This window comes from Amia ocellicauda, chromosome 6, assembly GCF_036373705.1.
Source record: "Amia ocellicauda isolate fAmiCal2 chromosome 6, fAmiCal2.hap1, whole genome shotgun sequence".
Lineage (NCBI taxonomy): Eukaryota > Metazoa > Chordata > Actinopteri > Amiiformes > Amiidae > Amia > Amia ocellicauda.
The window spans coordinates 6,607,484-6,679,572 of NC_089855.1; the positions used below are offsets into that span (position 1 = coordinate 6,607,484).

Genomic DNA, 72,089 nt, shown 5'->3' on the forward strand with positions numbered 1-72,089 from the left:
AGAGTCATAATCCGCTGGGTGGAAGCAAGACGCATCTGGGAAAGTGCTACAGTGCAGCAGTGTGTTTGTGAAGTGCAGGCCGGACGTGGACTGACTTCGAGACGGCCTAAGTGTGTGGGTTTCGTCTTGGAAGATGCGTAACATCACTTCCTTCACTTCAGCTTTGCATTTCTTCAGGTTTGGGTCAGATTATTTGGATGCCAATCTAATCTCGGCACATAGGATCACTTTAGCTCTGATACGTCTCTCTATACTATCATATATACAACATTGTAGTTACCATACATTTCCATTCTGCTCAGTAAATACTCCTTTTGTCTTGTTGAAGAGCTGTGAGACACCAGACCTCTGTAAGCAGTCATATCCGTTCAGAATTAGTCTGCTAATGGATGTGCAACGTGTTATAAAGGCTACCCCACAGACCACAGTTGAGTAACTCTCACCTTAAAAAGAAAGATGTTTATTAATGTTCCTTTACTTACCTGTTGTTCCAGTTATCTTAAATCACACACCAACCAGATGATTGAAATCCTTAAAACTTTAGTTGTTCATTGCAATCTTATTGTATATAAGAAATACAAGTATCCCCTAATTTTTTATTTGCTACAGTTTTCCGTTCTGTGAGCTGCTACACAAGAATTGCAAGTCATCCTTAATTACTGCCTATATGTCATTTATGTATTTGTTTATTTAAGTCAGAAGGTCAATTAGAAAAGTAATACACTTGGATTATCTTGTAAAAGCAGATGGAGAATAATAAAAGCTCAGCTATACATGCTTATAAATATGTGTGTGCATGCATTTTAAATATAAATTATGCTACACCACAGGAGTTAGACATTTGAAGTAGTTCACAATTAATTATATTCCAGCAGGCGTTATCACAGGGGGCTGAACTGCTACCAATATGCACCCAAACACAGCAGCCAAGTGCGTTACCAAAAAGGTTTGTAAGCAATTAATATAGTAAACATCCTGGAGCCTGAAATGAATCTGCAAAACACTGCAGCCTTTTGTTCACAGAAAATGAACAGATAAATAATCAATGTGGAAAGCCCCCTTTATCCAATCACACTGATAAGATCATCCCGTTTAATGCCTCATCTGTCGGGCCAATCTATTTCTCCAATTGATGTATTAAAGAGACATGGCCTGCTACATTAGATATGGGAGAGTGGTTCAAGAGCATCACGATAGGGCTGTGACCTTTCTTTCTCCAGCAGCAAGAATACATCTCAACATCAATTGAGGAGAACAAAATCTGTAAAGTGCTATGATTTAAAAAGGGGACACATTTTTCTTGCGATGAGAAAAGCTCACTACCGCTGCCGAGGAAGGAGAATGATATGTGTCCGCACGCCTCCACTTCAATCACAAGACTGCATACTATGTGGAGAATGTATTGCCTTCGCTTATTTTAAATACCTCTCTCCTGCTCAGCCCGCGGAGAAGTTAAATAAACCAGATGAGTAAGTTGAGAAGAGAAAAAACATTCATGAGCTGTTAAAAGATGAGTGACGTTATAAAAAGTAGAAAATCACACATTATGTGTATAGAATGTATTTAGGAATGTCGACAGATGCAAAATATTATAATTGAATGACTTAAAAGTAAAATCCTTCTCTAGGGGAAAATGCCTGTCCGTGGCGACTGCAAATTGAGACAACGGATGGATAGAAGTACTGCCACGCTGGGAACAGTCTGACCTTCGAGGGGAACATTATTAGTTTATGGACTCAGGCGTTAATAGGAGTGAATAAGGAAAGAATCTGCAATTATTCAGTTTAATTTAATAATCTTAATAACTTTTTGCCTCAAAGATAATTATTAACTTCCGTAAATCAAGAATACACAGATCAACTAAATAGAAAGACGATATCAGTGCAGGGATGGGTTAAACATAACAAAACCACTTTGGATAAGAGATTTGTCTTGTAATATAACATCTAGAATGATTTTCTCTAAATGCATATCATTGTTATTTGTGTGGATGTCTACATTGCAGTTTATTATGCATTGCAGATTGATATTTTTAGCTGTGCATGTGAAGATAGTTTTGATGGAATACAATTGTGCTTGATTGCGTTATTATAAAGCATGTTATTTAAAGGGTATTTACATAATTAGGGCACTCCTAGTGCAGGTATTGTAACGAGTAATTGCTGTATTGTTTTAAAACCGAGTTTAACATGCAGAGCTTCAGCAGAACCACAATACCATGCACCCTGCTTTGTTATTTCAGCACCACACATTTAGATTGATTTGTGGGGACCTCTCAGAGCTTTCTGCCATCACCAGAGGAATGGTCCACAAAGCAATCTGACCTCCAAGCACTCAAAGTCATTCTCGTTTTTTAACATCAGCATTAATCCAGACTCCGAAGATCAGTGATTCATTTTCGGATGATGGAGGTGTGATGCCGAAAGGTGAAAAATTAGGTTTGCTGTTCACTTCGGAGCAGAAAGAAAAATCTCAACAACTTGTCTCGAGGTCAGATTGGAGTTCGATGCATTTCATAATCAAATCAAAACCCCCAGTGTATCGCACTTCATTTCTCCAAGGGATGCATTTCAATTTCACTTTAAATGTTGCAGAAATAATCTGCCTTGGCAGAGGGGGAGAAATTTCAAACAGACACATACATCACATTAAACACTTTTAACGGTTTCCATGGCCTGGCCCTCGGATGATTTTGGTTAATTAACCACCAGATCACTAAACCGGGGGACAATGATGATTGCTTATGGGTTTAATTTTAGTGTTGCACTCCTAACAAATCTAAACTTAACCTCAATATGACAACCACAGACAGGCGATGAAGCATCCATGGTGAATGTGTTATTTCTGAGAATCCTCTCATTCCCCGAAGCATCTTGTCTACAGGTGTTGCTAATATTTTGATTGCAAGAAGGTCTCAACCAGGGCTCAACTCTTCATAAAACTCAGTGTTGGTGAAGTGTTATTAAATGGCCTCCGCTGAGTTTATCTTTAAAGTGGGGTCTCATACACTGCTGGTCAAAGTTATAGGAGAACACGGACAATCTCACGGATTCTTTAAAATAAACATTTGTTGCTGTCATTTCACTACTAACTTTTCTTGGTAGCTAATATCACCCAACACATACCTTCAGCAGAGCCATCTATTGATGTCTTTTCAATCCTAATCATCTCCCAGAGCATATGTATTGGGATTACACTTCATCTTCCTTCTAATGGCATAATAGTTCAATGGAGAGACCAGTGACACATGGTTAAAACATATTTGTTCTTTAGAATTGGACCAATCACAGTTTAATCTGATTGGTGTGATTATTGCCAATATCATGTTGAGAAGGCAACCATTCTCCTTCCCTGGGGGGATACTTCACACACTGAAGAACAGAATGATTGCCGTACACTTACATTCATTTGTTTTTATTTCTGTCTAATGTTGTGTATATAATTTCTTCACCGGCCCTGGCAAGCCTAAGGTTTCACCCATACACTCACCATGTCTGCGTTGGTGCGAAAGGGAACAGAGTTGCCTCTGTTCCACATAAATTATGATTAATGTGTCGCCATGATTATACTTCATACGGTAATGTATTCTGGAAGGGGAACTGCTGACAGCTTTAAGCATAGATATGAGTGTGTGTTTGTGTGTGTGTTCATACAGTGTATCAGTGTGAAACCAGGCAGATAAAAGACTGATCGCCAGACACCAATTTACCCCAAATGGGGTGATAACATGTTACAGTCCATACTATATTTATTTAAATATGCATATAAATAACAATTTCAATGCAAGGAGATATAATTTAATAGCCTTTAATACCCTTTAAATGCGAAAGAATATGCTTTATCTTTCGTGCTGTTGCCACTGTAGAGGACTACAATCACTGTAATTGCTTATCTCAGCCTTTCCAGGGCCATTAAAGGAGATATTACACTGGCAGGCGTCCATTCAATTGGCGATTCCTGAGTGGAGTGGAAAGACTGTGAATTGTAAGGGGGGTGGAAGACAGAGGCGCGCCACACACCACAGTCTGAGAAGAGCAGCTCTGCATCTACAGGACGTGTTGGGCTCATCACATGCACTTAGCAGCTTCTGCACATGATATCAAATCTGAATGCCTAACAGTTCAGCCGAGAAGCTTAGTGATCTATGAAGTTACTGCATCATTGTTGAAGTCAGACCCAGACAATCCTCTTAAGAACTGGCTTTACTGAATGAAGCTGTTTTTTCCTGAGGAATACATTTAGGTTGTACGTTTTGGGAATATACACTTGTGGTTTTTGGCCATGGGTGTTTTGTTTAATACAGTCACACAAGACGTTTTGCACACATTTTGCAGGAGGATCTATAGTGTTGCCCTATTTGGTAGCAGAAATCCCTTTTCCTTTTTTATTTTTTGTAAACCGAAAGCAAACATGAATGCTTGTGGATTGTTTTCCATAAATACATCGTTTCAAACTATATTTGGATGTAAATAACAGTGCATTCAAAATACATTTCCTTTGTGTCATATCTCACCAGCACCTCAGTCTTTTCCTTAAAATCAGCTTACACTCAGTCAATTCATAACGGAAGACTATACGTTTTGACCTACGTTTATTTACTTCTAGATACTTGGCAATATGTCCCTAAATTAATCATGATCGTATCCTATTACAGAGCGCCCCTCACACGTGACCTCGGACACGAAGTCACTTCCTGCTTTTCTTTGCACGGAGCATAACCCACTTTTATTGGGATACAGTCGCTACAGTACACAGCGGTAAGATTAAAACGATTATTCCCTGATTGGCTGCTGCAGACAAAGTGCATTTTATAATTCACCAAACAACCTGCTGCAAGTACCCGACAGTCAGCTAAGAAGTTCATTTTCCTGCAAGACAAATAAACGATGTCATGCTTTTCTTAATCTCACGTTGAGCTCCAGACCTGTCAGTGACATGAACTTGTTTCAGCTCCTTTAAGAGTCGATTTGCACGATTTGGATGCATGCGGGAAAGTGTGTTAAAGCCACGCCGTCGGATTAACTAGTGACAGCAATGCAGATTATTTCACTTGAATTAAACGCCATGAATTTTGCATCCGACCCACCACGCAGGGCAGTGTGGGACTTGTGATTTTGAACGGGGTGGCAATAGGGTGGTTGTGTCGCTGTGCATTTAATGCACATCTGCAAGTAAACCCCACGTCCCTCTCCTCTCCCTCTCCCTCTCTCTCTTCTCTCTCTGACAGGAAGATGAAGACCACGCTACTGCTGTGCATGTGTCACATTTGTGGTGTAGCTACACTTGCTAAGCAACCCAACTTCGTGCTCATGATGGTGGATGATTTAGGAATGGGGGATTTGGGATGTTATGGAAACACAACTTTAAGGTTAAGCCTTTAAATACGACTTGGTGCATTAAAGGTGCATTTTCATGATTTTTTTGATGGCTCTGCATTTATTCATACAATGCCCACTACAGTCGTGCATCTGATAGTGACTGTGGTTGTGATTGGGAGAGTCTGACACAGCGCTACTGAGGAGGCCGTGCTAGTGTGTCATTTTGAATCAGGTCTGGTGTGCTGATGCCCAGCTCACAATCTGAAGATACACAATCGTGTGCCAATGCTCACCCACCAAAACATGTCATAAGGTGGGCATGAGTGCGCATACCTGGGGGGAATGTAGAGCATGCATGCTTTATTCATACCCAATAAAGCTTATAAAACAGGCGATTTTATATAAAAAGCATAAATGATGAGGTACACTTTTTAAAATGACGTTCTCTCTTTTCTTTTGAGATACACAGTTTAAAACACAATCTAATCCATAAATCCAGGTAAAGCTCAAAGGAAAGCTTTGTGAAAACCCAGACTTTATTAGCACAACAAATACAGAATGAGACGTGATCGTTTTTTTTTGGTTTCGGGCTCAAACAACCTTCACAAATCTCTAAACTAACCTTGTGCTCATTGCAGGACCCCTAACGTCGACCGTCTCGCCCAGCAGGGTGTGAAGCTGACGCAGCACATTGCCGCGGCCCCCCTGTGCACCCCAAGCAGGGCGGCCTTCCTGACGGGACGATACCCAGTTAGATCAGGTGTTGTGTTTGCATTTGAGGTCTATCAGCTGTATATGGCTTGTACACAGTGCCTCAGTTGACACTCAGAGTTTAAATCCATAAGTCAACTGTAGTGCCTCTATATTTGCAGTGCTGCAGATTGGATTAAACATGTATGTATTACACACTGTCTATGATTTATAGCTGTTGAAGATGAGCTATTTGATATAATTGTAGAGAGAGTGGTGTGGAATCAAGAATAAGTACTAAATAAGTTGTAAAAGCATGTCTGGTTGTTGAGTGATGTCACTTTTGTTCTTCATCTCTCTTTCTTACGCAGGCATGGCAAGCTATGGCAAAGTAGGGGTTTACATATTTGCTGCTGCTTCCGGTGGTCTCCCTGCACAGGAGGTAACATTTACTAAGCTTGCAAAACAAAAGGGCTATTCGACAGCACTTATAGGTAAATATCTTTATACACATATACTCGTACGAAGGGAATTGTATGGAAACGTAATATGATAAGAAATGTTAGCTTCAGTCATTGTTCCTAGTGAATGTGCGTCTGTATTTAGCGACGTTTAAAGATTTTCAATGTTGCAGTCTGAAAGACCTCTTTGGTTTCTGTATGCACTGAGGAGATAAGAAACTACTAAATCACAGTACAGGCAGCAGGTTACATTGTGTATGTCTGATCATTAAAGTCATTGACACAAGGGCAGAATGAATATTGTATCTTTTGCTGCATTTACTACATTTAAAGAGGATCTGAGGGGCTTTGCGCTGACACGGTGAGTGAGTGTGGAATAAGTTGGCTGCTACGATTTTTTTTGCAATGACTTTTGCTAACTTCATATCTACAAAGGCATCTGTGGCTATAAAGTTGAATTCAATACGACTGATTGGCATTGTGACATTTTGTTCAAACGATGGATAACGTCTGCCTTTGTCAACCAGAGGATTACCCTGCATGTCACACACACACATTCTCCATTTGTTAACCGGAAATAAGAGTTATTCTTGAGTAATCTTATTCCTTTCGAGGATTATTGTTTTAAAGGTTACATTTACATGCATCTTGATATTTTCTTAACGCTCAACGAAGCATGAAATGTCTATTTTTCACAAGAACTTGAGTATTTCTCCCTAATTTGCAAACTAACACACACCTGCCAGACTGTGTTTTCAAGTGGGTTCAAGGTATTCCCCAAACATGTCTGCAAAAAAAACAACATGATTGTATTTCTTGTGCAAGTAAATTACAGATGGAGTATGTATAAATCATTTTACAAGACCTCATTTCACACTGTTCAGGCAGAAAACTCGCCTCCCCAATTGCAGGCACATTTACGACGCATTTGATCAGCTGACCACGTACCGCACAACCCCAGCGTATATGCAGAGTCAAATGCAAACGCCCATCCGATGAATGTCAGTGAAAGAATATTTAAACATGAACACTGGTTTCCTGTGGTGGGATTAGCTGCCTCCTCTGCCCCAGTCAGAGGTACAATGAAGGTCAAGGTCGAAAATGTGTGACTGTAAACTTGCCCCACACGTGTTGCCCCAAGTCTGTATTCAGAGACATCTATTGGCATGAGTGCTATTGACAGAAGGGACGTTTTTCTCTCTGTCATTGACTGAGTAAGCTGTTATGGGAAGCTAGCTCCTTGCAGCTTGAAAAGGGGTGCTGTGTTTTCCCTTCTAAGAACTCCTGCAAACGTGATTTTTATGAAACTATTTTGGGATTTCCACTGTGATATATTATTTAAAAAGCTGTGGCTGAATTATCTGTCACGGGGATCGACTGGAGCTCGAATAAAATGGTATATCTGTACGTTCACGCCTGAGAGTTGCTTCTTCCTTTTGTGCGTCTCGAAGACACCCTGTTAATCTGTCCCTTCTCCTTCTGAACTGCAGGGAAATGGCACTTGGGTTTAAACTGTGAGAGGAGCGATGATTTTTGCCATCACCCAAGCAGCCACGGCTTTGATTACTTCTATGGCATCACCATGACCAATCTGAGAGACTGCCAGCCAGGCCATGGCACGGTCTTCTCCAATGTGGTGGCGCACGTTCCCTTCCAGGGCATCGGACTGGCTGCTCTCACCGTACTGGTCTTGCATGTGTTGGGCATTTTTACTCTGTCCTGGAGAATATTGTCGATATTCTCACTGCTCGTTGCCCTGTCTCTGCTCCTCTTCGCTGGGTTCGTTTTCACGTTCCCTTATCTCAACTGCCTCCTCATGAGAAACCATACCATCGTCGAGCAGCCATTTTCCGCCGAGAGCTTGACCCAGAGGATGACGCACGAAGCGGTGGACTTCCTGAGGAGGTGAGCCGGGTTTGTTTGTTTGTTGTGGATGATTCGGGGGGGGACGTGAAAGCCGAGCGCGTAGGTCAGCTCTCAAAAGCTTTTGCCGCCATGCAGAATGTGTCCCTTTTTCCCCTCTCTCTAATTAATTTCATATCATGTTATTTATTTCCTCTCTGTGTAGGTTCACCAAATGCGCACCGTTGAAATGTCAGGGTTAAGAAGACGGGAGGCATGTTTTAAAAGCTCTGAAAACCGCACAGCCACTGTTTTTGTTTTTCGCGTTCAGTATACAGAAGCTGCTGTTGTGTCTGTGTAGGTACCACAGGAAGTTCTGTCTGCTTTGTTCTTTGGACTCTCAGTGTTTTCCTTTGAAGCGACAGCAATAGTATTGTAAAGATGCACCGCCACACGCTAACTTTCCTGTTGACAACCTTTAGCGCCGCTTGACTGCTTTCGATTTTAGAGGTGAAGTCACGTATGGAAAACAAAAGGCTTAAGCCAAGTAAAATGTTTGAATGACTCTGCAAATATTTTAAGCTTCCAAATCTCTCCAGTGACACTTTGGGCGGAATTGAAGAGAAAACAATGGGACCTTCTTGAACCCGATAAAACGTAATGGCCGGCCTTTCATTCTGGGTTGAGACACATAGACCGAGACTAAATCAATACTTCGGTTCTCCTGTTGATCGCAGTGTTGTGACACACAACTGGATGGTGTTTAAACCGCTTTGTGAAACTGCCATGGCGGGCATCAAGTTCTGATGTGGTCCAGGCCATAATCACTACATTTTAATAGTGTTTCTTTCTCCCTCTTCTTCAGGAACACTGAACGGCCATTCATCCTCTTCTTCTCATTTGTCCAAGTCCACACTGCGCTCTTTGCATCCGAGAGGTTCAGAGGGAAGAGCGCGCATGGCGTGTACGGAGACGCTGTGGAGGAGGTGGACTGGAGCGTCGGTATGTAAGACAGCGGCCGGGTGAATCGAAGTCGGGAGTGTAGTGGTTTAGTAAATTCTCAGGATACAAGGATGAAGATGTAACAGGTTTATTACAGCTAACATAAATCCAGGTGAACCCAGAGCCCTCCTCTAGCATGAAGTGAAGAAAATAACTAGCGATGTGAGTTGGAGAAGCCTTTTTATATCATCAAATAACAAACGGAAGATTTGCTTTATAGACAAAACGGAATGAACGACATGAAACCACTAACAATATAAAGAGTATAAAGACAATAGTAAGGAAATAGCCAGGAAATAGAAACAATACTCTTCAAGGACTCAATGGAGCAGCACAGCAAGACTACATGAGGACTTGATTCAAGTCTTCAAAATCATGAAAGGCATCGACCACATCAAACCAGAGGAGCTTTTCCAGATCAGCAGGGACACACGCACCCGGGGACACAAATGGAAATTGAGCTTCAAGGCATTCGAGACAGAAAACAGGAGACACTTCTTCACACAGAGAGGCGTCACAATCTGAACAAACTCCCCAGCGATGTGGCTGAGGAGACAATTTGGGAACATTCAAAAACAGACTGGATAGGATCCTTGATCACTTAGTTATTAATGGACACCAAACGAGCACGATGGGGCGAATGGGCTCCTCTCAATTGTAAACTTTCTTGTGCTCTTATATCAGGGGAGGATCTGGGGACACCAGGTCACAAGGTTGGGTTGTGATAGTCCTTTTCTATCATTTTCTGTGTGGTCCTTTTCTTTAGGACCTTTGTCCTGGGTAGACAGGATGGTGGTTTAACTTCTGAGCAAAGCAACTGGTCTTTCAGTAACAGAGCGCTCTGTATCCCGGGTGTTTTGATTTTATTGATCTTTGTTTTGGCCTGTGAAACTATTGGCAACGATGTTTTGTCTGCATGTACTAAGTGCCATTTCTGCCTTTTTAAATTATACATTAAGAAATCCAGGTTCACCTTTTGTGTTTCCACTGAGATGGTTTAAGCACACGCTAGTCTGTTGCTTAGACACCAGCCAGCCAGGATTGTGTCCTATTGGATGCTCGGGTCTGCAGGCTGTACAGACTGTTTTTTTGTGTGGAAACGTGCACTGTTAAGCACATGGATTTAGCCTTTTTGCTGCATGACCAATACATTTGCAAGAAGTACAGCTCCTGCTTTAATGAGTTGTACAAAAAGTGCAAACTCTGTCTGGTAATATACTTCTAATCTCCTGTCCAGTACTTTATGCATTGCGTTTCAACCAGCATTATCACAAAAAACAAAAATAGCATTAACCTTTTATTAGAGAAACTGATATCATCGGGTTGTGTAATTTAAGGAATATATACTTCTTAAAAAGATTATCTGACTACTTTTAATAACAAAAACAAAACAAGAATTATGTTTTTTGTATGACTAGATATCCTGCTCATTTGATCTTAAGAAATAAATTCACAAACAAGTTACAATTATATAAATGTAACGCATTTTTCTGATGCATTATGTACGTATTTATTTATTTGTGCAAAAGTGTAGAAAGACCTTCAGAATATAAATAATACATTAACTCCCCCTTCTAAGAGCCCACAGATTCATTCAATCGTCAATTTCAGCCAAACTAACACCTGCTGGTAAGTCATGACAGTAGAGGTTGTCATGGCTGTTTACATTTGTAAATAGTTTTAGTTTGTGTTTGAATATCAATTCAAGAAAGATCAATGCCAAAAAAAGAATAATAGAAAGCAAAAATGTATACATTTATACACTGTCTGCTGTCGTGACTTTGTATCCCTGCTCGAATGCTCTGCCACAATTAGACACTCAGCCGAGGGCTTAAGGGGTTAAGTGCGACATCTACCAGTACAAGAGCCTCTTCAGATATTGTTCTCCTCTGCACGGGCGAGACACACAAAGGCCAGCTTCCTGGCCTCAGATGTTTGCGGCCTGCGAGCGCAGCGGGGCCCCGAGCGCTCAGGGTGACGGCAGCGGTGCGGAGAGTGAGCTATTACAGTGAGGTTTAAAGACAGCCGAGCAGCAGGGAGCACGATTGATGGCCGTGTTTGTGAAGCACTTAAGGAACCTGTGGTCCTTGAAAAGCATGTTACCTACACATGTTTATTTTATGCCACTACCTTGGGGGTGCGTCTGTGGCACTCTTGTTTTGGGGCAAATTGTGAGCACTTACACAATTGCTCTTTTGTTTGATTACCAGTTGCTTTAGATTGAATACTTTTGACCACTTTTGTGTGCTGTTGTTTTTTTCTGCTTGCTCTATTGATCTAAGCAGCGCAGGTTCGAAGAATGCACAATGGCATATCGTTGTTGTTTATCTTTTTCTTGCCTGTTAAATGTTATATATGTATAATTAACTGTAACGTGTCTCTGAAGGGTTAAACAAATGCAAAGTGTAAATTCATGCAGAACAGAATAAACCAACATTCTCTTCTTGGCTGCTTTCACATTACAGATAAATACTGACTTTTTCTTAAATATCACAATGTAATTGTCGTATAGATACTTTTAGGTGAAGATTAATATCTGTGGCTACACCTAATTACTCAAAGACTTTTCTTCATGTTAATGAGTTAAACGAATGCCAGGTGCGATTGTAAGATATCACCCCAACTGAAATGGATTTACCCCACCTAGGCAAAACAATTACAATGATTAGGATTATCGTATTCCCCCTCATTTGTTATTTCGCACATTCTCCCACATCCTGACACAATGAACGTGTTGTCCCCGCAGGACAGATTGTGAACACGTTGGACAGCCTCAACCTGACTGAGAACACTCTGGTGTATCTGACCTCAGACCAGGGCGCCCATCTGGAAGAGATCTCCATCCGAGGGGACGTTCACGGAGGATGGAATGGCATATACAAAGGTAAATATATATAGGTGTGTGCGTGTGTGTGTTTATATATGTCTCACAAGATTTCTTAACCTCTTTATTTTTTAAACACCTTATAACAATTGCATACAAAATAGCAATGCACAATTCAGTTTCATCCACAGTATGTGTTTCCCATCAGGCACACGAATGTCAAGTGATGGAAAAACATGCCCCGTCTTAAGAGAGAAACAAAATTGGTAACTGGTCGCTGTTTCCACCATTTTTAAACAGGGATTAGTCCGTTTTGTCCAATTGGTGAAGAAGCCTTTAACCTGTGGGTCACTGTCTTGATTCCTGGTCAGGCCAGTTGTCTAGAGAAATGATTCCCCTCGTCCTTCCATTTCACTTACGGCCCCCGGGTGCTGATCTCTGTCTCATGGAGGTTTCCTCATTAGGGAAAATCACATGTCTGATCTTGAGGTTCTGGGCATTTCAGTCATACATTTAGTCCCCCCTGAACTACAAATCTTATATTCCAATTAATTCAATGGTATGATCACACCAAAACAAGAACGGTGTAATAACAAAAGATCACTTTCCAATATATCACCCAAGTTATAAAATGTGCTTGATACGTAATACAGTCATAATGACATATCTTTAAGGACTCGTGAATGTGTTTCACACCCCAAGCTGTGATAATAAGAAACGGAAATTATCATTCAGCAAAAAGTAACGTGCCCCTCTCGCGCTCTGCTTCTGCAAGAGGTGTAAAAACATTTGTCACAGTTTTCCATCCTCGAGGTTTCCCCTCTCATTAAGACCCACTCAACCTTTGTGCCAGTTGGTCTGTGTGAGTCTTCACAGCGCTAATCGCTGGTTTCCTTGTGATTGTGTTACATGAGACTTAATTGGACTTCATCGCCAATGGGATGAACAAAGCGATGTATTCATTAATTAATTGAACATGGTACAAGGTGCACATGGTGATTTTTTTCATTGCCATTTGATTTGGTTGTAAAGAGAGATTACAGTGTAAATAAACATTGCACCTATGTGTGTAGGCCGACCTAATCAATAAGTAACGCAGACAAATCATTTCAAACAATCCTGTCAGACATTGCTTCCTCATACAGGACGCCTTTTTATTATTATTAATTTATCAGGCAGGCACTCTTATCCAGGGCGACTTACAGTTTACTCAATAAGCAATTTAAGCATTGCAGTACAGTAGTAAAATCAAAACAAAATTAAAAGTGCAGGCATCTTACAGATACGTTTACTTTTAAAAAGTATTCCGTTACAGACTACTGATGAGAATAATCTGTAACATAATCCGACACATTACTCCACGTCAGTAACGTAATCAGGATACTTTTAGATTACTGTTGGAATACTTTTTTTTTCCTTTATTAAAAGACAAAAGCAGTTGAGTTCAATAAGTGAAACAAAACTACTACACACTCTAAGTTTATCCACAGTGCAAATGATTACGATGGTAATTAAGATTTGCATCAGTTACGTTTTCTTCCATATTTATACTTTGCATTTTGTAGTAGTGCATGCATTTTTAAACAATTTAAACTGCATTTTGTTACCATTTAAACTTTCACAAACTGACATAAATCAGACATGTCAATGATGTGTTCATGTCAAAGGTGCGCCGCGTTCACCGTCAGTTTAATGCAGGCGTTGGTTTCAGTTTTTTGCTAATCACTGATATCATGAAACGGATCAAGCAGTTGTAATTTAAACTGTTCTATCCATGGGAAACGCAGTCACTTGTTTCAATTCCCCAGCACTGAAAACACACATTGAGATCAGTGCTATTAGGGCTGTATTTTTAAGTTTCAGCGCGTGAGGAATGTTATGCATCTTGTTTCTGCAATTAACACATTACTGATGTCTTACCTTCTTTTAAGTGATACATATCAGGTTGTAAAATTCTAAGGTTTGAAATGTGGCAATCCCCTGACGCACACTCTTAAAGAGCACGTCACAGGTTAGGACGATCTGATTCAGTTTGTGTGATTAGTTTTTGTTTGACTGTAAACATGTTGTATGTTGTTATTTTGGTATTATACTAAGTCTTGCATTGTTAAGGTCACAGAACCAGCTAGGATGCACAGGAACTATTTGTAATTTACATGGATTTATCTTAAATTTAGATAAGGTAATGTATTACTGCAAATACAAACTATCGATAACGTTTTTGGTTATACTATGACTGTGCAGCTGTTTTGCTTATTATTATGCTTTCATGCTTTAAGTTTTATTAAAATTTGTATTTTCTACTCGCATGTAGCATCATTGTATTACGGCTGCACACATTTAAAACATAACATCTAGATTTGACGTTGAGTCCTTGGAAGCAGACAGTATTGTCCTGTGGTCGGCACATCTTCTATGGCACTTTAATATTTGCTCCATTTTCTTTCTTTGGAAGTGAACAGTTGCCTGTACTTCCACAGATAAATCTCTGCTCACACACAATGTTGCCACAACGTTGTAGAGCTGTGTGTTACTAGCTGGGATGCTGACGAGCAGCTTCCATTCTGTCCACTTGTTGTACAATCACGCCGAATCAGCCGCTCTTTGGCTAGAGACATGAAAATAAAAACAGTGTTGCACAAATACTACACACGGGCCCCTTCAGATTCGAGCAGTTCCCTGACACTCGTACACTTTAATTTTAATGATCTAGAAGTATTCAATAATCTCTTACTCTTTTAAATCAGAATACTCGTCTGACAGGAGGAACTATAACCAAAATACAATTATCACAATTCTGTAATCTGACAACGTAACACTGTTAATCCCCAACCCTGGTTCTAGGTATGTACTAGAACTTCTAGAACTTCTAAAACAATAGAAGTTCCACCAATGTATTCATAAGCAGGAGCATGTTTATATAGTGCAAAATGACTAGAGTGCTGAACAACTGAGCAGAGTAAGCGTGCTATATTATAGGTACAATCTGAACAGATGTGTCTTGAGTGATCGCTGGAAGGCGGTCAGTGACTCTGCTGTCCTGAGCTCAGTGGGAAGATCGTTCCACCAGTTAGTAGCATGGATTGAAAAGGAGAGAAGAGGGGTTGAAGGTAGCTCTGCGCAGTCTGGTCAGGACAACGGTAGGTGAGTTTCAAAGTCTTGAATTGGATGAGAGCCGAGATCTGGAGCCAGAGAAGGGAGCGGAGCAGTGGAAGACAGGGAGATCTAGGTAGATTCCAGGGGGATTGAGATGGAGAGATCCTTGAGATGGAGAGTAAAAGATGTTGAGGAGGAGGAAAGAAGCAGAGATCATATTTGGAGAGGTTAAGCTTGACTTGGTGTGAGTGCGTTTAGGAGAAGATAGCAGACAGTGAGGAAGAGGGGATAAGTGGGTCAGAAGAGGGAAAAGACAGGAATATCTGGGCGTTATCTGCGTAGACATGGTAGGAGAAACCATGGGATGCGATGAGGGGGCCCAGGGAGCGAGTGTAGAGAGAGAACAGGAATGGGCCCAGGATGGAGCCTTGGGGTACGCCTGTGAGGAGAGGTTGGGGGGTGGATGAGGAGCCTCACCATGTCACTTGATAGGTCTGATCGTTGAGGTAGGCGTGGAACCAGGCGAGAACAGTCCCAGAGATTCCAAGGTTGGCAAAGGAGGATGGAGTGAGTAATGGTATCGGAGCCAGCAGAGAGAGATTGAAGACAGAGGAGAGGGAGGCTGCACCAGCAGAGACCAGGGAGTCAGTGACTGCTAGGAGAGCAATCTCGTGAGTAAGCAAAGAGTGTGTAATGGGATAGAAATGTAGAGAGCTGGTGGTGAACAGCCCACTGCAGGGTTTTCTAGAGGAAGGGGAGAAGAGAGACAGGGCGGTAGTTTTGGAGAGAGGACGGCATGGAGAGACAGGGTCAGGAATGAGAGAATGAGATGGTGCTCTGAGATGTCCAGGGGGGTCATGGATAGAGGTGATGGGGAGCAGCCCTGGATTCTAAGCCTCTCTGGAGAAGATGAGGTCCAGCTGGCGCACTGCCTTGTAAGAAGGGGGTGATGGAGACAGGGAGAAGTTGAAAGAGTGAAGGAGGGGATGAAATCCAGCACAGTGGGAGGGGTTGGAGAGATGGATGTTGAAGTCTCCCAGGAGGAGAGCGAGGGGAGGGAGGACAGAAGTAAGTCCAGCTCTTACATGCACGATTATATTATTTTATGATGATAATGATAATTACGAACAAAGGTCTGAGAGGTTCATGTTTTTCACGTTTCTCACTCATTTCGACCTTCACAGCTGGGAAATCAACTAACTGGGAAGGAGGAATTCGTGTTCCCGGGATTGTGAAGTGGACTGGAGTGTTGCCTGCTGGCATACAGGTGGATGAGCCCACCAGCAACATGGACATCTTCCCTACCGTGGTCAGCCTGGCAGGATTGCAGATGCCCAGAGACAGGTAGGAATGGCCAATCACATCCCAGCATACAGTGGGTCACAGAAGGATCTCTTGGACTTGGCTTCTAGACTTGCATCTTGTGCGGCTTAAGAAACAAAACAGATTGGGCTGGGAGTGCACAGGTTCACGGTACAAGATGGCATCCCTCAGCATGGTAATAACAAACACAATGTGTGTGATCACGGTTTGTCTTCAGTCCTAGTACTCTCTCCTCCACACAGTCTCTTCTCCACATGAGCTTCAGTTCGTACATTTTCTGTGCTGGAGGCTTCGCTCTAAGCCTCTCAGTTCACAGCACACCTATCCCATCGATCTCTCTGTGAATTTATAAGAACACCTTGACATATTCAGCAGTCAAATGTCTATCAGCCGACAACGGTGATGCTTATTGTGTGCCCTAGTGTTTCCTATTGATCCGTTCTGTCACCTGCCCGATGCCAGAGTCTCAATAGCAGAGCAGAAGCTTTAACCAGCATCAGTTCAATGTATTGAAGGTTTTGCACGAGAAAAAAGCAGCATGACTATTTAAAGAACCTGTCATCCTTTAACCATAATTAAAGCGCTGTATTTAAAAGGGATCAGGGATCAGGGATTGATGCACCAGAAGCTCCTGTCCTGGACTTATTGTGTATCTTTTGTTTAAGTGTAATAGACGGACACGACTTGATGCCCTTGCTGCAGGGCCGGGTGACACGGTCGAATCACGAGTTCCTCTTCCACTACTGCAACGCGTATTTAAACGCAGTTCGGTGGCACCCAAGACAGAGTAAGTCTTTTTACATTGAAATATCAAAAACTAGTTTTGCAGTTAAATGCTCTGTAACCTGTTCAGTGCGGGTCATGTGACTCCTCACTAAAACATGCAAATTCTCTGTTGACAGTAAACACAATCCTAGACATTCAGTGTTCAATTCAGTATATTGGTATATCTCAAGTAAACAATAAAGCAAGAGGAGACATATTTACAACAACATTTCAATTCAAGTAATTTGTTTTTATGTTATTTAATCACATCTGTGTCATTATTAAATCATCCCATGCATCCCAGTGTTCTTCAGAGTTTTTAATACATATTACATTCTGAATTCTAAACTCTCTCGTTGTTTGACAGGTGATTCTGTCTGGAAAGCCTTTTTCTTCACTCCCGATTTCTACCCCGAAAATTCAACCCTTTGTCTGCACACACACACGTGTTTCTGCACAGAGGAATACGTGACGTTCCACGACCCCCCGTTGCTCTTCGACCTTTCCAAGGACCCGACCGAGAGCAATCCTCTCACGCCAGAAACGGAGTCCAACTTCCAGCCGGTCCTGGATGCCATTCGCGAGGCCGTGGCCCTTCACACCAGCACCCTGACCGTGGCCCCCGACCAGTTCTCTTTCAGTAACTCTGTGTGGAAGCCGTGGCTGCAGCCCTGCTGCTCCTCGCTGTCCGAGTTGTGTGTGTGCGATGAAGACCGGTCCACAGCTAACCAATAAAGACGTGCAGTTTTCTCATCCAGACTGGGCTGAGACGGGAAAGGTGTCGAATGAACGCTTTTTTGCTGTGTCAAAGGAACGCTTTTTTGCTGTGTCGAATGAACACTTCACAGCTACTTCTCTGCTGTGTCGAATGAACAACTTCTCTGCTAATTCTCAGGTGTGTCGAATGAACACTTCTCTGCTGTGTCAAATGAACACTTCTCAGGTGTGTCAAATTAACCTAGTTGGCTTGTTTTGGAAATGTATAGATGGCTTTTGGAGAGTTGTTTCTATCGCACATGTGTAATAAATACATTTGGAAGAAGGTGAGTTTTGTTAAACTCAGTAGTATATTAATAGCAATTTGGTAGTACTGACTATACTAAGTATAATTTAAAAGTATTCAATCTTGAAATAGTTTAATGAAAATGCTGTTTGCTTCCTTATATTGAAATGCAAAGAAATAAACTCGATGTGATGATATAAACCGCAGTCTGATCCATATGAAATGGGACTGTGGCATTGAGTAAAAATTGAATTTATTCACCTAAAGATATTAGTATAACAATCCATTTTGTGCGTGATTGAGGCAGTTATGAAAGTTTATATTGCCTGCATGCCAATTATTTCTGTATATTTTGTATTAAAAAAAGGCTGTTAAAAAATAACAAGCTTTTTAATATGTTTACATTAACTACTGCTCCGACAGGCATCACAAGGGCGGCTCGTATCTTAATAACAGCCTGCGGCACAGAAGGCCTCATTAGCATATTAATTGTATCGCACCATTGCAGTTTGAATCCAGTGCTGAAACAGAAGTGAGGTTTGTCTAATGAGGTGGGGGTGCAACACTGGGTGTAAATTAGCCAACAGCAGAGAGAGACGCCACGTTTCCTGAAACAGTGGGCGGGTCGTATCTTCAGACTTCTCAGTTTCTGAACTTCCTTCTTATTTTTAAACATGGTCAAATCAACGGTAATAAAAAGTGATGTAACAGATGAGGAGCCCATTGCTGCCCAGTTCTTTGCTGCACTCTGGGAATCGGTTATTAACATTTCTTTGTAACCAGGTTAATAGAGCCTTCCTCATAGAATGCAGAGTTTCTAATCTGATCTGATGTATATATTATTGGATCAGTGTGTATGATTCGGTGTGATACGAATGCTAGAACAAGCAACTGACCACCTTGCTTACATAAGAACATAAGAAAGTGTCCAATCGAGAGGAGGCCATTCGCCCCATCGTGCTCGTTTGGTGTCCATTAATAACTAAGTGATCAAGGATCCTATCCAGTCTGTTTTTGAATGTTCCCAAATTGTCTCTTCAGCCACATCGCTGGGGAGTTTGTTCAGATTGTGATGCCTCTCTGTGTGAAGAAGTGTCTCCTGTTTTCTGTCTTGAATGCCTTGATGCCCAATTTCCATTTGTGTCCCCGGGTGCGTGTGTCCCTGCTGATCTGGAAAAGCTCCTCTGGTTTGATGTGGTCGATGCCTTTCATGAATTTGAAGACTTGGATCAAGTCCCCACGTAGTCTCCTCTGTTCCAGGGTGAAAAGGTTCAGTTCCTCAGTCTCTCAGTTGGACATTCCCTTCAGACCTGGAATAAGATATCAGATGATAGAGGGTTATATTTAGATAATTTGAGTCAAAGGAGTTGAGCTATTCGTGGAGTTGGAAGTGTTGTTCAGCCAGTTGCTTTTGAAATCAATCATGATTTGGATTGATTTGAGGTTTGGCAAAGAACATTGTGTATTTTGGAGGTGGTTTGAATTGGAGTGAGCTCAATTCAGTGACTTTCACTATGAAGTGTTGTGTTTCTTTTTGAAAACACATTGCACGATACAGTCTACACAAATCAGTTATCCCCCTTCAACTGCAGATTCCCCATTGCCCTTCAAAGCCCTTCAACCTGATAGATGGGTCTCGCACCTACAGACTCTCTACATGACTCAGACTGAAACTCCTCTCTGTTACAAAACAAAAGCAGACGAATCGCAGGAACAAAGCGCTGACAGCGCTGAACGCAAGAGGAGGACATCGAAACGGCAGCCTAAATCAGAGAGGACGATCTCCTTCTCTTGCCTGTGACCATAGCGTGTTGTCCATGATCGTCACCCGTGTTCCTATACAGTCTGCACACGCTCTTTCAGAGTTCTGTGCAGAGACGGGTTTAATGAGGGCTGTGGACCGTCGTCAAGAATGTGTCACCTGGAGAAAAGCTGTTCTCCTTGGAACCGGAGCTGAAGCAAAGCCTTAAACTCAGCCATCATGTCTCAGTGGTTTGGAAAATGTGTTCAGCCTGTGCTTGGTATCGCTGACACATTCATCCAGGATAGACACCAGCACACAATGTTGTGTTATGAGCCCAGACCTTTCGTAGCTGCTGGACAAGGTGTGACAACCCTTAGTTCGGCAGCGATTGACAACTTAGAATTGTATCAAATACGTGTGGGAGATGAATAAACTAAAACTTCCCTTATATCAGCTGCTTGGATGCTATAATATGTTGTATTTATTGGACTGTCAGTAGAATTCAGGAAAGATGTTTATATATAAATATCTCTAGTGTATGCAAACCATGCCAGGAATGTATATGGTGCTGAAAAAAACTAATTAAATCATGTTTTTAATTAGTACAAAAGGTGACAAATTAAACACATCCATTCTGTTGTCAGAATCTGTTAAAATAAACACATGAATGAAAATAAAGTCTGCAATGGCCTTTGAATGAGCGCTGGGCCCCTGGTGATGAGTGCGGCTGTTTATCTGCGCCTGGCCTCTCTGTTGACTCGCCGCGGTTTCCCAGTCAGTTAATGCGGCTGGAACGGATCGCTGTGCCTCACACTTCTGCCAAGCTCTGCCCATGTGCGCAGCCAAGATATCCCGGTTTCAGCACTAATCTGCTCAAACAGTTAAAGACCATCTATTTCATCTCATGGCATGTGCAACCCTGTTTCTTATACTATATTTCCAAGGGGGATATGAAAGGGCCACCGTGCACTGGGCCCCGAGCTGCGATTCTGCACACTAGACGGGTCTGATCAGTAAATCGGGTTCACTGTACACAGGAGCATGTGTCTGTGTCGACCCTAGTGGGGTTAATATTGTGCTATAAACAGCACATGTGAAAGAGCTGTGAAAATAAAACAAATTACATTTTGTTAATTCACATAACGATAACAAACAAAATTGAAAAGGAAAAACGAGAAACTTTACAAATCGTATTTCTTCTTATGAACTCTGCTGTGACATTAAAGTGTGGGTTGATATGCTGGGGCTTGGTATGCAAAACAAAGACATGAAAAACATATATTCGTGGTAGGAAAGGTACATTTTTAAATGTATATTTTATGAGCCAGTGGCAGTGTTTGGTTGTGGATTTTTATATAAATGCATTAAAATGCCAGAGAGTAATTGCCGTTTTCTGTGTTTATGTCTATAGGAATGAATACAAAAAACTACAGAGCGATAAAATATGCACAACCACTATGTAGGTAATGAGTTGGGATGACTCAGATATGAGCTGTCAACATTAACAAGCAGAAGCTGAAAGGAGGTACATTTATATTTTACTTTTACAATTAATTCAAATTCAAATTATTGCAACAGAATTATCCCTTTGTGGAAGAAAATCTCAACACTCAAAAGATGATGCTACAAATAAGTCAATGCATTTTTATACACATACACACATACACGTTTCATACTTTTCACCTACTGGGAACAATATTGCTTTTCTTCTTTCTTTTCCAATATCTGTTCGTTTACTTGTACTCAGTGCTTGTAAAGACAATTTAATTTACTTAATTAAAAAGGGGGTATTGTGTTAAATTACAATTTGATAGACGGTGGTGAATATGCCTTGCGCTCTCCATAGGCGCACACAGCTAAATGAGGTTGAAGATTTGACTCTTAATGTTGTCCACCTGATTAACATTCAGCAGGTGCGTCTTTCTTTAATTGCAGAAGATTGCAGCTACTTAACATATAAACCTTTTCAATTGTAGTTTGATTCTAATAATTAATCTGACATCAACGCGTATTTGCTTTGTTACACATCAGAGGTATATTTTTACAGACTCGGGGAAATTCAGTAAAAAGGGAAAGGCAGTATATACATAAAATAAACGAGAGGCTTCTCCATTTTAGCCTCTGCCTTTTGGCATTGGAAAGATAAGACAGGGATTGTTTTACCTGGGGGAAATCAATACCATTAGATTTCGTGGAGACGGTTTCACAAATCGTATATCTTTCAGCGCTAATAACAGGCAGTGAAATGTAATGTATGCTAAATGAGTCTGAACAATTGGGTTAATAAAGTACACAAGAAATGTGTTTATTTCCAGTGGGTATAAATGCAACTGTTTTATTCTTGCACAGTGTGCGTCTGTCTGAAAGAATTGTTTTGAGTGTATATTAAAATGCTGCTGTTTAGTTACCTTTAATTAAATACAGGTATGCGTTTTTTTATTGCAATATTCAGATTCAAAGTGAAATATTACAAGAGAATAATAAATACAGCACAGCCAGAGTAATTATCACAGCCTCTGTATCTTAATGAGGCTAAAAGTGTGCATTTAGTCTGTTGCTTACATTGCGCTGTCGCAGCCTGGCAGGACTTTTTAAGTATTGTTTTTGACCTTTGCTTTAACTTTCATGGCTCAATCTCCTATTAGACTCAATAACAATTTCTGCTGAAAATGTAAATGTGAGTGTAGGGGGGGGGGGGTGATGCAAATGAGAAAAACCTGACATCTTCCTGGTCGAGACGAGACCCTCGTAAATGAGAATGCAAATGTCCCCAATACCTCTCAGATCTGATAAGTCCCGCGGAATTAACAGCTAATTTTAGTGACAATGACCTCCAAAAAAAAAGAGAGAGAGAGAAATGTCCATCTATCTGAAAAGGGACTTTGAAAGAAAAAGATTTTGACAGGGCTGATGAGACACAATATTGGTAACCATTCATCTTCTGGACGGCTGAAAAAAGTGGCTGTAATAGAGTGGAAATTGGTGTCAGGAATCGTCCCAGAGGAGAGACTTTGACTGTCTTAAAAGTTTTCAAGTTTTTTTTTACCGTGATGCTGACAGATTCCATAGTTCTTGGACGAATGGGAAAATAAACTCCCCAAAACCATTTCTGTTTGGTGGAAAAAGACTGTTTTAATTGAACAGTCTCTTGATTTCCTCTTTCTACACAATGCATCTAAGGCATGGCAATCTCCCACATTGATTAATCATATCAAATTTAATCAAGGATGTAAGTGGCAGTGCCGTGATTCCTACCTCTCTTCTCTAGGGTGTTTTGCTGTTAGCATTGAAGTTGGAAGTGTACAAATGTGTTCAAGAAGTTGCTATCTGCTTCTGTCGTCCATTTCAATCACAAATCTGCTTCACGAATTGGCAGCAGGAACTTCAAACAGATGTCAGCTTTGATAATGGGTCTGTTCCCCTTCTGACTCTTAGTAATAAGAAAATAAACATGATTATAAATAAAAGTTCATGAACTTACGGTAATAGATAGTCCCCTCAGTTTGACCTCAACCATTTTACTCAAACATTACATTTTCAGAGTCATCGCAAGGTGAATGGAAATATGTTCAAAGCCATTCAAAGGCATTTGTCTCACACCTCCCACATATTAAAGGACAAATTTATCTTTCTCTCTTCTTTTCACTCGATTTCCCCCCTCTTCTCTTTCTCTCTGTATGTGTGGGTGTGTTGTCAAACTACATTATTAAACATACTATAATACTTTATTTTTAATATAATACTACTCACTTACTACGCCACTACAAGCAAGCAGTATTTATAATATAGTTTATCTTTTCGGAAGGCAGTTGGTTCTTGTTGTACAAGAAATATGAGGAGGTTAATTCATTTAATGTATTCATATTCTGCTGTCAGCCACCTAAACTACAGCTATCAAGGATGCCTACGTCTGTAGAAAAGTTTTATTGCAAGGATGCTGTAGAAACATACCCTGAAGACATTCATAATTGAGAGATGGGTTTACTCTGCTGGCCTCAGAGACCAGGCACAACGTACACAATCTACGATCTGCACAAGACAAAACTCTGTCCGTCTCCCTTTCGTGAGGAATTCGGTGACAAAAGACAAAGTTACAGTGAGCGAACATCGAAATGATCTAAAACGCAAATTAAAAACAGAACAGACACAAATCAATTAGAAAAACCTTTACGTTTATGCTTCACTAATAAAAAAATACAAAATAAACCAATTGTTACACACACACAAACACAAATATAAATTAAGGTACAATTATTATTATTTGAAAGTGTTTTTGTTGTCTGAATTGCATATTCCCCCCAGGAAGGAAACACAATGCATGAGTAAACCACAAACAGACAGGCAAAGTGAGTCATAAAGAAAGATCTTCGTATCTCTCTCGCACAGTACAATACAGTGACAATCTCAGTATGAAACCTCTGATCGTTTTAGGAATAATCGGCGCTTCCCTGATGGGTAAGAACAGTCTTATATATGAATGTATTGATCAGGGTGTCTGTGAGTTAACAGAGGAGATGCTGTTACACTATAACCTCTCCCTCACTCTGCCTCTTTCCAGCGACCTCCAACTTCCAGATAAACGTCACGCAACACCCTGAGGAGATGGCAAGCTTCCCCAGCTCGAGCGTCGCCATGATCTGCGAGTTCATCTACCAGAAAACCGATCTACTGGAGATAGAGGTTTCCTGGTACAAGGGATGGAGTGACTGCCATCGAAGCAGCCTCACTGCCCAGGAGAGCCCACAGCGTGTGAGAGAGAACTTGCATGTTCATTCGCACCGCAGCGACTCCAAGGGCTATTCGATCCTGGTCATGGACGACCTGCAGAGCAACGATTCGGACATTTACTACTGCGAGGTGCTGCTGATCCGTCCCCCGCCGGCCAGAGCCAGAGGAAACGGGACTCGGCTGAGGGTTTATGGTAGGAACTCTGTCCTGTTTGTCTCCGCTGGCAGATGATCATATAACCTGTCCATTTATCAGGACATACACTACCAGTCAAAAGTGTTTGAACACCTCAATTTGTCCAGTTTTTATTGACATTTGCGCAGTTCAATGTCTCAGTGGAATGAAAGTATAGAACAAATAAACAATTGGAGATCAGGGAATTGTTTTGTTTAACACAATATAAACCCTTAAGCTGACAAACCCCTCTGGTACCAAATCCGTGTGCTTCTCTTTAATCCCATGTGCACTGTTGTGTGAGACTCTCGGCTTTCTCACGATGTGAAGCATTCTCTGATGTGAAAAATGTGGGGGTGGGGGGATACTTGGTCTGAGTAAGAATACAAAATCTCAGAAAATATTGCCAATTATGACATATTCTACCGATCGAAACAAGACTATCCACGTTTTGGTAGAAGCAACACACACCCATAGAGCTCAAAATGCCAAGATGGAAAACTCTGTTTACAGTGTACTAATACACAACGACTTTACATCATTGGATCTGAACTTCTCTGTGTAATAAAAACTGCATTGTTAGGTTGTTCTGAACAAAACCAAGAGAATAAGCTTTCAAATGATGTGCGCATTGTACGAATACAGTGTCACTTCTATGCACAGGAGCTGTGTGTAACACTGACAAATAACTCTGAAATGTACATTATTTTTCAGTTTTTGGTGACCTAAACTTTCTTTTTAACCTCTGTCAGTTTACCACTTATCTTTGTACCATTTCAGGTTATTCACTGGACTTGAACTGCTTACATTTCAATAAAAAATGGAATAATGGGGGTGTTCTAAAACGTTTGACCGGTAGTGTAGATAGTGTGTGTGTCTACAAAAACACCCCCTGCCTTGTGTTTAAAGAGCTCCGGTCGTACCACAGCGCTCTTAAAAACACTATGATATTGTGTGCATCAGGTGCAGAGACGGCCCAGGGGCAGCATCGCACGGGTCACAACTGGAGTTACACACTGATCGCTCTGTCCTCCGCCGGCGCCATGCTGGTCCTGGTGGGACTGGTCACACTGGTGAGAGGCCCCAGCGTCGGACGTTGTACCACGACTGTAATCAGGGAAATGAACTGAGAGGAGAGAGATTGAGATTTTCCCTTCGGTTCGTCCACAGGTGTATAAAAGTCTGTGCGGAAAGATACACGGGTTGAAATCTAAAGCGGCCAACGAAGTATACGAAGAGATGATGAGTTTAAGGAAACTAGAAGGACAAGTTTCCACGCCGTTGTGAAATTGCGTTCGGCGGACGTCCGCTTGGAAGGAGAGTAAGATTGCTGGTGCATGGTTTGTGAGGTTTCAGAGATTGACAGGTAACTGTATTTGGCTCGATTTCACAGCCTGGTTCGTTAGACATGTTATTATTTCATTCTGTACAGTGACTTAACTGAATCCTAATTAATATGCTCCATTTACCTGACAGGCATTAAGCGTTTGTTGTTTTTGTTATCATCTGTTGTATATTGTGTTTGAAAGCTTGTGTTGTTGGGGACAGACTCTTGTATAAGAAATGTGGAAAATAACTTTCACAATAAATCCTCTTCGCATTAAAAATCTCTAAACACATTTCCCTTTGTTTACTTGTTCTTCAAAATATACAAATAGGAACGAATCAGAGATGCCTAGATGCCCACAAGAAATATACTAAGAAATATACATTCTGAAAACATTATAATAAATCATTTTGCTGTAACATAAATGTATCAATTTGCTTATTTGGCTACTAAAGGTCGCAAGACTTTCCCCTTTGACAGTAAACTATAATTACCCTTATTCCACAATGGACAAGAGATGGGAAACTAATTCAACCAATTAATAACTTTATTTACAGTATACAGTAGAGACATTCAGTTTTTTATATGTAGAAATATACAATATTATGATTTTTTTCTTGGCAGTTGCCCTTATACAAGTCACACGAGCAAACATCAGACTCCTTCCAATATAAGTCACTTTATTTGTATACGAGAGATAAAAGGTCAACAGAGCCAGTTCTCCTTCTTCAGAAACCGCACGGCGTCGTCGTGTCCCTGCTGACACAGCGTCTCCAGTCGCGCCGGCTCGGGAGGGAACAGGGCCTGGCCGAGCCTTGTCAGGTTGTCCGCTGACAGCTAATACACAGAAGACAGACCCTCGTTAGCGGCGCTCTTCTGAGAGGACAGAGTCATATAGTCACCATTACCAGCGATGACACAAATCAGTCACTGTTCACATGTCGGCGCTGCCGTTGTTTGTGAGTCTCACAAACGCCGACTTGAGAAATAGACACCAGCTGTGGGGAGTTTGGACCAAGATATATATTCTCTCTCTCTCTCTCTCTCTCTCTCTCTCTCTCTCTCTCTCTCTCTCTCTCTCTGTCTGGTTAAAGAACAACTCTATAACTTATTCAATAATATAAAAAAGGCAAACAGAATGCTAGGGTATATTGTCAAAAGTATAGAATTGAGAACAAGGGCAGTAATGTTCAGACTGTACAATGCACTAGTTAGAGCTCATCTGGATACTGTGGACAGTTCTGGGCTCCACACTTCAAGAAAGATATCGCTGCTCTAGAGGCAGTTCAGAGGAGAGCAACCAGACTTATTCCAGGTCTGAAGGGAAAGTCCTACTGAGAGACTGAGGACCTGAACCTTTTCACCCTGGAACAGAGGAGACTACGTGGGGACTTGATCCAAGTCTTCAAAATCACGAAAGGCATCGACCACATCAAACCAGAGGAGCTTTTTCAGATCAGCAGGGACACACGCACCCGGGGACACAAATGGAAATTGGGCTTCAAGGCATTCAAGACAGAAAACAGGAGACACTTCTTCACACAGAGAGGCATCACGATCTGAACAAACTCCCCAGCGATGTGGCTGAAGAGACAATTTGTGAACATTCAAAAACAGACTGGATAGGATCCTTGATCACTTAGTTATTAATGGACACCAAACGAGCACGATGGGGCGAATGGCCTCTCGATTGGACACTTTCTTATGTTCTAATTCAGTGTCGGTCAATCCAGTTCACACCTACCATAATCTCCTGCTTCATTACTCTGATGCGCAGATTCAGGAGGCCATCGTGTTGAGGACAGATGTCAAGACGGCCGCTGAAAGGCGAGACAGTAATCGTCCGACCCACCGGGAGAACAGGAAGGCTGTCTGTCAGCCCCCCATCAATCCATTTCTACGGGAAAATAGAGGGACTGCTTTGGAAATAAGGATAACAAACTCGTACTCGTACGTTAAACACTATTGTTTGCGTTTATTAGTTATCTGTGCGCTGTGTGTCTAATTCAGGCTCAAGCGGTGCTGGGGGTTTTGTTTATGGTCTTTGTCGGTTTCTTTTGAGCACCAAGCATTGCATCAATAAACCACGGTTGACACCACAATACGTGGGTGTTGTTTTCCTGAACTCCACCCACACAAGCACACCCACACACACACACGTATAAAAAACACAAATCTAATCTAATCTGAGTTTCAATTTGGTTTGGATGAGAAAACGGATTTGGCAACGGCTCAAAGATGCTCCTCTGAAGGTCACCTTGTGAAACGGCTTGTTTAGAAGTAAATTAACTATGACTACTGTGCTTCTCCTCATAAAGATCTGCTCACTTGCCCTGCGCGATCATTACAAGCCAAAAGAGACAACGAATCACACCTCTCCACAATTCGGGAGTGCCTGGGCTTCTGTTGGGTCCTGAGATGAACTGACCTGTTGAGATGTGCTTATATGAATCTGGAAAGGATCTTACCTCTCCTTTATATTCCACGGCATTCATCCCCGCATAAACAGGAACGAAACTGCTGGCTAAAAGGACCTTCACACAAACAAACAAAGAGCAGGAGTCAGATGTGAGGCCATTACTCCCGGGAGGCCGCGGTACTTCTCTAATGAAGGTGACATTTTAAATGCTAATTAAATGTGAAGGTTTGTGATTGGAAACGCTGCATATAAAGTGCTTTTTACTGCATTTGTCTGTCCGGACAATAGGATCGAGCCCGGGACAGGGAATGCAGCTGGATGTGCAGATAGAGCCGGTTCAGGCTGTCCTTCAAGCTGCGAGGAGCCTGCTGTGTTATTTCTGGTAATATGGATATCTTTCCCACTTTACCTTGTTTTGGTTTAGTTACAATCTTCGCGGAAATTCAGTTTGCTGAGCCCACGAAACAGACGCTCGAGTACAGAGCGATGCAAGACCTCGTCCGTCATTCGACACGGGCGCGCAAAAACAGACAACCTGTTCAGAGGTTTCTGTGCATCTCTTTCGACTGCCACACTAGACAAATACAGTGTTTGTATATCCAGTCAGCTGACAGTAAACCAATGCTATTTACCTGTTACTACCCAAGGCCTGTCACACAACTTACTAAAGAATAAAATACACATCAATACCACCACTGAAAACAGGAAGTAGCATTTACTATAATATATACAAAGCGAACAGTAGAACCAAAAAGGTGTTTTTAAAAAGTGTTTAAAGTATCTGTGAATTAGTTTTGAAGAATCTCCCCGAGACACTTAGATATATTAGTGTAAACCTGAGATTAATGAAGTAATGCAGATTATATCTACAAATCACAGTTCACTCATCCTCCCATCATTAAAAACAACCTAAATAAAATACCTGTCAGAGCCCAATGAAGCCGAGCCTAACATCTGAGGGATAAAAGATTCAGGGCACTCAGTCAACAGTAGAACATACAGTATTTTTCTGATTTTATTATTTGAAATTCAATTAAACAGAAACGACTTGGAAACCAATTATTTTATCTCCAGGGCTTTTTTGGACCGATTTATTAGCATCAACTAAAATATATCTATATATAAACATACAATGATTTACCTGCACAACAGTTTTCTTTAAAGATGTGACTGTTTTTAATTGCAGGCCTACGACAATGCTTTCCGAGTTCTGCAATTAGCGTGCGTACCTTAACAAGGTCTTCCCTGGAGGCAAAGCTCGAGACCAGGCGGTTTGCTCCCGTTTCGCGGTGTGTGATGGACACGTGCAGCCGATCCCCGGCGACCTCGTGGGCATCGGGGGGCAGGATCTGCTCTATGCCTTCCCTGGAGACGAGAAAACAATGCTCATTTCTCAGGATTAATTATTCATACTTTTGTTTCTTTAATATTCCAGGAGACAGATTTTTCTAAATGGCACGAGCCCATTCGCTCACAGCAAACCAGTCCTCTATTAGTATTGCGGTCTTTATTGTTTACAGATCTCACAAGTACACAGCCTAAAACATTTTATATAACAATTATTCATCAACGTACAGAGAGTCTATTAAGTATTTACTGCTTAGGATGCATTACTGCAAGAAAGTCAATATTTTGTTTGAAAGCACAAAAGGAGAATCTCGTTACAGGATGCATATTTAGCCGCCGGAGAAAAGGGCACATAAGTGGCAGAATTAGATCAGTAATTAGATCATCTCTGTCATATGCAGCATATTTATGGACCAGGCAATTTTACAGCCAGCAAAAACGAACCTGGAACGGTAGACGGCGTAAAAAGTAGCAAATTGGATTTTCATTTGCCGATTCGTCACTAAACCTTATGCAGATGAGTTAATTTACAAGGACATTTCGTTTTATGAGTTGTTCTCGGACAGCCCGGGATTATCCCATAATGCCTTTGATGGAATAAAACGGTTCACCCGACATCAATCATTCTTTATAACTTTTTCCACACACACGGATATGTGGCCTGTTGGTTCTCACTGGCATATTTTACCTTTGCTTTAGGGTCCGATTCAGCCTGTGGAAAGTAACTTTAAAATTAACAACATGCATCTTCCAGTAAAGCTTCCTCCTTCCTCCCAAATTGCATGACTCTGTACCTGAACAATGAATTGTAGTGGGCTTTGAAAAGGTTCTCACCACAAAAATGAAATGAAGATAAAATAATGAGTAGCCCTATTCATAATCCTATGGATGATGCAATGAACAGGTGGAGGGCCAAGCTAAAAAATGCCCGATCACTTTGGCCAGTGGCCTATTTTGATGCTCAAACTAAGTAAAAACGTCAGCCTCCACCACAGATGAGCACATTACCTCAGTTTGCTCATGAAATCATATCCCGGCGTCGCTGCGCCGAGCTTCTGCTTGCGGACGTCATGAGCAAATCTATAGGTAAACTCTTTGCAGTGCTGAAAGAAAGAACATTGCATTCAACACAGGCTCCTACAGACTCCTACACACAGGCTACACAACATCCCGCTTTGTTACTTTAGCCTTTTCTTTCTCACATGTTGCAATACGTGTCTAGATAGATTTTCTCAAAAACACGTTTTCAATTAGCAATTCATACAAAGCACTCAAGCCTTGTTCTTTTTTTCAAAGTGTCTGCACACAATACCTCTAATTTGTCTGGCACAGTTGCCAGTACTGCAGCTACCAGTGCCCCCCCCGAGGCCCCAGCGAAGGCCTGCGCGGCTGTCAGCAGTTTCCCTGCGTGTCTCTGCAGGGCCGTGGCCACGCCGAGGTGGTAGATCCCCAGGAACCCACAGGCAGCAAAAGACAGGTTTAAAAGCGCCATGCTGGGTGGAATTAAAACACAAAATGGGTTATAGACCCCGCACAAGCTGAGTTTAAGAGAACAATCAACAAACACAAATATATACGCATACACAATGTGAATATTCTGAAAAAACTAACAAAAAACTGAGAAAGTGTCATTACAAAAGCACTTTGCTCAAAGATTTCACGTCATTACCAGATAAATCAATCTCCTTATTTAATCAATGCTCTTAACATGACATTTGATTGACAACAGAAACAGTTTGCAAACCAATAAATGCAACTCTGCCCATTTTAATTATTGTTTTACCTGCAATGTGCATGAGTCACAAAGAGGACTTACTTGATGGTCATAACCCAAAAAGTCAAAATTTAGTGTGGGGATCAGCGGCTTTAATTTTGCACTCAGTTGACATTAAAAACACGAATATGAAACACATCGGGTCTAATTTCCTGCTACTAGTCAGAGCATCTGTGGTTAACACTTCTCAGATGCACAGGCAGATGACAGACACTGTACAAGAAACACTGAAGACCATGTTTTAATTACGCACATTCATACATGTATGGCAAGCCAAATTATCATTTAGAGATATCTCTAAATGCATTTAAAGATATCTACAAATATTTAAAGATATCTCTAAATGATTTGAAGATATCTCTAAATCATTTAAAGATATCTGCAAATCCTTTAGAGATATCTTCAAATGACTTCCTGTATTTTGGCTGAGATTATCACTTCCTGTTTCCTTATTCAGTTACATAGAAATGAATGAACAAGTTAACAGGAAATGATAATCTTGGGCTACAGACAGGAAGTCATTTGAAGATATCTCTAAATGATTTGCAGATATCTTTAAATATTTGAAGATATCTGGAATTATTTGAAGATATCTTTAAATATTTGCAGATATCTCTAAATGATTTAGATATATCTCTAAATGATAATTTGGCTTGCCATATACACTCACCTAAAGCATTATTAGGAACACCATACTAATACTGTGTTTGACCCCCTTTCGCCTTCAGAACTGCCTCAATTCTACGTGGCATTGATTCAACAAGGTGCGGAAAGCATTCTTTAGAAATGTTGGCCCATATTGATAGGATAGCATCTTGCAGTTGATGGAGATTTGTGGGATGCACATCCAGGGCACGAAGCTCCCGTTCCACCACATCCCAAAGATGCTCTATTGGGTTGAGATCTGGTGACTGTGGGGGCCAGTTTAGTACAGTGAACTCAATTTGAAATGATTCGACCTGTGTGACATGGTGCATTATCCTGCTGGAAGTAGCCATCAGAGGATGGGTACATTGTGGTCATAAAGGGATGGACATGGTCAGAAACAATGCTCAGGTAGGCCGTGGCATTTAAACAATGCCCAATTGGCACTAAGGGGCCTAAATTGTGCCAAGAAAACATCCCCTTCCCTTTTCACACCATTCTTTGTAAACCCTAGAAATGGTTGTGCGTGAAAATCCCAGTAACTGAGCAGATTGTGAAATACTCAGACCGGCCCGTCTGGCACCAACAACCATGCCACGCTCAAAATTGCTTAAATCACCTTTCTTTCCCATTCAAACATTCAGTTTGGAGTTCAGGAGATTGTCTTGACCAGGACCACACCCCTAAATGCATTGAAGCAACTGCCATGTGATTGGTTGGTTAGATAATTGCATTAATGAGAAATTGAACAGGTGTTCCTAATAATCCTTTAGGTGAGTGTACATGCAGTATATCACACCAGGGTTTACTTGTAGGAGCTTTTATTCTTAATTATATGTGTATTGTCTCTCATATAGACATACATATCAGTGGATCATGGATTCCCCCAAAAAACAATTACAACGATTATAAACACCAATTATAGCCTAATATTATAACATTCACTGAGCGATGGATTGTGCAATTTAATGACATTTCATCGTAACCAAATACATGACAATTAATATTCTTTGATGTGCCATAATAAGAAGAAGATATGCATTACTAGAAATGTAACTAATAATAAATGTCATTAATATCGGTTACATAGCGAAGAAGTATATGCAGTGGCAGGGCAAACATGACGTCATCACGCACACATAAGAGGTAAATACGGAAGACGTGGGAAGAACCGGACCTTAGACGGATCTGTGTACAGTATCCACCACACACTTTCACCTGTACTCAATCTGATATAAAACCACACGTTGTCGCGATTTAAAGTGTAAAGCAGATTTAGCCGCAGTCAGTTTTGGGGGAAAGCAGCCGTTTCTGCAGAGTGGTTTCATGCAAACACTGTTTGTGTTTCTATATGCAGACAAACAGTGCAGTACAGCTAACCTCCCATACAGTCCAAACGCCCATAGCAATAACTTTACCTCATTTAGGATTGTTTTCACGCTTTAAAGCCATTCGCAATGAATAGAAACCTACTGCTGCTCATGCATTTTATCGCATGGTGTGCAAGGTGATGGTACTAATACTGTATGTGCTGTGGGTCTACTCATTCAAATAACACAGCTATAACTATAACCCTACTGCTGTAGTAAATACGGACAAGTTTGCTTTTAAATCACTTCCGCGTACGGTGAGCGAGAAGGCACAATCTGCAAGAACGCCTACATAAGTGCACTCTGGGTCCTAGAGGCGCAGAGTTAGGAGACACGATTTTGTTTGTTATTATTATTATTATTATTATTATTATTATTATTATTATTATTATTATTATTATTATTATTATTATTAATAATAATAATAATAATAATAGGGGAGGGGTTATGAAGAATACAATTTAATTACTAAAACAAGATGGTTGTACCAGTCTCCCTGAATTGTTAAAGGATAGTAAATGCCATTGGACACAATTGTATCTGACATGAGGACCTTATATTCTGTTGGGTGCATGGCCTTGAAACTAGCAGCTTTGTGTTGCACTTGGACTGCTCCCATGAGGTTGCTGGAAGAAGATTTATTAGCATGGACCCAGGGAAGAGCTCTAGAAAAGAATGATTCACAATGATCAGTATGTGAGCAAATTGTCTGGTCCATGCAATTTAGTCTAACCACACTTCTTAAAACAGTTTAGTTATTCCCAAACAAAACCCGACCTACATCAACAACTTATGAAATGAGTAATATGAAAGGTACCCTCCGACATCTGTGGGATTTGATGTAGTCGTTTCCTTTATTGCCATTTTCCTCTCCAGTTATTTCCAATGCAGCATATATAAACTGCAGATAGAGCAGAGGAAGTTATGTGGTGAACTGTAACTGTGTTGTCTCACCACTGGATAGGAAGCACAGATGGATGTGTCATTTTCTCTCCTCATACACAACCTGCCATCAATGTAGCATGTACGCATTTAAACATCTCTTAGAAGTGCGGAGCTCAAAATAAAACTTCAGCACGTCGTTGCATTCTCCTGCTTACTGCGTCTGCAGCATCGACGCAGCTTCTTTGCCCCAGCATCGTGGTGACATTGACCTTGGCTGAGAGTGGGTTTGAAAGCTTTTTTCCTTTCATGAGGAACAGATTAAAGTGATAGACTTTCTTTATTTGGCATCCATCGCATCGCTCCCTTTTCACCTCTCTGTGAAGAATGTCAAATCCTCCCACACAGCAGCATGCAAATAACACACAAGGAGGATTTTGACACAATTGTGACATTTATTCAATTGATTGCCTGGGAAACTTCCAGCCCCCATGTTTCAGATCATAAATACTAAAATATTAAAAGCCCTAATATATATATATATATATATATATATATATATATATATATATATATATATATATATATATATATCCACAAGGAATTGAGGAGGGGAAGAAAATACAAGGAATATATTAGGATCTTTCAGCCCATATTTAAATGTGTTTAGTGGTGTTCATTTTCACTCATTCAAAAGACTGTTTTAAAGGAAAAGTTTTAATCTAATAATCCCTCTTTATTCTTTCTGGCCATCTTTCCCTATTTGTTTTGTTGCTGATCTTGTTGACTTATCTGGAGTTCTTGTTGATGGTCTGAAGAACCACGAGTTAGGTTGGCAGGTTAGGAAGCAATTTGTTTTAGATATCCAGTTAATCTCTCCTTCTTTTCCAACTCTGTTCTGAATCTGCTATATTCTGTAATTATTCAAGTCTTGATTACAGCACTACACAGCTGGACTCCTGTTTATGTTTAATCTTTCACTTTCGTCTGTTTCTCAATATTTCAGCGGTACTCAGTGATTGCTTTTACAGGTATGCTGTACTTACGGAAGCACATTTCTATTATGTTTCCTTTGCAGTAGAAATAGTAGAAGCAATTGAGGAGTGTTGGTCTAATTATAGCTGTGAACTCCCTCTGCTTGCTGGTTGGACACACCATTCCCTCTCATTATCCAAAGTGGATGGATTGTTGATTTTAGCATTTCTATTTTTAGTGAAACAGGAGTTCGGTGCTTCCATGGTTCTTACAAAACAGCTTCCTGTGGTGTTGATGTCAAAGTGAATTATGAAGGAGGCTGTTATCCTGCAAGGTCAGTTTAATCACATGGAGATTCATATATCGCCGTGCTTAACTTATTTCTCATTTAATAAAGATTTATAGCAGACACTATTAATAATTGTTATAAAAAAACTGTAATAAAAAAAAACATAATTTTATCCTTGCAAATGTTTGATAATGAAGATCCTTGTTTGCAATTATCACTTTTGTTTAATGTCAAAAAAGGCTCTGACAGACTGAGGGGCATGGAAATACTTCCTCATCCTCCCCATGTTGTTATATTTATTATTATTATTATTATTATTATTATTATTATTATTATTATTATTATTATTATTATTATTATTATTTATTTGCAGACACCCTTATCCAGGGCGACTTACAAAATATAAGAGCAATACAAAGAGCACAAATACAGTGCAGTTCAAGGCATAACACATTACAAATTCCAATTTACATAATACTGTGCAAATCAAAGCATAATACATTTTACAAATTTCAATTTACACAAGTTTATACAATATATGAGGTCTGTAACAGATTGTAAAAGTTGATGAGTGCAGACAAGATGTTAGGTCACAGTCAAGGGCCAAGGGGAAGGGAGCATAGGGGAAATCAAAATAATACGAGTACTAGTAACGCAAGGCAAGTAGTATGATAAAACATTGTAAAGTGCAATCTTACAGGAGAGTAAATGACTAAATTATAATTAGAGTCTGAAAAGATGTGTCTTGAGTAAGCACTGGAAGGAGGTCAATGACTCGGCTGTTTTGACTTCAGTGGGAAGGTCGTTCCACCATTTAGGGTCCAGGGATGAGAAGTAGCGGCTCTAGAGGAAGAGGAGTGGAGACGAGGCAGAGTTAGTCTTCTGGCGCTGGAGGAGCGCAGTGGTCTGGAGGGGATGTATGGAGAGACGAGTGTCTGAAGGTAGCTTGGTGCAGTGTGGTCGAGACAGCGGTAGGTGAGGGTCAGTGTCTTGAACTGAATGTGTGCCGCTATCGGTAGCCAGTGGAGGGAGCGGAGCGGTGGAGTAGCGTGTGCGAATCGGGGAGAGAGACACCAGACGAGCCGCAGAGTTCTGAATGAGCTGGAGCGGCGGGTAGTAGATGCAGGCAGGCCGGCCAGGAGGAGTTGCAGTAGTCCAGGCGGGAAAGGACCAGTGACTGGACGAGCAGCTAAGTCGAGTAGTTGGTGAGGAAGGAACGGATTCGCATTCGGCATGTGAAGGCAGTGGGAGTCATAGCAATGAGCTGAGATGTTTTAACACAATTGGCGATTCCAAAAGAGAAAGATACAAGTAAATAATTGTCGATTCAAAACTAAAAAATGCTCTGACATTGGTGCAGTTTACATGTGTGTTTTAACTCCATACAATAGACTTATTCCAGGTCTGAAGGGACTGTCCTACTGAGAGACTGAGGGACCGGACCTTTTCACCCTGGAACAGAGGAGACTACGTGGGGACTTGATTCAAGTCTTCAACATCATGAAAGGCATTTTCATCTTATGTTCCTATTTACCTGAGTATTTGGGATTGACCCTGTCCTTCTCTGGGGCAGTTTTTTTTTGGCCGCAAACCAAGGTTTCGGGCCAAACGTGCACGTGTATCATCCCTTCATGAATTAAAAACACTGCATGGAAACTCCCCCCCTGTTAGCACAGGTAAACCTGCAACTGGAGACAGTATAATCTAGGTCAGTGCTCTGTAGCATTAGTCTCTGAAGATAAGTAATATAAAAAAATACCAAGGCTGAGCAGATAAATGCATGCTGTGTATAGAAATCCCACCGCACCCCGTGACTCAGCATCCAAAATCAGATCAATCTCCACTAATCCCAGAATGAAGCTACTCGGCTTCAGGGGAAACCTCAGAACTATTCGCCGTTTTATTAAGTTACAAATCAATCCAGATTTGGTATCGACATGCATTACGAAGAACAATTAAGTCGTCCTTTTGTTTAGTCGCAGTGGGTTCTTTTTTGTTTAGATTTTTCTCCTACATTAATCTTTTACTTGGGGGAGTTGTGATCAGTTACATTTTTTCCTTCTTTATTAACCTGCCCAATGGAAGAAACCACCATTTTACAGTGGACTTGCTTTCCACATTGCATGCAGTATAGTAGCCCTGATTTGATATTGAAAGAAAAACACTTTATATTATTGATAAAATGTTTATTTTAAATGTCTAGCGCTTATAAGTGAAGAATGTGCTTAAAGTAGCTTAAAGTATCAAACACAGATTTGCAAATGACCGAATGTTTCCATTTCCCTTACTCTACACAGATTTAACCATTTTTTTATTTATTTAACTTTATGTTGGCAGTTTTAACCCATTTGTCCATTCACACCACATTTTCATAGAGAAAGATTATCCAAACATATCAACGAATAAAAAGTAGGCAGATGGTAATGCATTCATTAATATCAATTGCTGGACAACAGAAGATTATTATTGTATTTCAGATTAATTTAAGCTTGTGTGGTAGTTTATAAGAAGTTCAAAAAGAGATGCCTTATAATCTTAATTATAACTTTGATGCCTTGAAATGCTCCCTTTTCCTTTTCCATTCAATTATTATTTCCTTCCCTCATTAGCTTTATGCATAACAAGTATTTTTAAGATATTCTTTTCAGGTGTGTGGGATTGTCGCCCCTTACTACAGCTGTGTAACGGCTGGGCGCCTCTTTGTGTATTTGGTAGCACTGAAGAAAGTCATGATGTGACTGAAATGTTTCCACTTCAGCACTTTTTGAATGTCTGTCTAAAGATCAATAATTTGTATTGATCTAATTTATGAAAATGGGTGTGTTTTCATTGGGGATAGTGGTCACTGTACATTTCACTTGAGCAAACTACAGATAAACCCTATGACATCAAGTGCTGGACAAAGCAGGCCCGGCAAAGATCGCTGGGGCCGAGCTCTCTCCTTCAGCCCTCAATAGTTCAGCAGCATAAGAAGAACATAAGAAAATGTCCAATCGAGAGGAGGCCATTCGCCCCATCGTGCTCGTTTGGTGTCCATTAATAACTGAGTGATCAAGGATCCTATCCAGTCTGTTTTTGAATGTTCCCAAATTGTCTCTTCAGCCACATCGCTGGGGAGTTTGTTCAGATTGTGACTCTCTGTGTGAAGAAGTGTCTCCTGTTTTCTGTCTTGAATGCCTTGAAGCCCAATTTCCATTTGTGTCCCCGGGTCTGGGTGGGGCTTCTTCCTAATCCTGCCCCACTCCGATCGGTTAGACCTGAAGGCTTTTATGGGTTTGGAAAACAGAATCCCAGTCCACAACGAATAAACTCTTTGCTACCTTGTGTGAATGTGTAGCTACAGGGAGATATAGATTGTGTCTGCAGCTGACAGTTGATGAGGGGAAACACATGTGCATTTCTGTGCTTTTCTCCATCTGATTTCCTGTCTCGTTGATTCCTGAATTGTCAAAACGAATTAAAAGGCACTGAGAGGTGGCGGAGACGGGTTTTTCATCCATTACTGTCAGCCCTAATGTCTGTATTTTACATTCTGCCTCTCCCTATTACCCAACGGTTCTGTCTTATCTCTGGAGAGACAATATTAATGCCATGTTCCACTCACAAGACTCTTTCTGACAACTAATTTACTATTTAAAAAATCACAGCTATAAACTTTTGAGAGATTAATGAGAGCCCAGGTAGTTTAATGGCTGTGTCCCCCCCACGGATTTCAGCGGGATGTTTCAGTGCTGCCTTGGTTGAAGACAGAGAGGTTAAGGGAGGCATCATTTGTTATCATTTATTCTCTGCTACACAATTATACACTGTGGAGTTGTGTGTTGCCTGCCGCAGGTGAAGTGGATGTTTGGGACTGAATTAAAGCAGGAATCTGGATGAGAATCCACTTGTCGTCCCCTGCACTTCACTGAAATGTACCGATATATTGCAACTGGAAATATAGCAAAGGTTTGATGCTTGGAAACCTGCCTGTGACACTGTCAGTGTGACTGTTCACAACAGTGTTATTGTTTGTGCATTCCTTGTTTGTGAATTTCCATTAATACAAAATAGGAATACATAAAAAATAAACTGCCTGTTTCTTATCACCTAAGTGTAAATATATAAACACATTTTGTAAGTGTCAATATGACATTTATTAGGAAACTTCACTTTTTACTGTGTTGTGTTGCTTGTAACTGCAATATTTAAATACATGACTGTTGGTGTGGATCTATTATCATTTAAGCTCTAGGCCTGTTATATATACAGACAAATCTTTAAATAAATAAGTGTCAGGAATCACTTTAAAATGCTAAATAAGAATACTGCATTCCCCGTCCTTGATTTTGTGAAGAAAGGAATGCATTCATATTTGATGAACATGATCTTCTCAGATATACAAATTGAGGAATAAATCACCTTCAGCTGTGTTCATTTCTGTGGGTTACTATATACAATATAATAATAATAATAATAATAATAATAATAATAATAATAATAATAATAATAATAATAATAATAAATGCATATGAATTCATCCTGTTTTAAGGACTATACCAAATCAAAGCTTTAAAAATCTGATATCATCCAAAATGATAACAGATTAAAATGTCTGATAATTCCATGGGCAAATCAGACGCTGATACACAGACACAGAGTGACTGACTGACACACACTGAAAACTGGAACACAGTGTCTTATTGTGTAAGAGATGCCATCCCCTGCAGTTTGTGTGAGAGGACTGCGCAGACAAAAGTACATCCTGTGGAACTGGCAGAATTGTAAAATACTGATAATTCTCTGCAGGGTATGCTATTCATAAACAAGATACGAGGTATAGGACTTTCTGGTCATGCTGCTGTGTGATTGACCAGTTTCTCCTGCTATGATTTATAATAGTAGTTATACCAACGATGAGTCTGAGACACTTCTTTCCCCACCGACTTCTGTCCCCATAGGAAGCACTCAGGTTGTATTGGGGATATCATGTGCCCTTGACAATAAATACACAAATATACATTCTAGATCCCCCTTTAATGTATCACCATTACTTGCATTTACATATATTACATTTTTCTGCACATTTATGTATATATTGGACACTTTTTAAAATTCTTAATGACTGTTTCTCTACTCGGTACCTTAATTGGCCGATTATTTCTCGTTTCCATTCACCTGTATTAAACGTGAGTGAAGCCTGGGTCTGTGTGCCAGAGAGGGCACTCAAGGTGGGATGTTGAAGGGTGACACCGAACTGAGAAGCTTTTAGAAGATGTGGAATCAAATTAAATATGTATACCTTCCCCGGCACTGAGACTTGAATCACATTAATATATACCTATTAGAGGTTTCTTTTATGGAACAAGAGATGTGGCAATCTTCAGCGGCAGGGAAAGGCTCAGTATTTTATTATAGCCGGCTTATAAAATGGAATTGACTTCTAAATAGTTAATTGTAAAGCAGTGTAATTTGAGTTTAAGTTCATTATTGCACATCCAATAGAAAATAAGACGAAACAGAGGGATCGAAGTGCCTTTCATCAAGCAGTTACCATTGATTCGTATTCAAAATGTATTTCTCATGTCAAGAAATATAAATTAACAGTCCTCAAATAGGAACTTGTTTGAAACAGAAAATATGGTTAATAGTTTATATAATGAAATTATTTCTAAATGGGTTACTTGCAGCAGAATTTAAGTAATTCTGGATTTAAAAAAAGGAATTAATGTATTTTTTCCCCTATTAGTTCAAATGTACCTTTCAGCAGATTTAGTTTAATTCTGGTTGGATCACTCCCTTGGACGGATCTGTCTAATTAAAGAGGACAATTTCCTCTATCTAGATAAAACAGAAAATAATTAAGAAATGCTTTCTCAAGCAATATGTTTTCAAATAAGATTTTAAAAACTCAAATAGATTTGGCCTGTATTGCTTCCCCGAGAATCTTTTCCCCCAGAATAAATTAATCACTTTTATAGAGGGAGCCGAGCCAGTAAAGTGAAGTAATTAAAGTTCAGAGTGTACTCGGCAGAGAGATAAAGTCAGAATGAATTTTTTCACAGTTTTTTCTTTTGAGTGAAACTGCTACAGCAAAGACAGAGCAAGGTCACCGAGATAAAATAAATCAGTTAAAAGATCAAATAGTTCCGGAAGATTGAGGGGAAATGTACGCTGTAATTCACAGATTGAGGACGAACAGGAATTTTAAGAGGAAGGCTGTTAAAAAATGCTAGGAATCTCAGGTATCTTTTACAATTACTTTAAATGTTATTAAAAATATGGTCCTAATCATGTAAAGATTTAATTCAGCAAATTAACTTCACATTGATAACTAATATGTCCTCTGGTTTTAGGTAAAGCATCACTGATGACTCTAAGAAGGTTTGAATTACTTGTGTATGCCTAAGTGTAAGAAAAACAGAAAAACAAGACACAGCATTCTGACTTTGGTGTTGAAAATATAGCTATAAAACTGGTAATTCAGTCAGAGAAAGTGAAAAACAAAGCAATGGCCAAGGAGAATAAAATCCAGTTATAAAATGACATGTTGAAGGCATATCTAACAGCTACAGTGTGACTTTCTATATCAAAAGGTGTTTGCAAGGTATTACAAATAAATAAAGAGTAACAGGAGAGTGGAACGGACATCCTGAAGTCTTAAACAGTGTAAAAAATCACCGTATTTTCTAAATAAATAAATAAAACTAAGAGGAAAGACAATTGAGTGGTTGCCAGTCCAGGGGAAGTGGAAATATGGTCTTTCAATGATCTGAACAGATGCTCAGTAAGGAAAAAGATCCAGTATCACACAGCTAATTGAAAAGATCCCAGCCAAGCGGATGGAGTTCAATAAAAAGAAACGGTGTAAACTCAAGAAGACTTCCAGCAAATTCCTGATGAAGTTAAAGCAAACCATTGCTTTTCCTATTTCAAATATCCAAAAGTGTTTTATTTCCAAGACCAGATGTAATAAGGTATATATATTCTTGTACAAATCAATCCATATGCTGCTGCCTTCAATGTCCTATATTAGTAGTTTTGGAGAAAATATTACATTATGACCGTGTGTAAATCCAATTTCATGTCACAAAAGTACTTTTATCTTACTTTCTGAAATCTATTCTTGTCAAAAGCTACATGAAATTAAAGACACGATTTCGAAACAAAACAACCTGTGCGCTATCGATTAATAAGAGGAAATTGTGTTCAACGAAGAAGAAAATTGATTTTATTGTAATGATACAATATCAATGGTATTGCCTTTTTCCTCTTCACTTCACACAGATTACCAACTATTACACTTTAATTGAGCATTATACTGGGGTTGGTGATAACCATTTACAGGTTAGCAAGAGAGCTAATTTCATGTAGCTCTTTCTGTAGAGGCTGTGAAGTCAGTTTATGATTTAAAGCCCATTAGATGTGATTCCCCAGAGGTGTCAGAATTGTTTGACTTCTTCACAAGGTGTGTTGGTTTGTGAAATAAAAATGCACACCAGTGTCACCACATTATTCGTGCATTTACTGCATTTCCAAGATGGGCTGCAGCCTTGTTTGTATTCGAGCAGTAGTGCTGATGCATTTATTCAAAGCCTTTTATAAATCACTCAAATGCTAGAAATTGATTTAAGGGGAAAATAAAACTTCATCCATTGGTGAACTCTGGGAATATTATGAAAAAGCACTTGTTATGAGCTCCGGCAAGTGCACAGACAGAAAATAATTGACAAACTCAACTCAACTTAAACAAATACAACCATATGCATTCATTATTAATGTGGTGCAATAAAATATGTAGGCGTTACAGTGGGAAGAGCAAAGTGCTATTGATCTCAAGCTTTAATCAGCTAGATTCCCTTGCATATCTCTCTCATGCTAAAAATAATTAGGCAGTAAGTCCGCCTTTTTGTCTTCTCAGAGAAAACATAACAACAAAATAAATAAACTCAAGTTTGTAAGAGTGAACAAACCTGTGCACAAGCCAGTTGCATGGCTCAGTTATTGTGTCAGTTGTTGTGAACTTAATTTGGGTCACCCTCAATTAAACACACAACAAATATTATTTAATCTTTCCTTTGATGTTGATTTTGCCAACCGTTCATAGGGAAATAAGCTGCATAACAAGACGGCATAACAACTCCGAATCAATACATGATGTATGCTTAAATTCCCATAACGTACAAGGTGATATTGCAGCTGTACAAATTAAATGATACAAGATATTGAGGCACTGATATGATCATCGCAGAGGAGATTGCTTTTTCACCGCACTTTGCAGAGTCTTAGATTTAATGCAAATGAGGGTTAAGTTTCACACTAAGGAAACCATTTAGCATGTCAGACTACACAGGAACTCATTGAAACGCAGCGAGCGCTCAGTCCGGAGTATGAAATGCTGCTTGTTTGAGTATATTAAAGGGCCATTCATCACCGAGGCCTCCTCACTCTGTAGCGTTTGAGAGCTGCAGGCTTCAACTCAAACAGTTACTATATTTGGTCTCAGCTACAAGTAAGAGCAATCATTCTAAGTATCGTTTTGTTTTTTGCATGTGATATTGGAACAGCAAACCAGAAAAGCAGAGAGAAAAGTAAACTTGCGCTGAATTGCTTTCTCCTGAAGCTGTAATCATTTATTGACTGATGGCAGCAATCATGCTGCGCTGCTGGTTGAGTCAGGACATTATTTATAAGTACTTTGGGATCCTCATTTGTGATGAAAAGGACTTCAAATCAAGGCTGTTCTTGCTGTTTGGTTGGTTGTGTAAATAATTTAAAACAAGGGCAGTAATGTTCAGACTGTACAATGCACTAGTTAGAGCTCATCTGGATACTGTGGACAGTTCTGGGCTCCACACTTCAAGAAAGATATCGCTGCTCTAGAAGCAGTTCAGAGGAGAGCAACCAGACTTATTCCAGGTCTGAAGGGAATGTCCTACTGAGAGACTGAGGAACTGAACCTTTTCACCCTGGAACAGAGGAGACTACGTGGGGACTTGATCCAAGTCTTCAAAATCATGAAAGGCATCGACCACATCAAACCAGAGGAGCTTTTCCAGATCAGCAGGGACACACGCACCCGGGGACACAAATGGAAATTGGGCTTCAAGGCATTCAAGACAGAAAACAGGAGACACTTCTTCACACAGAGAGGCGTCACAATCTGAACAAACTCCCCAGCGATGTGGCTGAAGAGACAATTTGGGAACATTCAAAAACAGACTGGATAGGATCCTTGATCACTTAGTTATTAATGGACACCAAACGAGCACGATGGGGCGAATGGCCTCCTCTCAATTGGACACTTTAGTATGTTCTTACAAGTTCTTAGAACACTATCCCTTTAACATCTAAAGATGGAGCCTCACATACAGTACAATGATGAAAACAACATTAAGGTGGCTGTGTTTCAGTCTAGAACATTACCTCTTGTCTCTGGAGTGTTGGCTGCTGTCAGATGCACAGGGTTTCCACAATCAGATACCAGCACTTCATAGCTAAGAGCCACTGCCGAGAGCTACACGGTAACATGGAGGTCAGATGAACAATAAAGATTAACCAGTGAAATATTACACAAAGATATTGAATAGAGCACTTGAGTCACACAGATGTCTTTACTCTTGACCTGTCATGCTAAGAGCATGTGTGTGGACACGTGTCAATGAGCTGCATGAGAAAATCAAGATCCAGTTTATTCTCTGCTGTCACTTTCTTGCACATTTTGATTAGAACTAAGTTTTCACATCCTTATAAGTCCATTTCTTTCAGGCATAATTATATTTCTCAAATGAGCACAGTTTTCGTGGGCATTTGTCTAGCATACACACTATCATTATTTGCAACTACGTGCTAATTTTCTGTCTTGGCCGTTGGAGTGTCTTTATATTCTCTGTGTTCTGTCAGGAGTGGTTCCTAAAATGGTTAATAATTAATTAGCTGTTTAAAAAGGATGTCTTTGGGGATTTTAGGTTTAATTAAACTTCAATCATGAAAAAAGAAAAACGCATTATACCAGAGAACAAAAAGCAAAGCAAGGCAAGGCTAATGAAGCCAGATTTTAGGAATTCAATTAGTAGTAATGTTGGCTGTAAACTTTACAACTGACACTTTGAGTCTCATTAAAAGGAAATGAGTGGTGCATCCAAAATGAAAGGCTCCAAAAGCATTTTTAAAGAACAGTTGTGTGTAAGAATAATTGCAGTTAAATGACGCCCTAAACACTGCCTTCTATTGTCCGGTTCATTCACACTACACAGTAAATGGCACAGAGATTGCAGCCAGAATACAGTACTTTTTTCAGCAGAGTAAATACTGATAATCCATCATGATTGTGCCCTAATGTGACCCCGAGATAGATAACCAGTTGATTATCTTCTCTTTAAAGGTTAAAGCAATATCAGACTCATATTTTATTAATGCAAACTGTGCGAACTATGGTGTGATGAATTTGCCTCACATTATTTTTCGTCACATATAAGATATTGCTTTCGCTACCTTAAAAAGCTGGGAGACGATGACTGAACTTTATTAGTTCCTTTTGGGGGCTTTTTATTTTCATTGGGAAATCCTGCCGCAGTCAGACTGGACAATAATGTTGCAGAAGTCTTTCAGGAGTTGTGTGTGGCATTTTTAGGACTGTTTTAAACTGATAAGATATTAGTACCACTATAATATAATAATAATAATAATAATAATGATAATAATAATAATAATAATAATAATAATAATAATAATAATAATAATAATAATAATCTACCAATAGAAAGGTGTAACTGAAGGTCTGCTACTGCTACTGAGATCATTCCTAAGTTACTTGATTTAAATGTAAATACCAAATGTATGTGCAATTGTCACGACCAATTGATGAGCAATTACACAATTTGACAATCTGTAAACAAATTCCTGACAATACACTATTGAAAAATCATTGCTTGCAGGCCTTCAATGAAAAGCGTAACAAGTAGAAATAAAAGTGACAATTACTCAGTCTAAGATATCCCTCTGCAGGCTGTTTCTATCTTTCTCTTCACCCCCAGCCAACGTGTCGAAGTGGGTTCGGATCACAGCCACACTAAATGTAGTTATCTTTTAACCACAAAACTATGAATCACGTTGTTGAATCTTTAAACCCTATAAACGCATTCTCCCCGGTTTCTAAAACGGCTGTTGTGAAGCAATCCACACATCAGTCACTGCTGTATTTTCCCCCCATGTTTTTGTCTTCTGCTCTGTGTTTTAAAACCGTTGTCTCTTATCCCGGCTGTTCTATCAAAAAGGATAAATGGATAAATGTCTAGTTTTGAATCGGCAGGGGAAGAGCTGTCATGTGTAATTTTTTCAACACTGATGCATGCGTGTTTTTGAACGACACCGCTAACACGCTTAAGCGTCATTTATCTTTTTCTAAATTAGGGTTCTGTCATGTGGCAGTGTGTTTATGATGTGAAGGATTATTTAATAAGTCAATTAGACAGAGTTGTTCCCCTCCTTTGATCTCTTCCTCTTCCCGATGAATGCAAAGCCAAATTTATGTCCGACAACCCACTGTTATTGTGTGTCTCTGTAATCCTATTGTTGTGTCTGTGCATAGCTCTCCAATTAATGAAATATAAACTTGCACCCTTTGTCATGCTTGCCTTAATGGATTTAAAATATAACTCTGTGAAGGGATTGCGTCGTCACAAACTGTCTATTTTTAAGTGTAAGTAGGTAGGTACTGTTTTAAGTTTTTTGCTTGTATGTATTATATTGGTGAGGTTTTATGCACTGAAGACATTTTAAACCCTCTTGAAAAAGATAAGAAATGTTAAACCAAAGGAGGAATGTTTGGCCTTGATGGACAGTTTCGCCTTCTGGCAGTTTGGACGATGCCAACAAGTGGCATTATTGAGTTTCTGCACATCGTGTTGTGCTTCCAAGATCCAAGTAGAGCTCCTGCGCACCAGAACTGTTTGGTTTGGATGTGATGTGATGGGGTTGGCAACAATCAAACCTCCTAATCATATAGTTTTAAAGAAGCCCTTATATATCCCAAAATATGTGTCAATACTTTTCGATTTTTCAGATAAATCCCTCTTTGGCCGTCAAATTCCCCACCCTTTCGTGGCATCAGCTTCTGCATTTGATAAGGCATTTTCCATCGAGAAAATATAGCCGATGTAGCAGTTCCACCTCATAAAACAACTTGGCCACTAATTAAAAAATGGGGTTCTACCTGTAACACTTATGGTGCAAGACTATTAATATAGTAATATCATAATGAACCATGAGTTTATTTGATTATGTTCCCCAGTACAGTACAGTACTGCTAACTCCAGTTGTTTTGCCGCATCTGTGCTTATTTACCTCCCTGAAAATCAGACAATCAACTTTTGTCCTTTTAAATCTATTTTTGTTAAATGTCACCCCATGTCTCATTTAAAGGCTTTACTGAAATGAAGGGAACATAAGTGCAGTTTTCATGCTTTCTAAGAGTGTTTACTGCCTTATTTAATTAGTTTCTCACTTTATATGAGACCATAGTGACCGAATACCAATATGATATACTGTCACCGCTTTCACTAGATTTTGGAATTAATATCAATGTCAAAATCAAAAACAAGCAAAGCCGGGTCTGATGCTATTTGGAGTGAAAGGACAAAATGTACAAGACACAAGAGTGGACCAAATGACCAAACGCACCTCCTGTGAGCTGAACGGTGGGAAACAGCATGTCTCTTTATAATTCATATCCCAAGGAAAAGATATAATCACATTAAATACTGTTCTTACAGTCTCATCAGTGAAATTGCCAGGGCACAGCTGCCTGCCCCTTTGATGTGTGCCTTAGCATCGTGTCCCTCTCAAACCGCGTCTTGCTGAGCTACTTTGAACTCCTAGGAGTGCCAATGCCAACACCTGGTAGACTTGCTAATATTTAATTGAGGAGCAAGAATATGGCACGAGTGTTGTACATTTTTAATTTGAGCACAAGCCGTGGTTTACGACTCAGAGAAGACATCCAAATAAAACAGATTTTGAAACTTCTATCAGTGATTATTAAACAGCATTATTGACAAAGTATAGAGGGGAATATAACTAACTAATAATTAGAGGGGAATAGCTAATTGATCTAAGGAGCTGTTTCTCAAAGCATCCTAGTTTGTCTGCTTCAATGGCGCGCTTCTGTGACTTTTCCAGTCTCCCACAGCGCTCTGCGAAACAATAAATGCCCCCTCCTGTTTTCTGTCTGAAAAGCAATTCCACTTGCGTCCTCTTATCTGTGCTCCAGTGTTGGTCGTGAAGATGTCTGTTGGGTTGATGTTTTCAATTCCTTCCAGGATCTCGAATTCTTCCATTAAGCCCCGCCAGTAATTGTCTCTCTAGAAAACTAAAGAGATTCTGTTTTAACCTGTCTGTGGCGGTGATGTCAAGTCCACAAATCGACTCGGATGGTCCTCTTCAAACTGATTCCAGAGAAGCAATACTTCTTCTGTAATATGGTGACCACAATGGAACACAAATATCACAATCCGTTCTTACTAGGATATTGTAACTTTTACATGATTTCATTTGCTTTAAATGTGACACTTTGTATTTTAACATTTTGTTGAAGAGTTGTTTCTATTCCTTAACCAGTTCCTCACTCAACATGCATGTTTCCGTATGTATTCCTATGGCTTTCAGTTTGAGAACAAATCTTTCAAGAAGACAGAACAGAAATGCAGACTGTGGTATGTCTGTGCTGGGACTAGCCTTTCCTAGTATGTGTGCCCCTTAGTGTTGCATGCAAAATGATGTTAGCTCTTTATATGTGCTTGCTGTTATACTCAAAACCATTTCAGACTCTTCCAACGACAACAGGAAGCTTTCATGTAAGGTCAATCACAGTGCAACACAAAATCTATTGAGTATAATACCTCACAGAAAGTGTGGGGGAATAGCTTTCTCAATGAATAATGTTTCTTTAGAGCAACAACAAACACACAAACACACACACACACACACACACACACACAATTAGAAAATAATCCCTGTAAAATAACAGCCACCACTGAGACAAAATGGGCTCCACTTTTAAGATCTAAACTGTAGTGTGATTGTGACACGAGGCTATTGGAAGCAGTCTGAATCACACAGCATTGAAATTATATTAAACTGCCCTTTGTTCAGTGTCAGCACTGCAGTCAGTGAGTGATACTGCTGGGGATGCCCAGCGAAGTTATTAAAATCACCACCAGGACTGTCGGTGGGCCGTGTCCATCCCCGGCAGACACAGGACTGCACTTATAACGATCTGGACGTGATGTTCAGATCATCAGGTGAGGAACGATGTTATAAACACAGAGAATGCAACTATGAAAACACTCTCCTGCTCTTGATAATTTACAAGTAAGGTGAGAGAACACTACAGCATTCACACAAACACAAATATAAAAATGTCTTTGCTCTGTTTGACTGTGAGGACATTTATCTCAGGTTCTCAATTTGAGCAGAAGAAAGGCTTATAATAATTGACTCTGAGATAATTTATCTGGCGATAAACAAAAGATCACTTTATACAAAAGTGAGGTTTTTTTCCTTGTTGTTGTTGTTTTTAATTTGCTCCTGGTCTCTCCCAGGGACCCCGCTACCACTATACCGACCTTTGGAAATGCTGGGCACCCATGAGAGGGAATGCAGAAATGAGAAGAAAACATTTCAGTTTGCAAATCTGTTCATAGCGCTTCCAACAGCTTCTCTATTTTTAGGGGACATTTAATCGGCAGTGAGTGGGCAGATCCACTCTATGCAACAATATATTTTAATTAAACATGTCTTTAAGCAAATTAAACTAATTATAATAAACATAACACAAACAAACACATACGAGATACCACACAGTAATTACCCAAAATGGCCCCAGACCACTGGTTAAAAGTTGCATGGGCAATGTGCTTCAGAGAGATTAGTGTTGGTGCGTTTCTTTGCTCTGCCTTCACTTTTACATTTATATGATGTATTTATATATTTTGTATCTAATTATAATTAAACTGGTTACTATGATATGGAAATTAGGAGGACGATGTTGGAAAGGGATGCTAAAACAAATACACAAATAAAATGCATATCAGATTGTATCAAAAGGTATATTATTCTCCAGATTTATTTTCACACAGAGGGTCTAATTTACCACTGTAGGCAAAAATATCTGTTCAATTAATTTCCTATGGAGTGGGCAGTTTGCCCAATGTTGGAAAATAAGAGCCCTTTTGGAATAATAATAACACAGCAAGAAGCATTTTAATGGGTTATGAAATACATCACAAGGAACCAGTTCATATAATTTATTAATTGTTATCTTTGAACTATTATGATACAACATTTCTTAAGATCATCTGAGAGACTTTAAATAATGATAGTAATAATAATCATGTACGATTTCAGTCCCTGAAATGATGTATCAAACATAAACATTAAGCTTATAATAAATACATTAATGAATGCAGATCAATGGAAGCATTTTTACCTCTCTAAAGAGAAGGGACATACATTTTAGGTTAATAGAGATAAAAGCTCTAATCAAAGTCCAGATGGTTTGAATCGAGACTGTTGCACTTTCTGACCTGAAATGATTCGATAGGAGTAACTAGTTCACACAACAAACAGAGATTTAAGAGATTTGGATGAAAGCTGATTGTCATGAAAGCTGATTGCTGAATAAAGTGAGGAGTTTCACAACAAAACAGTGAAGGACAGAGGCTTTTCTGAAGGTGTGACAGGTATTCAAATAAAGTTAAAGGGCTATCCTCCCAAGTGAAAAGAATACAAAGTTTATTTGCCTTATCATAATGTTTTGTTGCTGTAAAGCTGGTAAAACTGTAGACATATCTAGATAAACTACAATAAAATGTATGGATGGGTTTCATACCTGGCACTCACGCCTGAGTGTGATCTTTATTAATATGCATCGTCACATAAAGTTAAAGGCAAAGTCAGAGCGATCAAGATTTACAGACACCATGAAACAAAACATATTTGGCGTCTTGATCCCCATTTTTAAACGATCAAAGCTTAAATTAGTGGCGATAGCGATTCAGGGAAGCAGATCAATGGTGAATGTAATCCCAGGGTATTGATCGCAAATAAGAGGATTTTCTCAAGGCATAGATCTGAATTCATGAAAAGTTCTGACACCATCTGTATTCACTTTTTCTGAGGATGCTTTTTTAATACATATAATTGTTCATACTGCACACAGCTTCTGATCAGTGAGAGCGGATTGTGGTTTGAAGATATTTGGATGCAGTTGTTGGTTTTATCACACTTTCTCTGAAAAAAGCCACAAGTTTTCATTTAGTTGCCATTTGCCATTTGCTGCATCGCCATCGATAAGCAGGTTTATAGTATAGATCCTCGAGCACGGATGTCCTCTCGAGTCGGCCCTGCACTGAAGTGTTAATCAATGCTAATGAAGGCAGTCTCGTGCTCAACGGAAATGCAAAGGCATGCGTGATCCGATCTGCAAACGACACTTTTTGTGCTGAGGTGTGTTATTTTGTTTCTGTGCCATTTCACAACTCTCTCAATGAGGAAAACCTATGGAAAAAACACTGATAGAGATGCAATGGGATCTCAGCACAAAAAGTCTCATTCGATTTAAAACAAGGGCAGTGATGTTCAGACTGTACAATGCACTAGTTAGAGCTCATCTGGATACTGTGGACAGTTCTGGGCTCCACACTTCAAGAAAGATATCGCTGCTCTAGAGGCAGTTCAGAGGAGAGCAACCAGACTTATTCCAGGTCTGAAGGGAATGTCCTACTGAGAGACTGAGGACCTGAACCTTTTCACCCTGGAACAGAGGAGACTACGTGGGGACTTGATCCAAGTCTTCAAAATCATGAAAGGCATCGACCACATCAAACCAGAGGAGCTTTTCCAGATCAGCAGGGACACACGCACCCGGGGACACAAATGGAAATTGGGCTTCAAGGCATTCAAGACAGAAAACAGGAGACACTTCTTCACACAGAGAGGCGTCACAATCTGAATCTTGATTGAGATTGAGATATTTAATTAAACACTACTGAAAAAAACAGAACACATGCCTATTTAAAATTATAACACCCAGGTCAGATCACTGTACCTCTGTAATAAAACTGCGAGGAAGCAGTTGAACCTAATATCGCAGCGGAAAAGCCTTAGCGGAGGGGTGTGAAACATGTATAGTGCTTAATTACACTGTGCAGTATTATATTTTGACAATATACCCTAGCATTTTGTTTAGCAATAAAAAAAGGCAAACAACATGTTAGGGTATATTGCCAAAAGCGTAGAATTTAAAACAGGGGAAGTAATGTTAAGCCAGAAAACAGGAGACACTTCTTCACACAGAGAGGCGTCACAATCTGAACAAACTCCCCAGCGATGTGGCTGAAGAGACAATTTGGGAACATTCAAAAACAGACTGGATAGGATCCTTGATCACTTAGTTATTAATGGACACCAAACGAGCACGATGGGGTGAATGGGCTCCTCTCGATTGGACACTGTCTTATGTTCTTATGTTCTTAATTGAAGTAATCTGCTTAGATTTCACTTTTTGTAATTGTGTAATAAAAGAGTTGGTTCTTTAATAATTTCTTTATAAAACATGCAAATTTTGACGTGCAAATATTTGAATCCCAGCTACAGAAGCGCTGGAATAAGTGATGGGGCACTCAACATCTTATAATATCAATAATTTTCTTCACAATTGCAGACACATACAGCTTCAGATTCTTTAAAAACATACGTGGTGTACAGTGTATGATGAAGGCTTGCAGAATGTACATTTGTGTATGTATCCTTTTCTTCTTACATCATGTACAAGGCTAAAAGCACTGGGTCATTTAGATGGACAGACATCAAAATAGACAAACAAATAAAGGAATATAAATCAGTTTTTAAAAGGCAAGAATGAGAAGATTCGCTTCCAGAAACGATGTAAGAATAGACCATCTCTGGAGACTTGTGGAGGTTCATTACGGTCTTTCATTTCACACACACGTCTGCCCTTCAGTTAAGTGATCCGGCTCCTTGTTACACTTCTCATATTTAGGAATTCAAAAATAAAACCCAACTTATCGTATAACATGCTATTTTGGTAGCATAATAGGAAATCATTATTTTTTTTAGGTTTCTGTTTGAGAATATGCTTGTAATTTTATATTGCAAGGTGAAGACAGGAATCGACACAGGCCTGAGATGACCCACATACACTCACTGACCTAACCTGAGTGCTTTTTAAGTGGCAGTCATTATTTCAGCGCACTATCCTGGGCAGGGCTTTCTGATATATATCCTTTTTGTGGTCTGGATCACCTCTCCGCAGTCCCAGTCCTCCCACACTTTTAATTCAAAAGATGCAACTCTGTCAATTTTAATAGACTGCTCTATGAATGCAAATGCCAACCCATGCTGAATTAAGAAAGGCCTGGAAGTCTGAGTTGAAAATTCTTCAAGAGATACTGATGCCAGCTGTAAAACACAGAGGACTGTATCTGAATGCACAATGTGTGTAACCGAATGGCAGCAAACAAAGGAAGGGGGCAAAGCAAGTTTAAAGTAGACAAAAGCTGGCTTCAAAAGAAAGCTATCTTGGGAGCCCAAACAGACTCTGGCTCTGTAATTATTAGCCACTCAACCACAACAATCTGGACCCACCGGCCTGCCTAGGAGGCTAATGTTAATGCAAACACAAAAACCATAATCAATTACAAGACCCACTCGCTGGTTGTTAATAATGATTAAGTCCAATGGTCGTCTCCAGTCAAATACCCCAAGGAGCTTCCATTCCAGCCAGAGTCAGCATCATGCCCTGTGAAGCGATTGGTCTGGGGCCCAGCCAATCAGAGTCCAGGCCCAGGGCACCACATGTTGAATACTTTAACCTCATTGTTGCACAAACTGATCTGTAATTAGACAGCGTACAGGCATTCAGCAAAGCCTTTTGAATGACTGCTCAGTCTAATGACAATAATTAGACTTTAATCTGTGAACCAGTACATCTCATTTGCAATAAATTCCACTTATCATATCTGTGTTAAGGGCCGTTCACACTAAAGCGCTTTTTTTACTCAGACCGTGTCAATCTCAATGGGTTTCGCAGCCCCTTTCTTTGTGCTTTTGCACTGTACGTCACATGCAAGGTGGGGGAACATCCGGCTGGGCAGCAGTATACTGAACTTTATGATTAGCACAGGAAACATATCAATTATTAAATATGACTCAAATACTAAACAAATCCTGCATCTGCTTGAATTGAGTTGCTGTAGCGTTGTATGGTTTAAAGTCAGTCATCTCTATTATTTACGTGAATGTGTGTGAATTGCCACAGCTAACAAAACTCTCTTCCAAACCTGAGATACCCTTGCCTGAGACAATCCATTTCCAACACTAAATAATTAATATTTAACATTTAAACTCCAAATTAAAGACTGTTAATCAACTCATCATCAATCCTGCACTGCATAGAATATAAAAAACTATGCAACATGTTTTATTCACGTCGAACAGTCTTTCTCTGATGATCAAAGAGCAGTAATGAAGGCAGAGCCATGCACACACATTTGTTTCCACGTTATTGCAGTGAAAAACCTGTCAAGGTTGCATTTCAGCCTGCCTTGTTTATCATCATTATCTTTTCAATTTTCTGCCTCCTGGTGCCAGGCAGGCTAGTGTTTATGTTCAGTAACAGAGCGGTTATGAGATATTTCTTAGAACTGGGAATAGGAAATTGCTGTGTCATATTATATATCATCTTTTAACACGGAAGAGTAATGTATGGATGGAGAGAAAAATGAATATATAAAACGTGCTGCTTTGTTTCTGGGTACCATTTAATTCCAGTACAACTCGAAACCGAAGTTGTGTTGATAAGTTAACATTTCATCATGTTTTGAAGAGCAGAATGATTTAATGTTGTATGAGACCGAGATAACCGTTTGCTTATTCAAGTCTTTCCAAAACACACTGCCTGGCTGCTTTGTGACCAAAAAAAGTGTTTCAAAGAGACAGCTGGCAGCTCCCTCCTAAAAAAACAAGCCGTTTCATTTGTTTATGCTCTGTTGTTAAATCACATGATGAACTGGGGGATTCACAGGTCTAGAACAAGCCTCTGTCTTTGTTTTGCCGGCACAGAAGTGTAATTATTATTATTTTTTTAACCTTAACTGGGTACCAGACAGGAAACTGACCTGCCCGAGCCTGTTACCCAGGCAACGAGCCTCACTTGCTTTCGCATCGGCGCGGCTTGTGCAGGGCTCGGGTTGTGCGTTTGCTTTCTCTCTTTCCACCAAGATGTGACGTAACCCAAGGTCTTAGACGATTAATGCAATTGGGGAAGGTGATTCATGTGGTCGGGGTTCAAAAGCAGGGTGAGGCCAGGTGAGGTCTCGGCCTATATAGTTTATATTGTATATATTGATATTGAAAACAGACCGAGCACTCAGAGAGCCATATTTGTAGGACAGTTGGTGGAAATCACGTTTTCTCCCAATGGGTTCTCCATTCACAAAGCAATTATGACTATTTTAACTCAAATAACCCTTTCGGACACATTGTGGTGTATACAGTGTTACACACAGGGAACAAAGGAGATCAACTGATTTGTGGATTCAGTGACGCTAATTTAAAACTGTTATCTGAGCTCTCCTTTGATTGTAGTTGGTAGTAGACTCCACCAACACCAGGGGAATAATTAGTACAGGCTTCTCATGGTCCTGCTTTTGGGATCCATTAATTGAATACAGATTCCACATTCACCATTCCAAGGGCTTTATTTAAAAAATCTCTTGACCCCAACATGACATTCAGACAGAATTGGGAGAAATAATTAAGACCGATCGCAGTAAAGATATCTACGGACGCTCATAAGTCTCGATTGAAACTATCAGTTTGAAAGCATTCTCCCAGGAGAGGTTCATATTAAAATTAGGAGACGTGAAGCTGGAATGGATGTGAAAATACCCCATTTCAGCACCTCAGGAATCAGAAGTAGGAGAATATGTTCAAAAATTAAATTGGTTTCCCTTTCAAATGGTTGAGGAGAACCAGTGACTGTTTATTGCTGGGGTCCTTAGTGCTGGTAATATAGAGCATTTGGCAGCCAAGGATCATGGAGAAACATCTACTGTTTGGAGTATTGAGGTTTGAAGTCTAGGGCAAAGAAATGAACAGCCTGCATCTGAACTTGGCATTGAAGTATACAAACAGACTGCAAATTAACCTTTAATGAATATATAAATGTTGACCCTTGTAAGATCCTTGGAATAAAAGTGCCACCTTAAAATAAATGAATAATATAATCGAAAGCCATGACACAAACTCTTGACTTCGGTCCAGAGACAAGCGTTTCCACTAGAGGCAGAGATGTTCAGGTAATTGCATGTATGCCGTGCGTCTCTCCCTTCCCAGGCCATCTAGAATTATTGTTATATTTTTTTTAAGGACAAAATATTTGTGCAATTCCAAATGACATCTGGTTTTATCAGCAGACAAGCAACAATCAAGTGAGTAATGGAAAGCTGTTTTTATTTTGATGCAGCGGGTCATAATCGTTGGAACTGTACGCAGTCCTTCACCGGGACCTTCATTATATCGTCTGACTTATTTCTGTTTCGCATGATTCTGAAGGGAAACAGCTGGGAGAGCATTTGCGTTTTGTACAACAAACAACACAACCGCTTCCTGTGCACTGCCAATACACTGCCTCAGCCAGCTGGGTTATACATTTTACAACATCATTCATACCATTGGTGTAATGTGTTCCTATATGAAATAATGATTTTTCAATAATGAGTCAGTATTCATAAAACAACACGTTCTGAAACATTTATACTGCACAATTGCATCATCTAGTGGGGGGAATAAACAAAGAGCCACTTTGTAGCATAAGTGGAATATCTTGACCAACCAAAGAGGCTTTACTTGCACTAGCAAAGGGCATTGTTGATATTATCAATCACACACACACATATATATATATATATATATATATATATATATATATATATACACTCACCTAAAGGATTATTAGGAACACCTGTTCAATTTCTCATTAATGCAATTATCTAACCAACCAATCACATGGCAGTTGCTTCAATGCATTTAGGGGTGTGGTCCTGGTCAAGACAATCTCCTGAACTCCAAACTGAATGTCTGAATGGGAAAGAAAGGTGATTTAAGCAATTTTGAGCGTGGCATGGTTGTTGGTGCCAGACGGGCCAGTCTGAGTATTTCACAATCTGCTCAGTTACTGGGATTTTCACGCACAACCATTTCTAGGGTTTACAAAGAATGGTGTGAAAAGGGAAAAACATCCAGTATGCGGCAGTCCTGTGGGCAAAAATGCCTTGTTGATGCTAGAGGTCAGAGGAGAATGGGCCGACTGATTCAAGCTGATAGAAGAGCAACTTTGACTGAAATAACCACTCGTTACAACCGAGGTATGCAGCAAAGCATTTGTGAAGCCACAACACGTACAACCTTGAGGCGGATGGGCTACAACAGCAGAAGACCCCACCGGGTACCACTCATCTCCACTACAAATAGGAAAAAGAGGCTACAATTTGCACAAGCTCACCAAAATTGGACAGTTGAAGACTGGAAAAATGTTGCCTGGTCTGATGAGTCTCGATTTCTGTTGAGACATTCAGATGGTAGAGTCAGAATTTGGTGTAAACAGAATGAGAACATGGATCCATCATGCCTTGTTACCACTGTGCAGGCTGGTGGTGGAGGTGTAATGGTGTGGGGGATGTTTTCTTGGCACACTTTAGGCCCCTTAGTGCCAATTGGGCATCGTTTAAATGCCACGGCCTACCTGAGCATTGTTTCTGACCATGTCCATCCCTTTATGACCACCATGTACCCATCCTCTGATGGCTACTTCCAGCAGGATAATGCACCATGTCACAAAGGTCGAATCATTTCAAATTGGTTTCTTGAACATGACAATGAGTTCACTGTACTAAACTGGCCCCCACAGTCACCAGATCTCAACCCAATAGAGCATCTTTGGGATGTGGTGGAACAGGAACTTCGTGCCCTGGATGTGCATCCCACAAATCTCCATCAACTACAAGATGCTATCCTATCAATATGGGCCAACATTTCTAAAGAATGCTTTCAGCACCTTGTTGAATCAATGCCACGTAGAATTAAGACAGTTCTGAAGGCGAAAGGGGGTCAAACACAGTATTAGTATGGTGTTCCTAATAATCCTTTAGGTGAGTGTATATATATTAGCAGTATATTATATTAGGAATACATGCATACCATTGATAGTGTTTCTTTGTGCAAATATTAACAAGGATTATATTAAGTATTTGAGGATATTAATAAGGACTTTAGAAAACACAGGATGTTGATGAGTTTATTATTCATGATGTAGCAACAGTGTCATAGCGTAGTCAGTAGGACACAGCTGTGAAGAATAAATCCGTCTCACCATTTTGATCTCTTTGCCGTCTGCATTTTAGAAAAGAACAGTTTCAAATTCACACCTTTCAGCTGCCTGTTTTTTTCTAAAAGGTGTTGACGTTTAATTTTTAACCCTGATGCATGTTTTTAAAAAGGGTTTCTGCAGAATAAGCACGCACTAAAACTGTGCTCCTCCTTGCTTCAAGAAGATAAATAGATCCAGCTTCTTGGCGTTCCTGAGAAGGTGTTTTACACTGAGTCTTTATAAGTTTATTTATCTCTGTCACTTGATGGCACTGTAGTTCCACAACACTACAGGACTGTTTTCTGAATGCGGTTTATGCTATAAATAGCATGCAGAGCGTTTGATGACACTAAAATAGATGTGTTTCTTACGGCTCAACTGGTGTGCCATATTCACATATAAGAAATAAGATACATCATTTTGCCTTTTAAAGGGATTTTGTCATTTTAACCAGATATATTCAAAAATACATTGTTCTCTGCCAGTGCCAATAAGTCCTGAGCCTTAACCAGGCACACTACCTCTGAACACGGACATGGCTTTGGGAGTAAAGCATTAGAGTAACAACAAGGATGCATCCATCCACACACAAACTGGAGTAACAGGCTACAGGCACTCATGTCTTCTGGGGCCACTGGAACCGAGTATAGGCTTGGACATGACACTAATTCTGCACCAGTGTTAAGGGCTCGGTTCACGAACCTGTCTCTCTTGTTAGCAAATAAGCTGAAGGACATATGTAAATGAGAGAGGAAGTAAATGAGGCAGAGCCAGTAAGGAGTTCTTCCTGTTACAGAGAGCTACCTACCCTAAAACTGGCAATTTTAGAGGTCTCTGAAGAATTCCTTAGTTTTGTATTGAAAACATACAACATAAGAATATAAGAAAGTTTACAAACGAGAGGAGGCCATTCGTCCCATCATGCTCGTTTGGTGTCCATTAATAACTAAGTGATCCAAGGATCCTATCCAGACTGTTTTTGAATGTTCCCAAATTGTCTTTTCAGCCACATCGCTGGGGAGTTTGTTCAGATTGTGACGCCTCTCTGTGTGAAGAAGTGTCTCCTGTTTTCTGTCTTGAATGCCTTGAAGCCCAATTTCCATTTGTTGTCCCTGGGTGCGTGTGTCCCTGCTGATCTGGAAAAGCTCCTCTGGTTTGATAATAATATATGACCCTGGAGAATGATATATGTTCTTCTCCACGTTTGTTTTCTAAAACCAAAATTGCATCTCTGCACAAAACATTGAGGTAAGCAAGGAGAAATGGGAACAGCTTTTTGGAATCCTCTTATTTCAAAGTCAACTGGTCGAGAAGTTTTTTTCTTCTTGTGATTATCCATTTATTTATCCTTAACCTTTATCCAAGGCGATATACACTCACCTAAAGGATTATTAGGAACACCTGTTCAATTTCTCATTAATGCAATTATCTAACCAACCAATCACATGGCAGTTGCTTCAATTCATTTAGGGGTGTGGTCCTGGTCAAGACAATCTCCTGAACTCCAAACTGAATGTCTGAATGGGAAAGAAAGGTGATTTAAGCAATTTTGAGCGTGGCATGGTTGTTGGTGCCAGACGGGCCGGTCTGAGTATTTCACAATCTGCTCAGTTACTGGGATTTTCACGCACAACCATTTCTAGGGTTTACAAAGAATGGTGTGAAAAGCGAAAAACATCCAGTATGCGGCAGTCCTGTGGGCGAAAATGCCTTGTTGATGCTAGAGGTCAGAGGAGAATGGGCCAACTGATTCAAGCTGATAGAAGAGCAACTTTGACTGAAATAACCACTCGTTACAACCGAGGTATGCAGCAAAGCATTTGTGAAGCCACAACACGTACAACCTTGAGGCGGATGGGCTACAACAGCAGAAGACCCCACCGGGTACCACTCATCTCCACTACAAATAGGAAAAAGAGGCTACAATTTGCACAAGCTCACCAAAATTGGACAGTTGAAGACTGGAAAAATGTTGCCTGGTCTGATGAGTCTCGATTTCTGTTGAGACATTCAGATGGTAGAGTCAGAATTTGGTGTAAACAGAATGAGAACATGGATCCATCATGCCTTGTTACCACTGTGCAGGCTGGTGGTGGAGGTGTAATGGAGTGGGGGATGTTTTCTTGGCACACTTTAGGCCCCTTAGTGCCAATTGGGCATCGTTTAAATGCCACGGCCTACCTGAGCATTGTTTCTGACCATGTCCATCCCTTTATGACCACCATGTACCCATCCTCTGATGGCTACTTCCAGCAGGATAATGCACCATGTCACAAAGGTCGAATCATTTCAAATTGGTTTCTTGAACATGACAATGAGTTCACTGTACTAAACTGGCCCCCACAGTCACCAGATCTCAACCCAATAGAGCATCTTTGGGATGTGGTGGAACGGGAGCTTCGTGCCCTGGATGTGCATCCCACAAATCTCCATCAACTGCAAGATGCTATCCTATCAATATGGGCCAACATTTCTAAAACATTTCAGCACCTTGTTGAATCAATGCCACGTAGAATTAAGGAAGTTCTGAAGGCAAAAGGGGGTCAAACACAGTATTAGTATGGTGTTCCTAATAATCCTTTAGGTGAGTGTATGTGTTTAATTTGTATCATCTATGATAACGCCTGAGTTGTATAACATCAACCCCACACAACATATTCAGGGTTTTTTTTAACCATCAAAACAAAACAAAATAATGCACACCACATTTTGAATGCAGTTCTTAACACATTCACAAGGTAAACTCAATAAGATTCATGTTTTATCTCTGTAGTGTTTATTTCGTTCATGCTTGGACAAACTGCAGTTTCCCACCATATTCTCTGTTTCATGCATTGTATTACATTTTATGAATGTAAAACAGGTAAACGGCCACATCAGTTGTAACAATATCTCTCTCTCTTTCTTTCTTAACTTTCAATACAAGCATATAGTCAATGGCTTTATTAAACATTTAAGAAGAACATCTGGGCAATGTATTTGTTTACGGCATGTCTTCTATGGCTTCCCTCTTCCTTACATAAACAACCAACACCGGCAAAGCATGGCCGATCCATTTGCAGAAGGATATAATTTAATGCCTCTCAAATCCAGGGCATGGTTTGTGTAACTCTATTAGATCGTTTGGCTGCTACAAAGGACTGGAGAACTGTGTCAATGTGAAACATTGTTAATTTGACATAATTTACCAGGACTGTAAACACAAATGTAAGCGTTTAATGAGGTTTATTAGTAGTAATACAAGATAAAAAGAAAACCCTGAAAATGCTTTAAGATCCTTATCTTATTGCAGATTACATGGAAGAAAAGTAAGCCTTTGCAGCCAAGATAATAAATGTACATTAACCTAGATCAAAGCAATGTTTACTAAACAAGTACCTCTATATTCTGTCCATCTTCTCTGTGTTACACATGCATGCTCACCTGCTAACACTGGACACTCAGGCAAGCCAGCAGAGGAGTCGCCTAGCTCAGCCCAGTGAAGTATCGTTTTTTCACGTCTCCTACGTTTAGCTAAGAGATACATCGATTGTTTACGTGGTTACTTGTTTAGCTCAGTTAGCTATATTTGCACCTGTATTGTAGTAAATACAGCAACTGTTTGTTAGTAAATTAGCAACTGACTTAGATTGACGGTTACATTGTAGGCTGTTATTATTTAGTATTGTTGCGAGCTATTGTTCAGTATAACTGCGTTTGTCTTCTCCTCCCTCTCCTCAGTCCTCATCCTCCTCGATCTCTCCATATTATTTGACACTGTCAATCACTCCATCCTCCTCTCCTGCCTCGCTGACCTGGGAATCTCTGGGACTGCTCTCACCTGGTTCTCCTCCTACCTCAGCAACCGGACATATCAAGTGACATGGTGAGGTTCCTCATCCACCCCCCAGCCTCTCCTCACAGGCGTTCCCCAGGGCTCCGTCCTGGGCCCCTTCCTGTTCTCTCTCTACACTCGCTCCCTGGGCCCCCTCGTTGCATCCCATGGTTCCTCCTACCACTTCTACGCAGATGATGCCAAGATCTTCTTGTCTTTTCCCTCTTCTGACCCTCTCATCCCCTCTCGCATCTCTTCCTGTTTGTCTGCCATCCTCACCTGGATGCACTCACACCACCTCAAGTTCAACCTCTCTAAATCGGATCTCCTGTTTTTCCCCCACTCTTCCTCACTTTCTGCTGATCTCTCCATCTCAATCCTCTCGGAATCTATGACACTCTCTCCCTCTTCTTCCACAAAGAACCTTGGAGTCACCCTCGATCCTGCGCTCTCCTACACCCAGCACATCACCACGCTGACATGCACCTGCAGATTCTTCCTGAGCAACATACGCCGGATCCGTCCCTTCCTCACCGACTACTCGACTCGGCTGCTCGTCCAGTCACTGGTCCTCTCCCGCCTGGACTACTGCAACTCCCTCCTGGCCGGCCTGCCTGCAACTACTACCTGCCGCTCCAGCTCATTCAGAACTCTGCGGCTCGTCTGGTATTCTCTCTGCTCTGATTCACACGCTACTCCACAGCTCCACTCCCTCCACTGGCTCCCGATACCGGCATGCATTCAGTTCAAGACACTGACCCTCACCTACCGCTGTCTCAACCACACTGCACCAAGATACCTTCAGACCCTCGCCTCCCATACATCCCCTCCAGACCACTGCACTCTTCCGGTGCCAGAAGACTAACTCTACCTCCTCTCCACTCCTCTTCTTCCAGAGCCGCTCCTTCTCATCCCTGGGCCCTAAATGGTGGAACGACCTTCCCACTGAAGTCAAGACAGCAGAGTCTCTGACCTCCTTCCGGCGCTTACTCAAGACGCATCTTTTCAGACAGTACTTGTAATTTAGTAATTTACTCTCCTGTAAGATAGCAATTATACAATGTTTTATAATACTACTTGCCTTGCATTACTAGTACTCGTATTATTTTGATTTCCCCTATGCTCCCTTCCCCTTGGCCCCTTGACTGTGACCTAACATCTTGTCTGCACTCATCAACTTTTACAATCGAGGATGTAAGACCTCATATATTGCATACACTTGTGTAAATTGCAATTTGTAAAATGTATTATGCTTTGAATTGCACTGTATTATGCAAATTGGAATTTGTCATGTTTGATGCCTTGAACTGCCCTGTATTTGTGCACTTTGTATTGCTCTTATATGTTGTAAGTCGCCCTGGATAAGGGCGTATGCAAAGAAAGAAATAATAATAATAAATATAACAACATGCAGAAAAGAGCACATACTGTTTCTATAGTTTGCAAATCAACTTCATATGGAGAGAATAATGATAGTGCCAAATTGATTTACTCAATTGTTTTATTTTTAGTCCCAAACATTGTTTACACAAATCTTTCATGCCATTCATAAGACTACAACTCAGAACTCTAGAGCTGTTTGTGGTGAAGTGCTTTGAGCAACACCTACCTAAAATATCCTGAGGCTGGAGTATATGTAAATAATCTCGGAAGAAAAAAATAAAAAATTGATTGAAAGAAATCTGACGAGAAGTCTGTCGGGTTAATTCATTTACAAGTAAAATACAACTGCTTTGTCATTCTGTACACAATGCACCCTATCAGTTGTAAACTGTGTTTAAGAACATAAGAAAGTGTCCAATCGAGAGGAGGCCACTCGCCCCATCGTGCTCGTTTGGTGTCCATTAATAACTAAGTGATCAAGGATCCTATCCAGTCTGTTTTTGAATGTTCCCAAATTGTCTCTTCAGCCACATCGCTGGGGAGTTTGTTCAGATTGTGACGCCTCTCTGTGTGAAGAAGTGTCTCCTGTTTTCTGGCTTAACATTACTTCCCCTGTTTTAAATTCTACGCTTTTGGCAATATACCCTAACATGTTGTTTGCCTTTTTTTATTGCTAAACAAAATGCTAGGGTATATTGTCAAAATTTAATACTGCACAGTGTAATTAAGCACTGTACATGTTTCACACCCCTCCGCTAAGGCTTTTCCACTGCGATATTAGGTTCAACTGCTTCCTCGCAGTTTTATTACAGAGGTACAGCGATCTGACCTGGGTGTTATAATTTTAAATAGGCATGTGTTCTGTTTTTTCCAGTAGTGTTTAATTAAAGATCTCAATCTCAATCAAAGTATGTTAATTAAAATATTTAAAATGGGAGAAAAGTAACTGTAGCATGATTCCTTGATTAAGGACAACAGATTTTAGATAATTGTCTGTGTTGGGAGGGTCTGTGTTCTTTAAGTATTATTGATGTTTTGTAATTATTTCTTTGCTGAGCTTTGATTTAGTACTTGTCTCGAGCCCTGCCAAGTGATTTTCTGTGCACATATCTTGTGAACAATGATCAAAGTGTAAATGTATGCAAATGCACTGCTTCACCTTAATTACTGAAATTGCAGCTGTCAGCAGCCTTGGCCGTTATTTTTTTCCTTTTAAAGATTAGTAAACTCAAATAATTGTCACTTCATGGACAATTACTAATGGCATATGCTTCAACCAATAGTACCAATCAATCTGACAATCTGACTTCCAATTATTTTGCTTCTGATAGCTATGTGATTAGAAACCTTTGGTTGAATCATGTTCTCTGCCACAGAGCCATTATTTCCCCCTCCCTTCAACTCCAAAGGCAAGCATTAACAAAGCACAATTAAACAACGTCTCTTCATACACACACGCACACAGGGATCGCTTTATTGGTGTGCTTGCAGAATGCTGCTAGGCCAGGGTGTGGACAGAGGGGTCACTTCTGCAAAGGCAAATGATGACAGGGGACAATTGGATCTTTTACTCTGAATGTAAACGAAATGATGTCGGACAGATGGACTAGTCAGACAGTGTTTGTCTGCGGTTAATAAAGTGCGTAAGACATTCTAGCTGTGAATAAGATATAAATGCCTGGAAAGTTTCATGTGGAAATGGAGATCTGAGACACTGCAGTGAGTTGCTTCACCATTGGGAGAGACGTGCATATGTCCACTTAATGCATTCCTGTGACGTCCTGTAAAATAACAAAAACATGCTTTGTAAATCTCTTAAGCAGCTTTATGAGTTTTTGTAATTCAACTTTACAGTACTTTGCTGTGTTATAAACTTGGAGGAATCTCTTAAAATGTTGTGGAAGACAGATGGTAAGATATTTATGATCCAAAATCCCTCATATCTCACAACTTTCATGCTAGGTGTGCTGGGCTATTAACAAGCAATGTTTACAGCTCAGCTGAGGAAGGACAGATGACATTTAACTTCAATTTTCCACAAATCAACTACCTGACTGACTACAAAAATAAAGTATGTTATACCTCAGATACTGTTAAGCTCCTTTAAGGGTTGGCCACAAAGGTACATGTTTTAAACAGAATTGAACATAATCTAAACATAATCTTCTTTATTGAAATATTCACTTGATATAATATGTCATATTGCCAATATCACCTGAGATTATATACACTAAAAATGTAACAATTCATTACCAGAATTCTGTATCCAATTCTGCATTAGAATATATCTAAACTGAGCTTTAAATGTCTTTTAAATAAGATAAATATTTTCTTCAGCTCCGTTTGTGTACAATAAATATATCACGCCTTCAATATATTGCTTAACATTAAAAGTAAAAGTTTTTAATTAAAACAAAACATTATCTTGCCACTCAGAGGAGAACATAGCTTACACTTTAAAGCACACTGAACAATATTTGAAAAGAGACGACTCAACAAAAATAAGCACACAACCCTAATTCAATTTCCTGAAAAAACAAATGTTGAAAGTTCCAGCAAAGGACAATTCAGGCAGAGAAAGGAGAGTTTTAAAGCAATTTCTTTTTTTTGTCAGTGAACATAGTTTACAAAATGAGATACAGCTCTATGTGGAGTAAAGTAAACAGGGCGCCTTTTTCACTCTGGCAAATGTCTTTGAAATCATCCTGTAAGTGTCCTGTCACAGTGAGGTTGTTTTGTTACCTTAATAACTAGTGCTTTACATAATACAATTATGTTAATATTTCAATTTGAATATCCCACTATTTCCCAGAGATGCCACAGAATGTATTTCTTAAGTATATTACCATGCCAAGATTTCTTTGTATTGTATTATCTGAGTGTGGGGACAGCGGGACCACATTGTCAAAGCCGAGAAACGAAGACATTCAGGTTTCTGCAAGCAAGGAGGGCATCTGTGAAACGATGTCATTGAGTTGGTCCACAGCTTTGAAAGAATTCAATATATGCGGTATAGAAAACAGATTAACTGTATTCGATACGATGAGGCGTTCGAAGAAAACAAGGCGAGACCACCCGGACAGATGAGAGAACAGAGACGTTCTCCATCTCCGGTTAATGAATCTCAACGTCGTGACTCAGCTGTCAATTCTTATTTCATCTCATCGCAATGGCACGGACCGACACATCACTAAACATGTAGCAATTGACCCTCACTGGAGAGTTAAATTATTAAAAGCCATTCTGTAGTAGCACCGTCCTCAGAGTTACATCTCTCAGGAACAAGCCTCCTGTCACTTGTGTTAGACCTCCCTCCTCCGTGCGGTCTCATCACAGAATTGGATTGAATGTATACTCTACTTCCCGTACAAGTTTTATCAGTCAGATGTTTCTCCTTTGTTTCTGGAGCTCTTATCGTTTAATTCTGTGATGTAGTCAGGCCCACAGCATGTCTGCGGTTCATCCAGGCAGCGCCGCAGTGGGGAAATACAGCGTGTTGCTCCGCAGTCCTGTGATTTGATGTATTGGATCACTGAGGCGTGGATTCTTTAATCTATTACCTGCTTTCAGAACCGGGGAGGATGGTCATTGAGAGTTAAATCATTATTTAAATTGGGCGGTGAGGAACTGAGGGAGGAATACCAATCATGGTTAAATATACAACATTCCTGCAATATGAACTAAACAATATACATATAAAGTTGACCATGGATATTCATGGTAGATGTAAGAATTAGGGAAATCACTTTTGTCTTGTATACTAATTACTGTTCACTATGTTTATGGTTTGTTCATTTTTAAGAAAGTATATTTCTTTGTCTTCTGGTTTAGGTCAGATGTTTTAAAGTTCAACATCAGGTGTCTCGTGTCAGATACATTTGATTGGAAGCTCATATTTTCAATTGTATCTTATCTAATCTAATCTTTATGCTTATTTCCCTGCCTTGTTTTATTCTGGCTCCATCTTGTTACAGTTTCAGCGCTGAGCCGTCATCTATCTTTTTGATAACGCGTCTGGATAAACTAAATCGAGGGGCACACACACACATAGCATGCTCTGCAAAACACCACATACGTAAATGGCTTCATGCATCACTAAAGTGCATCTGTAAGAGCGGCTTGTAAATGTTTAAAGCATGGTTCGGTCCCTGAAGTTGCAGAATGAATTCAATGCAAATCACGATGCGATACCTGTACTGCATACACACATCAGCCATTCTTTGTCAGGCGACTCCCCGTGCCATTTGTTATAAAAAAAAACACAGGGAGAGAGAGAGAGAGAGAGAGGAGAGGAGAGGAGAGGAGAGGTTCCTTAGCAACAGCCGTGGTTAGAAACCAGGCGTGCACGGCGGCCCGGTGCCTCAGTGTTCAGCGTCTGCGCAGCCGCCGCACCTGAGCTCGTCTCATCAGTGCAGATCAAGTGGGGAAAGGTTTTTAGAGAACCGAATCAAACACGTTTTTTCTTCTACTGGGCGAACTTCAATAACATATCAAAGTGTAGATGACAGCGGGCTGAATTATGAACGAGAAGCAGACAGAGAATCGGGGATGCATCGGGCAGATAGGAAAATGAAATGTTAATAACTCTGAGTAGATACAGAATCCCTGCTTATCTTTGCAGTTAACTATTTTTCATTTTTCATTTGCGTTTAATAAAAACTTTAAAGAGGCGGTGGAGGCAGGCTATATATTTCTTAAGGAGGTTTGAGCTCCTGATAAAAACCTTTTGTCAGTCGTAGAAAATGAAAGATTTGAATTATTTATTAAAAAACTGCGGAACGATCACATCCTGGCAAAATATTTAATGTCATGTAATTGATGTAATACATCAAGCTAAGGCTGTAAGGATACGTGTTGTGACTAAAGATAGGATTGTGATTGTGTTCTTTATTTATATTTTATTTTGGAAAACAATGACCTTGAGTTTGAAGTATATAACTGAGTACGAGTAGAATTAATTGTGATGTCTTCTGAGGGCATTAAGGATAGTTTACTAGGTGGGCAATACCTATCAGCTTTGAACTCATTCATTAAAGTGTTTGTTGCTTTGAAGCGTTATAAAACTTGCTGCTTTTGATTCACAACATCCACATGTCTTGAAATATTCACTGCAGCAACACATTTCTGTTCATATTGATGTTGTGCAGATTCATGTTTGCAATGTTGGCTCTGCTTGCATAGTGAGAAAAGTAAAAGACCGTGGCTGCTTTGCCAAACAGTGTTACCTAGACACACCGCACTAGGTTTGCCCACACTGCGACTGTGTGCCAGCTCTGCTGAACCGCCCTGTCCTACACAGCATTAAACACACACACGGGCAGAAAAGGGAACAAACGAAAAACGCATTGGTATTAGTATCTTATATACATATATATACGGCAAGCTTATCAGGACACAAATTACTAGGAATTAACTAGTTACCCTACTGTTCTAATTCAGCTTTACCCACTGCAGTGATGTTCAGACTGTACAATGCACTAGTTAGGGCTCATCTGGATACTGTGGACAGTTCTGAGCTCCACACTTCAAGAAAGATATCGCTGCTCTAGAGGCAGTTCAGAGGAGCAACCAGACTTATTCCAGGTCTGAAGGGAATGTCCTACTGAGAGACTGAGGAACTGAACCTTTTCACCCTGGATCAGAGGAGACTACGTGGGGACTTGATCCAAGTCTTCAAAATCATGAAAGGCATCGAGCACATCAAACCAGAGGAGCTTTTCCAGATCAGCAGGGACCAGGGAATAAAATTAACACCCGCCACCCGCCAAATTTAGCCCGATTTAGCCAGTGGTGGGTAAATCTGTCAATTTTACCAGCTACTTTGACGGGTGGCCAACAAGTGTACGGGAACTCAAATTTTAGTTTCTGATAGAGTATTTGTCGGTATGTTTCAAAATACAAATTAATTTGGTGACGTTGTAGTGTTGGTATGTTAGTTAATTTGGCAAACCGCAATATCGTGTTTTTTCAAACTTTCGAGCAATGAAGCAGAAGTAAGGTGGTTAAGGATGTGGAAAAATAATGACTTTTAATTACTTTTCATAGTCATAATTACTGACTTTTAATCACCTGGATCAAAGTGTTTCAGAATTATAATATGACAGAAATGGAAAGAGAATGTAATTGCAAAATATTCCTTTATAAAACAAACAGTCACAACCTTTATAGTTAATTTGAAATTGTGACATTAAAAAGTTGTGCTAATGTCGGGACAATAATACAAGAGTCTGATACGAGGTGCGTGAGAGCTGAGAGGTCTGCTGTTATTATGCCATTTCCATACGTCTTCTAATATTGTATTTTTACATAGATATGTATTTAACAAAGTTGTTGTGTCACATAAGTATTCATCAATTACAACGTATTAACTTATGTTGAAATGATTTGCGACAGAGACGTGCGGTTTGTTTGCATCCCGTCTTTGCTGGTGTGCGGTATTGACCAATGGAAACAACGTCACTGTCTGTCATCATTCCTAGAGATGATATATTTTTTATGCAACCACAGACCGTGACTCTATGAATATCTAGCCAATCCACTGAAATCCTTTTAATGACGTGCAGAGACCCAGAGAAGGGAGAAGCACTGAAGAGGAAGAGGAGTATGAAGAGCAATAATTTGTGACCATATAACACCCCTTCTCATGTGTTAGTTTAGTGTGTTGATACAGATCCCCATTAGCTGCCATGTTATTGCATATGTGATTGATTAATTTGAAAAAGATGCTCCCACACTGTCTCTATTAGCAAGTGTTATAATTCAATAGAATGCAATGTTTTGATCAAAGACCTTATGACACTTGCAAGTAGAAACTGGGGGGGAGCATGTTTTATCAATGCAGATCCATTTCACTCATACACACCTGTCTAGTCTACAGGTGTGCAATTAGCTTTTGTTATGGTGATTCATTACCTGAATAAATGCCACGTTTTAACATGTTCACCACACATTTACACACCCTCATGCATTTCTGGTGATGTTTGCCTTCGGCTGGTAAAATACCAAGTGGCTGGTAAGTTTTTTCCTTCCTCTCCCTATAGCCTGAATATCTGGATTCTTCACATCATAATCTGGCCCACGTTTCAGAAAACGTACGCACGTTTCTTTGACGTCATGTTCCATAGAAAAATTATTATTTCTGCTTTATGTAAGAAGACCTAATTGTCAAATCTCTCTAAACACATGTTGTGGCAGTTTCCTTATCTATTTCACCTCATATTTTTTAAATCTATCAATAAATTATGAAAGTGTATACAGTTAGGTCCATAAATATTTGGACAGTGACACAACTGTCATCAGTTTGGCTCTGTACGCCATCACAATGGATTTGAAAGGAAACAGTGGAGTGGAATAAGTGGACTGTTCTGCAATGGCCAAGTCAATCACCGACCTCAATCCAACTGAGCAGCATTTCACTTGCTAAAGGCAAAACTGAAGGCAAAACGGCCCAAGAACAAGCAGGAACT

The 72,089-nt window shown here is 40.1% G+C and overlaps 2 protein-coding genes across 4 annotated transcripts; one reads left to right on the forward strand and one right to left on the reverse strand.

Annotated features, from left to right (window-relative positions):
* The first annotated feature begins 4,679 nt into the window (after window positions 1-4,679).
* On the forward strand, window positions 4,680-18,718 carry sts (steroid sulfatase (microsomal), isozyme S). 2 transcript variants are annotated; one of them, XM_066705952.1, is made up of 10 exons: window positions 4,680-4,757; window positions 5,228-5,368; window positions 5,957-6,078; window positions 6,380-6,502; window positions 7,960-8,374; window positions 9,177-9,313; window positions 12,060-12,197; window positions 16,418-16,577; window positions 17,222-17,343; window positions 17,689-18,718. In XM_066705952.1, exons 2-10 carry the CDS (start codon window positions 5,232-5,234, stop codon window positions 18,054-18,056), a joined length of 1,722 nt encoding a protein of 573 aa, XP_066562049.1. In that variant the 5' UTR covers window positions 4,680-4,757; window positions 5,228-5,231; the 3' UTR covers window positions 18,057-18,718. The 2 variants fall into 2 exon arrangements, with proteins under 2 accessions (XP_066562049.1, XP_066562050.1); XM_066705953.1 differs by lacking the exon at window positions 4,680-4,757 and having other exon boundaries at window positions 5,239-5,402; window positions 17,689-18,717.
* Window positions 18,719-26,956: 8,238 nt separating this feature from the next.
* Window positions 26,957-34,081, reverse strand: pnpla4 (patatin-like phospholipase domain containing 4). 2 transcript variants are annotated; one of them, XM_066705954.1, is made up of 7 exons: window positions 33,901-34,081; window positions 31,376-31,556; window positions 31,072-31,166; window positions 29,946-30,081; window positions 28,766-28,831; window positions 28,042-28,194; window positions 26,957-27,134 (listed from the first exon to the last, which is right to left on the reverse strand). In XM_066705954.1, exons 1-7 carry the CDS (start codon window positions 33,903-33,905, stop codon window positions 27,003-27,005), a joined length of 768 nt encoding a protein of 255 aa, XP_066562051.1. In that variant the 5' UTR covers window positions 33,906-34,081; the 3' UTR covers window positions 26,957-27,002. The 2 variants fall into 2 exon arrangements, with proteins under 2 accessions (XP_066562051.1, XP_066562053.1); XM_066705956.1 differs by lacking the exon at window positions 28,766-28,831.
* Window positions 34,082-72,089: the final 38,008 nt, after the last annotated feature.

What these genes read in the sequence shown, in the direction of transcription:
- pnpla4 (XM_066705954.1), bottom strand. An exon ending in CCGTGGAATATAAAGGAGAG is followed by an intron (nt 28,195 to 28,765) that starts GTAAGATCCTTT and finishes ATTTTCCCGTAG; the next exon opens with AAATGGATTGATGGGGGGCT. An exon ending in TAATGAAGCAGGAGATTATG is followed by an intron (nt 27,135 to 28,041) that starts GTAGGTGTGAAC and finishes TCTGTGTATTAG; the next exon opens with CTGTCAGCGGACAACCTGAC.
- sts (XM_066705952.1), top strand. Translation starts at nt 5,232, where the DNA reads ATGAAGACCACGCTACTGCTGTGCATGTGTCACATTTGTGGTGTAGCT. An exon ending in ATGGAATGGCATATACAAAG is followed by an intron (nt 12,198 to 16,417) that starts GTAAATATATAT and finishes CGACCTTCACAG; the next exon opens with CTGGGAAATCAACTAACTGG. An exon ending in TCGGTGGCACCCAAGACAGA is followed by an intron (nt 17,344 to 17,688) that starts GTAAGTCTTTTT and finishes GTTGTTTGACAG; the next exon opens with GTGATTCTGTCTGGAAAGCC.